This window comes from Sorghum bicolor, chromosome 5 (genome assembly GCF_000003195.3).
Source record: "Sorghum bicolor cultivar BTx623 chromosome 5, Sorghum_bicolor_NCBIv3, whole genome shotgun sequence".
NCBI classification, from domain to species: domain Eukaryota; kingdom Viridiplantae; phylum Streptophyta; class Magnoliopsida; order Poales; family Poaceae; genus Sorghum; species Sorghum bicolor.
Window position 1 is genome coordinate 65,834,922 of NC_012874.2, and position 52,793 is coordinate 65,887,714.

The 52,793-nt window shown below is 42.7% G+C and overlaps 2 protein-coding genes, 2 long non-coding RNA genes and 2 pseudogenes across 5 annotated transcripts; 3 read left to right on the plus strand and 3 right to left on the minus strand.

Moving 5' to 3' along the window:
* Positions 2,399-2,856, plus strand: LOC110435400. The gene is made up of 2 exons (XR_002453063.1): positions 2,399-2,570; positions 2,641-2,856. It is a non-coding gene; the product is annotated as an uncharacterized LOC110435400 (long non-coding RNA).
* Positions 5,252-8,487, plus strand: LOC8074348 (annotated as a pseudogene).
* On the minus strand, positions 9,227-9,997 carry LOC110436045. Its single transcript, XR_002453748.1, has 2 exons — positions 9,562-9,997; positions 9,227-9,467 (listed from the first exon to the last, which is right to left on the minus strand). It is a non-coding gene; the product is annotated as an uncharacterized LOC110436045 (long non-coding RNA).
* On the minus strand, positions 12,004-13,009 carry LOC110436004 (annotated as a pseudogene).
* Positions 25,209-28,391, plus strand: LOC8066685 (probable methyltransferase PMT2). The gene is made up of 7 exons (XM_021461674.1): positions 25,209-25,386; positions 25,514-26,225; positions 26,324-26,534; positions 26,638-26,929; positions 27,061-27,432; positions 27,673-27,750; positions 27,903-28,391. Exons 2-7 carry the CDS (start codon positions 25,551-25,553, stop codon positions 28,168-28,170), a joined length of 1,896 nt encoding a protein of 631 aa, XP_021317349.1. The 5' UTR covers positions 25,209-25,386; positions 25,514-25,550; the 3' UTR covers positions 28,171-28,391.
* Positions 29,034-29,870, minus strand: LOC8066686. Of its 2 annotated transcripts, none has more exons than XM_002451016.2 (3): positions 29,718-29,870; positions 29,427-29,525; positions 29,034-29,296 (listed from the first exon to the last, which is right to left on the minus strand). In XM_002451016.2, the coding sequence occupies exons 1-3, from the start codon at positions 29,832-29,834 to the stop codon at positions 29,159-29,161; spliced, it is 354 nt and encodes a 117-aa protein (XP_002451061.2). In that variant the 5' UTR covers positions 29,835-29,870; the 3' UTR covers positions 29,034-29,158. The 2 variants fall into 2 exon arrangements, with proteins under 2 accessions (XP_002451061.2, XP_021316625.1); XM_021460950.1 differs by having other exon boundaries at positions 29,427-29,528.

Consider the following 52,793-nt stretch of genomic DNA (forward strand, 5'->3'; position numbering starts at 1 on the left):
GAATCAAAATTTTAATTAATATCATTTAAAAAAATATGCACATATATAAGCAAATGTCTGGAAATAACTCACATTACGATCTGGACACTTGTAGAATATACGACCCTTGTTTACTCCCTCTTTCGACACTTTGTACTCCATCAAAATCTTCTGCCCACACTTGCCACAAGTAATGAGAGGGAGTTCCGGACGGTATCGCTTTTGAACCCGTTGAGAGACTGAAGACCCGGTCACGGTTGCCATCTACTATCCATACTCAATTTTAAAACAATTATAAATTCCACATTTACTAGTAAACATGTATGATACAATGGACATTATATGTAGTAATAAAAATAAATCAAGTGATATTAACAAACCAATTAATTTGAACTATCCTACTTTCTATGATCATAAAAATATACTATAATTCATTCTTGCAAAATACATTAAAACTAGGTCAACCATGAAATATGATATATATATGGATACTAATTCATGTGAATGATTCAAAATAACAAAGTGGATTTGAGCTAAAAAATGATGGGAACATCACAAGCCAAAAACAACATGAAAAAGACAAGAAAGGCTGAAGTTAGTCACCTCCAAGCACGAAGAGACGATGACGGAGTCGAAGAAGATCAACGATGGGCGTTGGAGATGAAGAACAAGCAAGAAGAAGCTCCAAGAACAACAATGGTGCTCTCGGTTTCAAATGGGCAGAGGGGAGGAGGGAGCCGGCCTATAAACCGGACCTTTAGCACCGGTTCAGGGCAAAAACCGGTGCTAAAGGGTTACCTTTTAGCACCGGTTTGTAACACAAACCGGTGCTAAAGGGTTTGCCTCGGCCCGTGGCTCTGGCCGGTGCTAAAGGGACCCCTTTAGCACCGGTTCGTGTTACAAACCGGTGCTAAAGGGTCTCTGCCCCGACAGCACATGTCAGTAGCCGTTGGGCAGGACCCTTTAGCACCGGTTCGTGTTACAAACCGGTGCTAAAGGGGTCTTTAACCCCGGGCCGCAAAAAGGCCGAGGTTTTTGGCCATTTTGAACATCGACCAATGCCTTATTCTGTAGTAGTGCATAAATGGTAGCTTGATCCTTGTGACTTTTGCAGATATAAGACACGCCAACTGTGGTATGAGAAAATACGGGACTAGGAGTCATATATTAGACGAAGCTGAAATAAGATATAATTTGATTATTTTTATGTATGTGCCAAGTCAATGACTGTAGTGTCGTCGCTCCAGGGAGAACTATCGCTCGAACACAATATGAGAAAGGAGAACTGTAAGAGAAAGGAAATTGCCACCATAAAATTTTGCCTGATTATGAGCCAGATGGCCAGGAGCTTCACTTTTCTAGTACCTTGAAATTACATCACCGATTGGATTGAAGGGCATGGCTTCTATGGTCATGGCAAGTACTTTTTCTACGGCAATGCCTAGATCATAGCTACTGTTGGGATAATATGACTGGCCGCTCATGGAATTTAGGTAAAATTGTAGTCCAAGTGCGAGCTATAGTAGATGCCATTTGCCCCCAACTTCAGGCTTGCATAATTAATCAACCTGATTGGACAGTCCTATTAAAAGTTTGTAGCCCTAAAAAATATACAGTATACGCCATCGGAGTTGTTGAAACCTATTAAATACAGGTTATTGCTTCTAATCAAGAGCATTTTCCTATCTTGGCCCCTGCCCAAAAAGGTCAAGGTGATATACCATGGATGGTCGTCGTTGCAAAGAGTAAAAAGAACAAGGTATTGGATCACATGACAACTAATGAGTGCTACGCTAGTAAATAAGATTAGAATTTTGAGATATGTTGACCTGTTATTAATTATCTTTATTTATGATATGATTGATCCTTGTTTTGAGTATTGATCTAGTGGAACTCTTATCACAAGTGTAAGTTATAGCTTTTTATTTTTTATACCTCCAAGTGTCTTTCCAGTGGTAAAATTATAAATAATGATACCTGAAACTTTCCTTGGTCAAATGCTACAACGGGTGTATTTTATTTGTGCGCTTGCGGATAACCTTTATTCATTTTCTATAGTGTCATGATCATAAGTACAACCACATCTTTTAGAGTTGTGTTGGGGATGACAACCTGACTTAAGCAATTCTAGGAGATGTATCGAATATTTCCAATGTCTTTACTAGGATAATTTAGATTTTTTATTTGTAATCATATTAGAAATATCAACAGAAACACCTTTGGAAATGGTTTACGAACCATCTGTACAAAGCTTCTCTATACTAGTAGATATAGATATAGATATATAGGTATAGATATAGATATAGATATAGATATAGATATAAATATAGATATAGATATAGATATGCAAATGAGGCTATTAAGGCATTAACAATGAAGAAACATGAGTGATACCTTGTCTTTATATAAGAAGTAACAACAGGCTTGTCTGCGAGAACCCAAAGCCTAAAATAGAAGGCAGAAACAGGAGTAATCTTCGTTTGTGTGTACGACTGAGAGCTAGCGCAGTGTCGATATGACGAGGGCTTTGCAACTGATGTCTGCTGCCATTTTCCTCACTTTGGTGATCTTGTCTTGCACCACTGATGCTGGTATGTGTGTATAGTTTAAGCTTGAGTTTGCAATATTTTAATCTTTTACTGATTAATAACTAATGTGTAGATGCAAAGATACGTTGTACGCAAGAAAGTCCACGTTGTGACCTAGCTCAATGCCACCGTAAATGCCAGGCGGACTTTCCGAAATCCGTATCCGTCTGTGTGACTAATCGCAATCCTCAGGAGTGCTGCTGCCAATATGATTAGTAAAAGCCGAGGAAGGCTTCCCTCTTGGATAGATGATTATAAATAAAATATATTCTTATGGTTTTGATAATGATATCATGCTTGTGTCTATTTGTTCTGACCAAAATAATATATGGTTGCCTAAGAAAAGTGTTACTCCAAGTAGCCTTATATTCTATTGACGGCGGTGGTCTATTAATATGACCACCGTAAAAATCCATATACACGACTAATCCATTAAATAAATAACTTTTTGATATGAAGTCAGATCAAGACCTGTTGTTTTACTGAAAGAATAGAAATCGCTAAGATCTAAAACTATGTAGATGATAACAAATTTATTTGTGGTTACTTAGAGACCGATATATTGGTTACAAATTCTCTAATCTATTATAAGAAGACATTTTTTGGGAAAAAAAATTCAAAAGCCAATACAATAGGCCAATGGTATTTTGACAGCTGGTTCTATTAAAAACTGTTGGTGATAATATATCACCGCCAATTCATAATGAAACTGGTGGCGAAAATATTTCATGTATAAAAACCACAGTCATCTAGACATCACCTCTGTTATCGCCGCCTAACACATATGAGCCTTCATGCCTTCTCCCACAGTCATAGTCACTCTGCCTCCTCCCCTCCTTTGACACACGTACCTATATGGCTGCATCCCTGTAATATTGATCCCCCTAACATTCCAGAAAAAGAATTTTTGTGTATCTGTTGTTTTCCATGGACACAGATTAAAAAGGCAGAGAGGAATTTGGGCATCCAAGTGCCAAACCGCAGTAGATAGGTACTGATATCCACACTCAATGCATAGGCCGAGCAACTATCAAAGTAAACAATAATAGGGATCAACAGATAAAAAATGCTAAAGTCAAGTATCCGAGTATAAAACACCCCACCATTAAGATAACATCTGTTGTATAGAAGAGGCAAACAGAGATGATCCACAACAAAGTAAGAGAGACAGCAACATATATAATAGGTAACTGATAATAACTTAAGATGGAAATTTACACAGGAGCTCCTAACAGTGCTTAACCACCAATTACAGCATTTCAGGTTCTTATTTTTCCAGTGCATAAACTGGAGACAGGAGCATAAAGACCAACTAACAAAAGGTAAACAGTGTACCATACATGAGATGAGACTAGTACACTGAAAAGCAGTCTTCTTGCCTTTCCTAGCCCTCTCAGCATCTTTGTAAACATCAAATTTCATGGACAGCCTCCTGCTGCACCTCAGAAAGCTTGCGTGGGGTCATGAAAACAGGAGGGACTTCATCCAGGACCTCTAAATCTGCTTCCTCACTTTCAGCATCCACGTAGTCCAGAGCAATTTTCTCTACAGAATGATCACCAAGCTGTGGATAAAGAACAAAAGTCAAGAGCAATTTTACACGTAGTCCTTTTTAAACTCACCCACTAAATTATTATTTGTAGAGAAATTTAAATAAAAGTCGCTCAATATATCTTTCTATTGGATCTAATGCTGACCCAAATTTTATTCAATTAAATCAAATAAATTGTAAGCTCATATTAGATGCTAGGTACAATAAATTATGGGCTCAATGTAGTTGTATGGCTGAACTTGTAATGATCATGAAGTTATGGCAGCTTTACTAGTAACTCGTATGATTATGACTCCAGTTAATTGTAACTCCTATGGTTATGGATATAGTTACTTGTAATTCCAATATTCACAGCAGCGGTTTCTAGTAATTGATGAGTGTTTCATGACATTGCAGGTCCATCCTCTACCGTTGTCTTCCACCTTCCATGTCTATTAGAAAGGTGTGCTCGCCTTTAGTTGCGCGTATGTGATACAGTACACTACACCCTTTTCTCAGTGTTGAGTTGCTCCCGAGCTTCCTCATTCCAATCCTCTGCACGCACAGCGGATTGGAAGAGCAGGCCTTCGGAACCACGCCTGCATCTGTGATACCTCCTCAGGTGTGGTACAGGGCGCGATCAGGTTTTTGAGGAACATCTAACAATTCAAGGCCTTCCTTGCGAACTGATGGTCTGTGTACATCGAAACTGGAAAATCAGAAAGCGCATTCCACGTTGCCTTTGTTTCGCTTCTCATGGTGAATCTCACAATCACCAGCAGACTCCTTTGGTGCTACTGAAGCAGAGGCATCAAAATGGGGAGGAGGTAGAACAGAGGGTGCAAAACTGATGAGAGATAGGGATACATGGGGAGGCCATTCAGAGGCGTGAATGTTTGGAGTGATCGTTTGTACTGGCCATCCAAATAAACAAGGATGCATTTCAATATATTGTTGGTTTTTATGCAAAATACAAGGCAGAGATAACTGTACTGGCAAGCATGTTTGGCCACTTTCCTCCGCGGACTAGTCACCGGTCACAGGGATGGCCCAGAATGGTACTTGCCGGGCGTATATGTTCCGGACGACTGGTCAAGCATTGTGACCATGGCAGTTGTTTGAGAGTGGATGTTCGTGGGGGTGGCCAACGAAAATGCAACTTGTAAAATATGAGTGGGAGAAGGTCCAGCATGCTTTTCTAGTGACGCAGTATCAAGTGCATGGTCATGCTTCTTTTGCTGTGATGCATGCCAACAGATCAGCATGCACAGACAAATTGACAGGAGAGCTCCAACTATGCCTGTATATATATATATATAGAGCTATCGGCATCCTATGAATTTTCGCGGCGATTTGGATCTTGCAACAACACGAGACAGGAGCTACAGCAGTAACTGAAGATGTTGGAGGCCACTGAAATTATATATGTACTATATTAGAGGGTGTGCATCGCATTTTGAATTGCAAGAGAAATGAACAAAATTGTGTTTATATTTGTGTGGGCTCCACTAAGGGGTGAATAATAGGGGAAACATTTTGATTAATAGCAATCTACGATAGAAAAGTTGTGCACGACCAGGATGGATAATTGTACTCACCGGCACATAAGTTATTTCTAGACAAACACATGTGAGGAGTAAGTTGTAATATTCAATATTATTATTCCAAAATCATGAACTGAAAGGGTATAGATATGGAGGGAACACGTAAAGATAGATTAATTCCATGAGAGACAGTTTGATGGCTAGATAATGTATTTACGATGGACATACAGAATGAAGTCATTTGAAGACCTTCCAACAAGCAGACAAACACCCATATTAAGGTGCTTACTTAAGTAAGGACTCCACCAAATAGCTCGCTGTTGAGTATGAAACAAGCGGTTACATAAATCCTAAGATTAACGCCATGAAATAAAGTGTGAATACATCCTGACTCATTCTCCTAATCAGTCTAGGGCTACACCCATCGTGTGTGCTCGCGGGCCATTATGGAAAGCCTGATGGGCCTTAGACGACCCTAGAAAGGCCTCGACACCTAGGAGGTGAGAAGCCGTGGAAGCCAATGGAAAAAAGAGGGGAAGTCGGAGAAGTTCAAGAGAAGCATGAGACTCCGCTTCCGATGAAAACCGTTCAAGAAATCTGGAAGGATGTAAAGAGGCTCTTGGTGCTCTATGGGCATGTATACCCTAAGTCAACTAATGATTAACAACCAATGTATGTTTTATGTAATTTGGGCTATGCAAAAGTACGCTAGTGATGACATATCAGCTGTGGGAGAATTCAAAACAAGGCAACTTCATGAACACAGTTCGTTGTCTCTGTCCAGACTCTTTCCTGTATCTTGAAACAACGACAAATGGTGGTGCCAAATTAAAGGTTTTTAGAGGCTGTAGCAGTGCCAAGTAGTAGGGGTTGGGCACTTAGAACCAATTACATTACATTAGTAATGGGCAGCTGATGGTTTTTCCGCTCCTGATGACAACATCTGCGTCTGTATGCTCAAGATAAATAACGTGATTTGTCTGATTAGATTTCTAAATAATTTGTGCTATCGCATTCTGACAAGTTTTTTCAGGGTCCAGTAGTTCCTGTTGCCATTTAATTTGTGTTATCTTGTGATTGTCAGAGTGTCTATATGCTCATTTGGTGTATATGCTGACGATCGTGATGACTCTATAACAAAATGATGACGATCCTGATGACCATATAACAAAATGATGACGATCCTGATGACCATATATATCTATGTCTGTATATGCTCAAGATCGATGCTATAACAGAATGTGTTTGGTAGATCTAAATATTCTGCACATCGCTTTCGATAAGAAGCTGATGACAATCTACAACTAATACTAATACTGTTGTCATTTATTCTGTGTGTTCATGCCATTGTCAGAAGGTGCAGAGTCTTCCAAGTGGAAGATAGCAAAATAATTTAGCCGCTAGATCTTCGACTATAAATAGTTTTGCAAGTTTGAACATGACTTCAACCTCATCCAGCAGCTCTTAATTAGAAATTTACTCAGTGCTCCCCGCTCAGATCCACGGGTGCAATGCAGCAAGTCCTAACATTACTCTTATTACTTGCCTCACTGTGCTGTTCGGCGGCGGCACCACCATCAGGCTACCGCTCTATGCTCACCCATATTGACTCTCATGGCGGCTTCACCAAGGCAGAACTCATGCGCCGAGCCGCACACAGAAGCCGCCACCGAGCGTCCACGATGCTGCTGCATTATTCCACTTTGTCTACTAGCTCGGACCCCGGCCCTGCCAGGCTTCGCTCCGGCCAAGCCGAGTACCTCATGGAGCTCGCCATTGGGACACCGCCGGTGCCGTTCATTGCCCTGGCTGACACCGGCAGCGACCTCACCTGGACCCAATGCAAGCCGTGCAAGCTCTGCTTCGGTCAAGACACGCCCATCTACGACACCACAACCTCGTCAAGCTTCTCCCCCTTGCCGTGCTCCAGCGCCACGTGCCTGCCCATCTGGAGCAGCCGGTGCAGCACCCCTAGCGCAACATGCAGGTACCGCTACGCCTACGACGACGGCGCCTACTCCGCCGGCATCCTGGGCACCGAGACGCTCACCTTTGGCTCTAGCCTGAATGCGCCGGGATCTCCGTGGGCGGCATCGCGTTCGGCTGCGGCGTCGACAATGGCGGCCTCTCGTACAACTCCACCGGCACCGTCGGCCTGGGCCGTGGGAGCCTGTCCCTCGTGGCGCAGCTTGGCGTCGGCAAGTTCTCCTACTGCCTCACTGACTTCTTCAATACCAGTCTGAGCAGCCCAGTGTTCTTCGGCTCTCTCGCCGAGCTGGCGGCATCATCAGCAAGCGCCGATGCTGCCGTCGTTCAGTCGACGCCGCTTGTGCAGAGCCCGTACAACCCGTCGAGGTACTATGTCTCGCTGGAGGGTATATCGCTCGGTGACGCTCGGCTTCCGATCCCGAATGGCACCTTCGACCTGAACGACGACGACGGCTCTGGGGGCATGATCGTGGACTCCGGCACCATCTTCACGATCCTCGTGGAAACTGGTTTCAGGGTTGTGGTCGACCACGTGGCCGGCGTGCTCGGGCAGCCGGTGGTGAACGCCTCCAGCCTTGACAGGCCATGCTTTCCGGCTCCAGCCGCAGGTGTGCAGGAGCTCCCGGACATGCCGGACATGGTGCTGCACTTCGCTGGCGGTGCAGATATGAGGCTGCATAGGGACAACTACATGTCTTTTAACGAAGAGGAGTCGTCGTTCTGCTTGAACATTGTTGGGACGGAGTCAGCTTCTGGTTCCGTTTTAGGCAATTTCCAGCAGCAGAATATACAGATGCTGTTTGACATCACCGTAGGGCAGTTGTCATTCATGCCCACCGACTGTAGTAAGCTCTGAAATCTGAAGAATATGTTGGGTATGTTAACTCAAACAAGCATCAGTGAATGAAATGAACTTGGGTATCCCTTTCATGTCCGTGAACGGTACATGTCAGGGGTAGCCCTAGTCTTGGTTATTCCTATACAAAGGATTAGAATATCCCTAACTTATTGAATATATATAGCCCCTTTTTACTCTTAGGGGCAAACCAGTCATATCCATATGTGGTCCTTGAAGTGAAAAGGTTTGTATGCATCAAGACATTATTCACACTATAACTCGTGAAGGAATTATCTATTTTTTTTGTATAAATATTATATTATTCTTGACCTTAAAAATCTAAAAGAAGCTATATGAACCAAAAATGACAGAGCAAATATACAAATTAGCTATAGTTGACGTGAGCCAAGTATATATGTTGGGCAAGAAATTCAGTCAAAATTGCTAGCAAAAAATAAAAGTATCAAACATCGTGTCTCTCAAGATCTACATGAGAACAAAAAATTAGTGAAAGAAATGTAAAGGTAAAATTTGAAAAGAGTCCAGGGACGAGGCACAAACTCATCTCTCAAACTCCTCCAAAAGTTCAACGGGCAAAACCGTCCCCTCTTTATAAGATATACAACAATGGGCAGTTTGTTTTGGTTTTTTTCTCACATGTTGTAATGCATCAAAAGCCTCCATATGCATAAGTAAAATCTTAAAATCTTTCATCTGAGATTATTAAAAAACCTAGCGTTAAGCAAACACCGAAGTCTTAGTCACACAAATTTCATATGAAATTGTTATATGTTTGTTTGCCTAATAAAATGGATCAGAGTTAGAGAGTAAACCCTAAAGATATTGTGGATACCATATAGTAAAATAGTAAAACCATTTCTAAAGAAAACATACACACCCCCTTGTCCTCAAACCTTGCCTCTGGCGTCTAGTCCAACCTTTATTATCTGCTCGACCCTCCTCGTCCACCCTGCACCACGCTTGCAACACACGGGCACCTGCTAGTGTTGAAGACAGGGACAAGGGGATTTTTTTGGCTAAGGATTCAAGCCTTCAAGGAGTCGGCAAAAGTGATAGGCTAGCCATACATACCCTTCTTCCTTTATGATACAGCTTACCAAAATCCTATACTTTAACATCTCCGGCAGGAGTTCGAGGACAAAGACAAGGACACAATCGATAGTTATCACACATTTGCTCTTAAAAAGTCAGATAATGACTATTATATTCAGAGTTGTTGTGTGACGTAGCAAACAACCACAGTTTTATTATGGTATCTACAAATTTTTTCCATCGCCTTTGTAATTATGTGAGAGAGATAGAAAACCTACTTAAACTATAGCGAATTAAAAACTGTTCTAGCATCAATGCACTTGGAAGCATGTGCATGCCTTGCTGATGATGTGGAAGGAAGTATATAGCATGCTAGTCATGATTTTTGCAGCCGCTGCAGGAACACAAAACACATGTTTGTACTTGGGTACCACACCAAACTCATGATTCCGTACCAATAAACATGCAAATAAGAGTCATGCTTCAGTCCATAAACAACTCCCCCTGAGCTTAACTGATTCATTAGAGAAGATGAATGCTTTTTCTGGGTAGGTAGCTCAATAGTTTTTTTGGATTTTCATTTTACAAGGAGTGTATAGCTAAATAGTTACATTGAAATCATCGTTACACTGAAATCATCGTAAACATACTGATGTCCTTTAGCTACTTCACAAAGATAACTAAGATGTTGGTGGAAGCTGAAATTAAACATATATCTTGTTGGTTGGGGTTCCAAAGCTTAGTGACCTCCTGCTGTTATAAAGAAAGAGTAATCAAATCATATGTTCAATTTCGAATTCTTCCTTTCTCACATGCAGATGGGCAAGGCATCAAAATGCACTATGGTTCATTAGCCATGATTAAGTTGTAAAAATAGTGTACCCTTTTCAGGAATGCTTCCTTTCATCGGTGGGACCATCTCAGAAAGACACAATTGTACAATTAACATTGTTATGTTATCGGAAATGACTTTACCTATTATCTTATTTTAGTATTTGGGCAACAAATGAAGTCTTCAAATTAAATTCTCAACACCTAGAAATTACCACAATAATTGGAAAAAAAATGACATAGAAATACCTTTGTATCAGTTTGTCTCTTAACAACAAGCACCATTGTTAAAAATGACTCCATTATGTTGCTAAGGATTGAATCTTCGCATTCCAAAGGAAAAAATGATTGAAGCTTCGTCATGTAGTAGAGGGAGATTCAAAGTTATACTTCAAATTACCTTTTGATATCAAATAAAAAATGGAAAAGAAAATAAATAAAAATAAAAAGGTTTAATACGAGAGTTCAAAAAATCAACACAGAAAAGTTCCAATACATAATACCAAATCATAATGTCAACTATATAGCTAGAGAAAGCCTAATGTAGAGAGCTGTTGGTAAAACTTTAACATTAGGCAAACAAAAAGGATGTCAATAATGCTATTAAGATATGTTTTGGTAGAGCTTGGGTCAGCTCTAGCTCCTCTGTGAACTTTAGCAATAAGATACCTTTTTCAAATACTTGGAGCCGGTAAAGACATTATTTATTGTTTCACTGGCTCTGGCTCATCAAAACATTTATAGCATGCGCACCAGGGCTTCCAAACTGTAAGACATTATAGCTTTTTTATATATACATAAGGCCTTGTTTAGTTCCGAAAAAATTTCGGATTTCGGCACTGTAGCACTTTCGTTTGTTTGTGGTAAATATCATCCAATCATAGACTAACTATGGTCAAAAGATTCGTCTCGCGATTTACAGTCAAACTGTGTGATTAGTTTTTGTTTTCGTATATATTTAATGCTTCATGCATGTGTCGTAAGATTTGATGTGACAGAGAATCTTGAAAACTTTTTGGATTTTGGGGTGAACTAAACAAGGCCTAAGTCAAAATTTACCGTTGGATATACCAAGTGATGGCTCTTTGCTAGCGGACATCTATTTTCGAGCGATTTCTAAAGACACTCTAGTTCTTGATAAATTGGTTGGTGAACACCATGCCTAACAAAATACTTTTATAAAATAGATATAAATTCATATAAATACCCAAAAAAATTATAACCACAGAGTAAAATATTGTTTTGCATTGAAAATGACTATTTTGCCTCTCATCATAAATAAACAAAGTTAAGCATGATTAATTTGTTCATGTATTTGTAGGGCACTAAAAATGTTGGAAAAATCATAGATTGCATACGGCACCAGATCATGACTATGCTAAAAAGATCAGCTGAAAACAGAATGTTGACGATCCTGATGACCATATATATCTATGTCAGTATGTGCTCAAGAAGGATGCATATAACAGAATGTGTTTGGTAGATCTAAATATAGCTTTCGATAAGAAGCTGATGACAATCTACATGTAGTCCTTACTGTTGTCATTTCTTATGTGTATTCATGCCATTGTCAAAAGCTAGGTGCAGAGTCAAGATAGCGAAGTAATTTAGCCGCTAGATCTTCAACTATAAATAGTATTGCAAGTTTGAACATGGCTATTCAACCTCATCCAGAAGCTCTTAATTAGAAATATATTACTCAGGCTGCATCGGTTATCAGTGCTGGACTGCAGCCCACGCTTTCTGGCTCCGGCCGGTGAACAGGAGCTCCCGGCCGGCCAAGCCGGACATCACCGGAGCCATCAGCGCTCAGGGCGAAGGTGCCATTCGGAATCGGCAAGCGGGCGTCGCCGAGCGATATGCCCTCGAAGGAGACGTACGTAGTACCTCGATGGGTTGTATCCCTGCACAAGTGGCGTCGGAGGTGACCAACACAGAGCTGCCTAGAGTCCTGGTGTTGAACAAGTCGGTGAGGCAGAAGTTGCCGACGCCAAACTGCACCACGACGAGGGACACGATGCCTCAGCCGACGGTGCCGGTGGAGTTGTACAAGAGGCCGCGGTTGTCGACGCCGCTTCGATCGGCAGCTGAACGTGATATGCCGCCGACGGAGACGACGCTGGCTGGGCGAACTGGGGCTAGAGCCGAACGTGATCGTCTCCATTCCTAGGACGCCGGCAGAGTATGCGCCGTTGCCGGTCGTAGGCGTAGCGGTACCTGCAGGGTGCGCTAGCAGTGCAGTTGCGGGCTTGCGGCTCTTGATGGCAGGCCATCGCCGTAGGACCTGCTGGGAAATTGAAACGGGGGAGAAGAGCTTGGCGAGGTGGCGGTGTCGTAGATGGGCGTTTCCTGCACGAAGCAGAGCTTGAACGGCTTGCACTGCGTCAGGTGAGGTCGCTGCCAGTGTCCGCGATGGTGACAAATAAATGGAGGAGTCCCGATGGCGCGCTCCATGAGGTACGTAGTTCACTTGGACATAGTGGAGTGAGCCTGTTGGGGCCGGTGTCTGAGCTAGTAGACCTTTGGAATAACACAGAAGCATCGTGGATGCTCGGTTCCGGCTTCTATTTGCGGCTCGGCGCATGTGCTCTGCCTTGGTGAAGCCGCCATGGGAGTCATCAGCGTGGATGAGCATGGAGCGGTAGCCAAATGGCATGACACCGCCAAGGTGCGCAGTGAAATGCTTGAGTAATTAAATTTACTAAATAAGAGCTTCTAGCTCGGCTCTATGAGTCAAATTGAAAGTTGCAAGTGTATTGAATCAAATTGTAGCTCCAAGCCTACAAGTGCCTAATCCCTACTACAAGGGATTGCTCCGGCCTCTTTGCTGTTGTTGTTGTGAGATATATACCGGAAACACTACTACATAAAAACTTTTCTGAGGCGGGCATATTCGATTTATCGAGGCGGGCATCACAACCGCCTCAGACGAAAGGTCACGCTAAATGAGAACTTTTCCGAGGCGGATGCCCGCCTCGGTAAATCAAATAAAAAACAAAAAAAATGCCCATAGCCCTACCGGGCCTGGATTTGGGCTTTGCCGCTAACACCCCTGCTCGATGCCTCTGCCGCCACCAGGGGATCGAGCTTGATTCGGAGGAGCCACCGTCGTCTGAGGGGGCCACGCGCGTGCCCCATCGCTAAAGACCCGCGCTAGACGGATCTGTCACCATTGGGACTCTGGCTAGGGAAGGAGGGGAATGCCGCGGATCTTGCCGGAGAAGGAGCGTCACCTTGCCTGCATTGCCGTGGAGGAAGGAAACCACGCCACCGTGCCTGCGGCCCATGCTGTATCCTTGCACGTGCATGTAGCCTACAAAGCCACGCCGCTGCACCGAGCGGCCAAGCCATGCATGCCCGTGCCCACGAGGTTGAGCCCTCCCACACCTATAGCCTGCCCTACCGCTGCCGCGCTGCCATCTCTTGGGATCTGCCACCGACATGGTTGGAGGGAGCAAGTGTGTTGTCATGGTGGGACTTGGGAGCATGGAGAGGGGCGTCGGTGTGGTTGAGGGAGAGGGAGAGGGACGGAGGCCTCGGTCGGCTCGGAGAATGGGCTGGGATTTTGGAATGGGTGAGTAACCCTGGGTTTTAGTTATATATGATCCTTAATCGAGTTGGACCATGAACTGTCTCAGTAAATCGATTTTACGAGGCGGTTGATTGTAACCGCCTCGGTTAGTAAAAAGTTACCGCCTCGGTTAATCCTAAGTATTAACCGAGGCGGTTCAAAAGTTTGTCCGCCACCAAGCAAATTTCAAAACGCCTCGTAAAATCTTTTATGTAGTAGTGAAAAAGTGTGGTGAAGATGAAACTAACTGTTCAGAAAGGGGCATTGGGCTTTACACTTCAGATGTTAAGTTTGTGGCGATTTGTGTTTCAACCGGTAGGCTAAACACTGGGCTTGTGACCACCACCACCACCGCTGCTCACTACGGCAGAACAACCTCTTTGTGGAGTGTCAAATGGTTTCCCGAGTGTTTTTTCCAAGCACTTGGCAAAGAAGCTCTTTGCCAAGTGCAAATGTGGCTTCGCCGAGTGCCCCAGGCGCTCGACAGGCTTTCACTGCTGACTTCCTAGGTACAGGATAATTTTGGTGGCATCCTTCTATCTCCAAATTACCATACAATAATTGTAATAATGTCTAAACTTGGTTAGGAAATTCTATATTATTGTAATAATATCTAAATTTGGTTAGAAAATTATAGAAACTTGCATAACAACATATTTTTGTATATAACCTTTTAAAAAATGATGATTTTAACAAAGAAGTACTATACATTGTTCACAAATATATCACAAAAAAAATAAAAGATAGATAGGGAGCCAAGAAAATTTCCAGTGGCATATAACGAATTTCCTAAATAATAAGCAAGAGGACACGAGGATGGAAGTTATGATTGCTTTGAAGCCTACTCCAAAGTATAAAGTCTCATAAATATTGCTAACAACAAATAATCAATTGCCGGGAAATGTGGTTTGTGCATAGAAACCACAACTATTAGTGCGTCATGCATGGGCATGACTCATATGGTATGATCGAAATGATGACCAATCATTCCAAGCAAATCTTGCATAACAAAATTATAAGCAAAGGTAAGAAATGCATTGGTGAAGCTAAGAATATTAAAACATGCCTCTTCAATGATGGGGAGCAAGTGCAGCATGGCACTCATGATTTTTGAGGCTTGTACAAACGTACAAGCCAATAACACATAGTGTACTTGATATGATTGGAAGAAGTATATATATCTGTCCATTCATGACCAGATCAGTCCATTCATGACCAGATCAGCAAATAAAGGAGGCTTGCAATTGTGGACATGCAAACCACGATTGAAATCATCTTAGTGCGATGTGTTTCTCAATATATAGCAACATTGAGATGTTGGTGCAAGCTGAAATGTCAGCGGCACATAAGGAGCAGTCAGTTATTAGTGGAAGTTGAAATGCTAGACGCAAGGTACGTATAGCATAGAGCAAGTTTATTTCCACTTATCTCGTAGTGGTGACGACATGATTCCTAGCCCAACCCAGCCTGCACGCAATAACCTGAGGGAGCAATGCAGCCTGCACCAAGTCCCTACAGCTGTGCTCCTCCCTTCCGACAGCTCATTGAGTAGATGAATTAGCTATATTAGTACTTTACTGTGTGAACTGCGGTCGATCTTATATATGCAATCTATGTGTGGAACTATTATAACTTGTACTTGTCTTAAATCATGATGTGAACAATTAGTTATGTACTTTACGGTGAAATCTGCTATGCGGTGCTGAAATTCCTGGAGAAACCATGCTAAAATTTTTGTTATATACATACTGAAATTTCTGTTCTGCTACTGGAATCAAGTCTGAAGAGCTGTTCAAAAAGTGTCTACTGTTTTTTTAACTGAGGCGCCTTCTGTCAGAATAAGCTCTGGAGGCTGCTCAAATGAATTTGCAATACAAGTTAACATGGACTTAACAGATGTGCTAATGGGCTACAACAGAGGAACCTTTCAATGGTATTTTTCTATAATTCAATCTTTCAGTGGTATTTTTTTTCTAAAGACTGAATCTTTTATTGGTACATGGTCAATATTGTGTGCAAGTTACCAATGGTGGAATAACTATTTCTAGTGACAATAAATACTAATGAAGCCACTTACTTTAGAAACATGTACAAGGGTGCAACCTTAGTTGCATAAAAATGGAAGTATATACTAGCTGTCCAATTACGCATGTCATCATGCTAGTATGTATCCATAAAAATTCAGGTCTTGGTCATTTTATTCTACCATAAAGTTTCTGGCTAGAATTGGGACAGTCCCAGTTGAATATTCATATATCTCCCAATTTTGAAAAGCAAAAATATTTTTTTGTTTGTTTGTTTGTTCCAAGTTACTCCTGTTTCTCAGACCCTCTTCCCTCTGGCGCCCAGCTTCCAAGATCACATTCTCACTCTCATTACTCAGTCTCTTCCCTTTATTCTCCTCTGCCTCCACATCTCCTTCATGGCTTTTGCACATCAGAACCCAGCAGCTTGCAGGTACGGTGTATTATAGTTGGCAAAGGCCATAGAGTTGTTGACCTATGCATGCTGAGATTCGGGGTCACAATGTTGCAATCCAGTACGACTTTTACCACTACTTTGGTTGGAGCTCCAGTGGTGCAGTGACCGGCAGAGTATGTGAGCATCCATATGTACAACCTGTACTTTGATGATATCCTACAGGAGTGAGAGGCCAAAAACATGGACAAAATTGTTAGTCGTCAGACATTCTCTCTCATTAAACGAGATAAATGATTATTATATTCAATGTGTGATACTGTAAAAACAATGAATTTATAATGGTATTAGACAAATTATCACGTTCATTGTGTGAAATGATCAATACCATATCTTCTTGTCTATTTTGCCTGAGAAAGATAGAAAACCAACTTTAACAATAGGTAATTAAAATTTGTTCCAAGCTGCATTATATTTGGAAGCATGTACGTCGATATGTAGGTCCAATCTAGGATGATATAGGCTCAATCTAGTGTCCAAGAGTTAAGACATCAAGATTCTTAGGATATTTTTTATCCTAAAACATTCCAGGACGACGAGTGTATCATGTTGCAGGTTATACCGAAACTATCTCAAGGTCTGAAGACTCATGCATGAGGTTAGTGTGTCATGGGCATGACACATGAGGTCCCATTGATCTAGGTATCAAACAAACAATGGGCCATCATTCCAAGCAAAACTTGCATATTGAATTTCTATGTGACGATGAGCTGCATTTGGGCAGGTAACAATATTAAACATGCCTATTAGATGTCTAGGAAGGCATTGTAGCTTGACACTCATAATTTTTGCAGCTTGTACATGCACGAAAAAATATGTAGTACTTTGGAAGAATAGAAGCCCATATATATACATGCCTAGAAGAACTAGTAGAGGAGACTCACATTTCAGCACATCCTATTTGTGAATATGTGTTCATCAGTAGCAGGAACATCACATAGGAAGAAGTGAGATGTCGGTGCAAACTGAAATGATAGAGACATATACATTTAAGTTGTCATTGTTCCATGAACAACAACCTATCACACTTCATTAGCATCTACTTCATGCTTGGAATGTTTGCTCAGTCCTCAAAATTGAAACTTTGGACTTCATAAATTGGGCAAAACAATGATATTGATGTCAGCCTATTAGATTAGGTATTTAGTTTGTATCGAAACTCATGTCTTGTTCGCTATTCCTCATTCCTTTAAATCTCCAATCATGAGCACAGGACTGTGATTGAAATTACCATAGTGATATGTGTTTCTTACCATATGACATAAGGAGGAGTGAGATGTTGGCGAAGTTGAAATAATAGAGACACTATATGTGTAACAAGAGTGCCCATTATTGTTAGAAGATGTGTTGGCTATCCGTGGCAAGAACCAGCTATTAGGATCCTGTAATTCTGTTAATTTAGCGCCTAGCATGTATACATGCTGCTCATGCCATCTTCACATAGAAGTGCCACACGAATGCTATCATATGTTGTGTTTTAAACCAAAACTATGTCAGAATGGTATCTTGAGTGGTTCTCAATCCAGAGTCCTTGCTTCTGCACGCTGCTTCACCTTGATGCCACTAGCTACCCTTGCTTGTTCCACCATCTCCTAATATCATCAGGTCTAGGCCTCTCCTGCAAATGAAGTGCCCAAAGCCACGGACGACAAATGTGCCCACCAGGCTACCACAAATGATGAATGCACATGCATGGCTGCTATGGACAAGCATGTGTGCCATGAGGACGAATGTGCTCATATAGATGACGAGGTCCACACCCTTAAGTGGCATGTGATGACCGGCATCAACATCAGCTCCCTCATCCCGTTGCACCAAGTAGTGTCCCATGTTCCTCCCCGTCATCATCAAGCAGGAGCTCTTTGCTCATGTCCTCACTATTGACATATTCCCCAATGACTGAACCTAGGCATACATGGGAGTGCACTGTCCTCGAATGAATGCGTCGTTCCTTCTCCACCATCTTGATTCATAAATTTATATGAACCTACTTTATATTATACAGACAATTATTTACCGAAATAGGCCCCCTACAGTAACAGACACGAGCATGAAATGGACCTATTTCAAACACTTGAGGTTTTGAAGGAGGCAGTCATCTCCTATCTTCTATACCCACGTCACCTAAATGGGGCCACATGAACAGAAAACCACGGTTATTTTCTACTTCCCCACAGCAACTCCCGCGGCGAGGAGAATACCACCGTCCTTTCCCTTTCCTCCTTCCCCATGATGACTCCCTTGCCTGTCTCTTCTCCTTGCTCTGTTTCCGTCTTCTCTCCTTCATCAAATCCAACTAACCAATCTGTCTTCCTGGGTCTAGAACCACCCGGCCCATGGTCAGCATGGAAAAAGACTGCAGCCACATCTCTGGTGGGAGCAATGCGAAGACACCCACTTTCCATGTCGGGGCTGAGAGCGCTGTCAGTTGTTGACACCCCTGGTAGTACCCAATGGGAAGGAGCTCTGGTGCAGCATGGCGGCCGGAGGTGCCGGTCCACAGCAGTAGAACCCCACAGTGAGGTTGATGCTAGAGAAGATGGCATCAGTCTTGAGTCGGATCGAGTTCTACAGTGACCACGGATCGAGTTCTACAGCGACCACAGCGGTGACAGAGACAGACAACATGGTTGGCACCCTCCACCGGTGGCACCACAGCCAAGGAGCCGTATCCCATGGCAGCTTCATACCAGAGGCAGGCAAGGGCGGCCGCGATGGACATGTTTCCTCCGATCTGCCACCATCCTCTACTCTGACCATTTCTATTTTAGGGCCTCCTACCATTTCATGATTTTCTGATTGCACTGTAGCTCCAAAGTTGTTCAATTATATATATAGTGTAGAATATTATTCTACACCGTACCGCAAGTCAAAACTAAGCAAAAAAAATACTGAGATGTACTGAACAACGTTCAGTATTATCGAGTCGTACAGCCAGGACCACGAAATACTGAACAATACAGAAACACGAATATTGAATAATACTGAATTTTGCTCAGTATAAGAGTTTGAGTTTGGTGTAGAATAGTATTGTACACCTAGGGTGTAGAATATATATATATATATATATATATATATATATATATATATATATATATATATATATATATATATATATATATATATATATTCCTTTCTACACGTACGTGTAGTTACTCCATTTTCAATAAACAACATTGTGTATGTGTTCATACTTGTTTATCAATTTGAATATGTTTATATACTCATATTAAGATACTCTAAATCTTACCACGTGAAATAATTTTAAAGAAGACCATATTTTTTTAATATATTACTCAAATGCCAGGATAAAATCCCGGCTGGACCTTTGGTCCTGGTTGGTGGCTCTAACCAGGATTGAAATGCAACATATAGAATGAAAAGTCTCTTCTCTACTAGTGTCTCGCCTTCTTGTTACTCAGTCTCTCCCCTTTATTCTCGTCTGCCTCCGTATCTTCTTCATGGGTTTTGCACATCGGAACCCAGGACAGCCTGTGCAGTGTATTATAGTCGCAAGGGCTACAGTGTTGGTGACCTTTGCATGCTGAAATTCGGGGCCACAAATGTTGGCCATTAGCGCTTCGAGGAGTGGGTAATTAACCCTGGGAAGTTGCTAGCGATAAGCCGTAATGAGCCATAAGGCCATCTCCACTTTGCCCTTACACACAAGAATTATTTGATTGCAGTAATGTTTTCAATTAAAATGAGTCGAGATATAGATAACAATCTATGTTAAACAAACCGTACACTGGAGTATATAATTTTTTTTGTGCACATAACTTGACGAGTATGAAAACTATCTCATAATTTTTGAGTCGAGACTGCCCTAACAGTACACATCATCTTACCGGATAGCAAAACAGCACGCAGACAATGTAGTGTGCTCTATCGATCTAATTTAAGCACCACCAGCTTTTCACTTAATTAATGAGCTTCATTCACCAGGCTTTTCTCCCTTCACACACCGTTTTGGAACTACTCTCAGCATCCAAGTTGGGAAATACGTACGTACGTATATTACTCAGTCACGAGACATAAGCTGCTAGCATCCATCTTTGTGGTGTGTCATGTGTGATTTCTCTAGTTCTTTTGTGTAGTTGCAGCCACAGAGGAGCCTCGGCAGACGTCCAGGGTCGCCAGGCCCTGGTTCCACCACTGTTTGCTCAATATCCCATATCATTTTTTTCCAACGATAAATATTCTTCATGTATGTGCGAGAAAGATAGAAAATCTACTTTAACTATAGGCAATCAAAAATTGTTCCTAGCTGCATATGAAAGATGGATGCTGCTACATGATTTTTGCATGTTACTCATGATTTTTGCAGCTGCTACATAAATACAAAACACATGTTTGTATTTAGGTAGAACGCGAAACTCATGATTTCGGACCAACGAACTTGCAAATAAGAGTCATATTTCAGTTGGTAAATAACACCCACTGGCGTGAACTGATTCATTTGAGAAGATGCGTGTATCCATGTTTTTGTGGGTATGTAGCTCAATATATATAGTTTTTTGTTTTAGATTTTCCTTTTACAAGAAGTATATAACTGAATAGTTAGATTAAGATCATTATAAATATTGAATTCTCTTAGCTACTTCATGAAGATATAGTTAGGTGTTGGTGGAAGCTGAAATTAATTATGTATACGTTTTGTGGGTTGGAGTTCCAAAGTTTAGTGACCATCTGCTGCTATAAGCAAATAGTAGGCAAATCAGGAGTTCAATTGCGTTTTTTTCATATTTTTTTTGAGCAATATATATATAACTTGAGTTCAATTCCAAAACTATCCTCTATATTTTTGGAGACCCACTTCAATAAAATTCCTCTCTATATTTTTTGCACCCTCCAATAAGTTTTCTATATCTTATGCACACTCTAGAGACATAGCTTTGGCCTCCTTATTTAGCGACGAGAAACTTAGAATAAAGGAGGACAATGTTTAAATATCTGATTGAATAATCTGTTGAAGTTTTTTCACTAAAGTCTCTCTTTATATCAGTAGAAGAGGATATGAAGAGCCTCTTTGAGTTGATTTTAATTCTCAACACCTAAAAGTTACCGCACTAATTGTAACACCCTAAAATTTGCTCCTTTCAAAATAGATGAAAATCGATTTAGTTTTGTATTTTTTTGTGCTCATGAAAATATAGGAAAAAAATAATATTTTTCATTAGATTAAATTTTATTATAAGGCTTAGCAACATGGTTGTGTATACATGCTGATGCATATGATTTTGGGTGATGTCTGCTTATTGCTCCTTTGTGTGTTGATAGTAAGAAAAATATTTAAAATACATTTAGTAGATCGATCTTCCTTATTCGACACGTATTTATCTTTTTCTACAATCAAATTCCTTGTTTCTTAGCTTAAGATTTCGGTCAGGGTCTCTCAGAATCTTTTCTTTCAAACCTAAGTCCCTCGTTTGAGTTTCTCGTCCATTAAGCAATCTCTACAAACTTCTTGGGTATTTTTCTAGCCTTTTCTATGAGCATAAATCTAATTTTAGATGCCCCAAATTATCTCATCATAAGCTCCAAATACTTTATTTGGATTCCTCATGTTCTATAATATCTCTGAGAATTTTTCTCAAATTTTCGAAGCTTTCGGAGTATTTTTCGTGACTTAACTACTAATTCTGGACTTTTCTAGAATTATTTTATCCATGAAAATAATTAATTTCGAAAATAATAATTTCTTCAGTTTACTCAAATCCAACGTCATCATGATTCAAAGACCAAATGTTTTATTTACTAATGGGCTTTAATAATTAATTAGGCCTATTAGTAAAGATGGAGATTTCAACATCAATTAGTACCATATTGCTAATTGATGTGGATGTGACGAGTTTTTCTCCCTATATATATATATATATGTACCAACTTCTTGGTTAAGCACACACCAAAACTACCATAAAGAAGCCCCAGATTTAGGAATCCCTAGGTAGTAAATCAATTTTTTCCCCTCTTTATCGTCCCAGCATTGCTGATCCATCTACTATCGCTATTCTTATCACGGAGGTGGAGAATCGTTTGAGCAGCAGGTCTGGTCATCAATGCCTAAGGAACCGTGCAACCAGCTTGCTCCGTTGCATGCCGCAAGTGACATAATGATTAATGGTCAGCCCAACCTCCTTTCCAATTCAGTGATAATCACGTCACATGTTTCTGAGTTAAATAAATTAGCTACTAATTTGATTAGTGTGCATGCTACCACTTTTCTAAATTAAAAGCAAACATAGGTTCTGCGCCATGATATTTTATAAGCAAACATTAATATGATCTCCCTTGATTAAAATAAATTAAGCTTGTGACTATTTCTTTTGTAATATAAAACTCTCGACGGTAATATTATTTAGTGTGTATTAATTTACATTTTCAAAAAAAATAAAATTAGTTTTATCTCGATTTTGTAACTCAAATATAATTTAACTTAATCTAGGTATTTCTATGAAGTATTTCCAAATGAACCCGCTCCAAAGCGTCTATCTGGTTTACGCTATTTGTTTCCGAACCGGCCAGCACTAATCGCTATGGAAATTACAAGTTTGCCACTGATTTTCTTTTGGTCATAAAATATTCATTTTAATTTCGTTTTGACCCATTCAAATTGTGTTAGACTCGTCTTTGAAATATCTACATGTTAGTAACACTGTTTTCTCAGTTTGAAACTTTATAATTTCGTGACTTTAATTAATTATTTTTCTATATAAAATCTTAGAAAATTCATAACTTTTCCGTTTTAGCTTCGATTTTCGTGATCTTTACGTTCGTGTGATCGTAGCGATGCGTAGAATCTTTTTATAAACTTTTCATACTATTTTTATATGATTGGTGTACTGTTCTAATTGTAGCCTTGTTTGCTTCGTGTATGTTTGTTGCCGTATGTTTGTGATCGATGATCGGAATTAGTCGGTGAGCAATTCGTGGTGGTCAAGAGTGCTTCAGTGATCAAGATCAGAGCCTTGGCAACTAGTAAGACCAGTGAGATCAGCAAGAGCATTTGGATTAAGGCAAGTATAGCATTTGGGTTTTATTTCTGTGACCATGATCCTGTGACATGATCCTGTGACTAGATTAATGTTAAGTAATAAATGATAAAAATGACTTTTTAGCCACATGATAATTTGTCTGTACGTGATCACCTGGGACAACAGTGCAACCATGAGGGCTATAATGGCTCTGACTTTAGCTCAGTATGAAGACCTTTTCTAGCTTGTTAGAGGTTACCCGAAAGGGCGGAGTGGCTGAACCATTTTGGGTATAGTGTGGCCTCTATCTGTATGTGTATAGGCTGCGAGTCATTGTGCCATCGGAAGGGGGGCTCTATATCTGCGCGCAAAGGAAGCCTTGCGGCCCTAACATGTTAGACGAACTTTTTGAAAGGCTTCATAGTGATCCCTGCCGACCTTCCTTGGAAGTGGGTTAAGAGGCTAATCACCTCGGGCGAAAGGGTAAATCATGACTCATGGGTAAAGATGTACAACCTCTGCAGAGTGTTAAAACTAGTATACTAGCCGAGCTCACGGTCAGGAGCGGCCTTGGGGACATCTACATTAAGGGTAATGATTCCTGTGTGTTAAATATGCTCATCGTTTGTTGTTTAATACTCTACATTATTTATGTCACAATGATCATGAGATTGTGGGAGCTATACAATCTAGTTGCTATACTTGTGGAGTTCGACATGGACTCACTCTTGCTATTTTCCCCAAACCTCAGGAGAAGTTTAGGCTTGTGATCAACCAGTCAGTTGGATCCTGTAGAGTGAAGTTAATACCCGAAGTTTGGAGTTACTTCCGCTATAAGCTGCTTAAGGTTATCTCTAATTTATTATGTACGTTATATAATTTATGCATCTTATGATATTACCCTTTATTTGTAGCTATATGTGAGATTTGACTTGTAAAACTCACATATGGTGCATATCTGATTTTGTCCTTAAAATTGGGTATTACACTAATTGGAGAGGATATTTAATAACTTTTTATTTTTATAAGAAACTAGGAGTGCACTTTTTCCCTCTTCAGAGCATCTCCAAGCGTTCCCAAAATCCCTTCCTAATTCTTGGTTTTTAGCAAGATGAGAAAAAACCCTGTCCAATAACTTCTAATCCATCCTCCTAATGTTTTAGAATATGGAAAAAGTCACATGTTCCGTGAAAAGTTATGTGCTTTCGAGTCACGCATATCTTCTCTCTCCACGCATGTTTATGGGCCAATCTAAAGGTGGAAGGGTGTAGAAAGAATAAAGAGTAGAAAATAGTTCCTGATACAAATGTACAAGACAAGAATATAACAAAATGGTCAGAATAATTTAGAAATCATATAGGATTCTTAATATAGAATTGTCTACTATATTTTAGGACTGGATTATTAGAAACTCTTGGAGATGGTCTTCAAGTTTTTGAAAAAAATATTAGGTACTTTCGAGGTGTTTTTACTAAAAAATAAAAATAGGGAATTGTTTTACAGAACTCATGAATATGATCTAATGGTGAATACTATTTCCAGTGACAATAAATGCTTATGAAGGAATAGGACATGTGACGAGTAAAACATGAAGAAGAGTCCAATCTTAGTTGCCGCATGTTGCCTTTCTGGTATCCATAAAAACTGAGGTCATAAAAATTGAGGTTTTGAGCATTTTATTCTACTATATACAAATTTCTGAAATTGGGACAGTCCCATTTGAATATTCGTATATCACCTAATTTTCAAATCAAAACAAAAAAAAAGTGTTTTGTTTGTTTCTTTGTTTGTTCCATTCTACTCATGTTTCGGCCCACTTCTCTCTCGCGGATTGCTTCCAAGATCCGGTTCTCTCTCCTTCTCGTTACTCTGTGTGACTGCATCTCCCCCCCTTCTCCTCTATCTCCACATCGTTCTATCAGATATTCAGATTTCAGATGCAAGGACAGCGTTTACATTTACCACTTCGTTGATTAATTGATCGAATCCAACCTTCGCCATCGCAATCAGGTTCGCATTACGCTCAACTCCGATTTTTCTAATAGTACATTTGCACATGCATTTTTAAAAATTTCTAGGTAGAAATCGACTTTCGAGTTTCGAATCCCTGTTCCAATTACGTTCTCGATGATTGCAGATCGGTTGATCGCATCGACAAGGGGGGGAGAGCGAGGATGGCAATGGCGAACAAGGCCAGCTCGGGGGCGCGGAGCCCGCTGAGCCTGGTGGTGGCCATGGCGCTGTGCTGCTTCTTCTACGTGCTCGGCGCGTGGCAGCGCAGCGGCTACGGCAAGGGCGACCGCATCGCCGCCGCGGTGACCAGGCAGACGGCCTGCGGCGACGGGTCCGCCGCCGTCGCCGCGGAGCACAGCTTCGAGACGCACCACGGCGGCGCGGCGGGCATCAACGCGTCGACGTCGCTGCCCTTCAGCGCCGACGCGCCGCCGCCGACGTTCCCGCCGTGCGCGGCGGCGCTGGCGGACCACACGCCGTGCCACGACCAGGACCGCGCCATGAAGTTCCCCCGCAAGAACATGGTGTACCGGGAGCGGCACTGCCCCGCCGACGGCGACCGGCTGCGGTGCCTGGTGCCGGCGCCGCCCGGGTACGTGACGCCGTTCCCGTGGCCCCGGAGCCGCGACTACGTGCCCTTCGCCAACGCGCCGTACAAGAGCCTCACCGTCGAGAAGGCCGTCCAGAACTGGGTCCAGTACGAGGGCGCCGTGTTCCGGTTCCCCGGCGGCGGCACCCAGTTCCCGCAGGGCGCCGACAAGTACATCGACCAGCTCGGCTCCATCGTCCCCTTCGCCGGCGGCCACGTCCGCACCGTCCTCGACACCGGATGCGGCGTAAGCACCTGTCCCGACGACCTCATCGACGCCCAAATCATGGTTCATTCCCTTCCTGATGGGTCACCTCGACGACGTCCTTGCGTTCTTGCGTGCAGGTGGCGAGCCTGGGCGCGTACCTGGACGCCCGCGGCGTGATCGCCATGTCGTTCGCGCCGCGCGACTCGCACGAGGCGCAGGTTCAGTTCGCGCTGGAGCGCGGCGTGCCGGCCTTCATCGGCGTCCTCGGCTCCGTCAAGCTCCCGTTCCCGCCGCGCTCCTTCGACATGGCGCACTGCTCCCGGTGCCTCATCCCTTGGGGCGGCAACGGTGAGCGACGTCGCCTCCTCCTCCTCCTCCTCCTCGAACGGCCGGGGGATCGCCATGGCCTCCGATGCACAAGAACTCTGACGCGGGCGTTTCGTTCTCGCAGACGGGATGTACATGATGGAGATCGACCGCGTGCTCCGGCCAGGCGGCTACTGGGTGCTCTCCGGCCCGCCGATCAACTGGAAGACGAACCACAAGGCCTGGGAGCGCACGGAGGCGGACCTCTCCGCCGAGCAGCAGCGGATCGAGGAGTACGCCGCCATGCTCTGCTGGGAGAAGGTCACCGAGGTCCGCGAGATCGGCATCTGGCGGAAGCAGCTCGACCCCTCGGCGGCGGGGTGCCCGGCGAGGCCGCCGGTCCGGACGTGCCACGACGCCAACCCCGACGACGTCTGGTAAAAATTTCCACATTCTTTTACCACTCCACGGCATCCGTCCGATCAGAAATCAAACGGACACCGTTCATCCCGACATGACTTCTGACCATTAATTTGATTGACTTCTCGATTGCTTCTTGGTTCTTCAGGTACAAGAACATGGAGACCTGCGTCACGCCGCCGGCTACTTCTGGCGCCGGCGAGCTGCAGCCATTCCCAGCGCGGCTAACGGCCGTGCCACCGCGGATATCTGCCGGTGCCGTGCCGGGCTTCACGACGGAGTCGTACGAGGAGGAGAACCGGCGGTGGGAGCGGCATGTGGCGGCGTACAAGAAGGTGAACTATAAGCTCAACAGCGAGCGGTACCGGAACATCATGGACATGAACGCCGGAGTTGGTGGGTTCGCGGCGGCGATCTTCTCGCCCAAGTCGTGGGTCATGAACGTCGTGCCGACAGCGGCCGAGCTGTCCACCCTCGGCGTGGTGTACGAGAGGGGGCTCATCGGCATGTACCACGACTGGTAGGTTCAGGTCACGGTGCCTTCACCTGCCGTCCACTCGCTTCCTGAACAAAATCCTTGTCAACTCTTGAATCGTGTTGGAAATGGTTGTGATCTTTTTTTTTTCTGAACGAAATTTATAAACTTCATATTTCGTATGCAGCATTAGTTCTCAACTTCTCAGTGATCTGAAGCAAGAATGTATGATGCAAAAGTTCTCTTTTTTTTGTTTATTAACATCTTGCTCTTCTTCCTCTTCAGGTGTGAGGCATTCTCAACTTACCCAAGAACATATGACCTTATACATGCCAATGGCATCTTCACGCTCTACAAGGACAGGTACGGTGGACTCAAAACGACAAAATCTTTTTCGTAAAAGAATGTTGTGGAGAATTAAATTTTGTTCTTTTCCTTAGATATACTATTTTACTGAATGGTGCAAATTGTGGTGTGTCTGATGCCTGACAATATGATCTCTGAATTCGGCACAGGTGCAAAATGGAGGACATCCTGCTGGAAATGGATCGAATTCTGCGCCCGGAGGGGACCGTGATTCTTCGAGACCACGTCGATATCCTGCTGAAGGTACAGAGGACAGTGAAGGGGATGCGGTGGAAGACGCTGTTAGCAAACCATGAGGACAGCCTGAACATACCTGAGAAGGTCCTCTTTGCTGTCAAGCTGTATTGGACAGCCGGCGAGGGCTCAGAGGAGAAGAAGAAGACAGATAGCTCTTCAGTAGCAGGCAAGGATTCATAGGAATTAATAGATGTTGAGTGAGATGAGGCTGCATGATTTGGCGGTGGAGGTGGATGGGTGACTACTTTCAATTTGTGTCGACTTTTCAGATTGCTTGGTAGAAGAATTGAAAATTTTTGTTTAGAGCATAGCAATTCTGCAGTAATGTTGTATCAATGTCATTGGATCAGATGTGGCTATTATAGTCTATTTATGTTTTTTAAAAAAAGTAAGCATAATTTGTGAAAACAATGCATAGAATTTTCAAAGGTGGTGTGTTGGCACCAGTAAACATTACAAGACCTAGGAATAACTTGAGCTTGAAACCAACATGTCTGATGCCAAATTTTTAGGCTAGGGATAGGCTTTGAGGGATTTGTTAGCCTAGGAATCTTTCATCAGGCCAAGTTTGTTTTGCCTAGGCAGACCAATTAAACAACTGAAACGCGGCTACAAGATTTGGCACTTTTGTAGTTATAAGTTGATGCAGCACAGTTAATTAACTTCTGAGTCAAATCCAGTTCCTCCCATTCAGATGTACTGTCTATATATGGAACCATAGAAATAGTAGAAAATGCAAAAAGGCAAAGTAGAAAATTCAAAGGAAGATCAAGTTCAAGTTATCTTCTTGAACACACTTGATTTGTAAACTCTTCCTGCTATAGTGATTTAACTTTCTCACACTGAGGATTTTTCCCTTTCCATGTTAGTCTAACCATCATATTTTTTTAAACATCATATGTTTTCCACGGTTTGTTGCTTACATATAGCTTGTTTCTTCAAAGAATGAAGACACCATCATCAAAAGACTACCCAATGGACAATCAATTCCATCAATAGGAGATTATGTGATAACTCATTTTGCACCAAGGAGTACAACATAATAGCAGACCGACATGATGACACAATATAATGTAAAGACAGATAGCTTGAGCTGACAATAGGTACTAGCAAATTAATAGATAACTAAGGTAGATATCTTGGCATGAGGTGCATTCATGATAAATCTCTACATCTCTTTGTTGTGCAGCTGTTGCAGTCCAGAATCTGCAGGATACACATCATCATCTTTATGAAATTTGAGTACAGCTCCTATGATTGGATACTTCGTAGTTCTCTTCTTCCTGGGCTTAGCTTTCCCCAGGATCTGCAAATATGGCAGATCAAGTGGCATAATTTATTACATGACATATCTTGATGACAATAATACTATGTGGAACTAGGATCAAAGTTTGAATGCCTAATACGATGCAGAAAATAGACCATTAAATGCTGACCTTCCTAATTTTTTCTTTCACCATGCTGGCCAGTGTGGTCTTATTTTGTGACATGTACTCCCTTGGTTCTTGAGAAGCCAATGTTTCCATCTTGTCCACCTGCTGTCAATGAACAAAATCATAGGAATCAGGTAAACTGCCTAGATTTTCTCAAACCCATGCTCGAAAGAATACATATGAGGATCGTTATCTCATCCGTTTTGACTTACCACATCAACGCTACTTTACAAAAATGGAATGCAAATTATGTAAACGTAACGCATCAAGGACCGTTTCAGCGCTGCCACTTACCGTGGAGTTGGTTTCCTCTACTTCTTTCCTTATGGCAGTTGGGTCTTCATTGGCAGCATCTTTCTTCTCAAGCAGTGATGAGACCTTCTTGGACAGACCATCTTCTGCCATATCCATGTACTAAGTGCCCAAAAACTAGTATTGTTTTGAAGGTAGGGCTTGTTGCTTTGCAAAAACAGTAGGACTGGTTAGGCCTATTTATAGGCCAAATGGCTCTTGAAAAGCATTACCTTGCTTGAAGTATATATTTTGCTTGAAAAAAAATCATGGTATTTCATTACTTGTGGCTGCCCCTAATAACGTCATCAGTTTCTTCAGTTGCTATTCAGGTTTCCCGGGAGCAGTTGATACTTTTGAATAGGAGGTTCACATGGATTTTTCACCAGATCTCATCTCTTATAAAATCATGTTTTCTTTAATATGGTCTTTTTTCTGTAGTTTAAGGAGAGAAGGTGCACATAATTTTCTTGTTGCAGTTACTTTTACTGGCTGTTTTCAGTTACTCCCTTTACTGTCTTTAATTTCTGCTTCTTTGTCTTCCGGAGCCTTGTTGCTTCTTAAGCACTGAAACTACTGGCACTGAGCTGGTTGCCAGTTTGGTTCCTTCTGTGTTGGTTAATCTTGTTTTTGTCAATAAGTGTTGCTTTATATCATGTGGGTGTCGCTAATAACATTATTCTCTAGTTCTATTCAGCCAAGAGTTTCATTACAGAATTGCAAGCACCATTATTTCTGGCCATCTATTGTTCTTTTTTGTTGGGACCACCCGGGGGGGGGGGGCTCTTGCAAGGCTACCTTTAGTTATTATCGTCTTGTGTTATCAAATAAAAGAAACATGAGTACTAGAAAAAAATGCTTTTGTTTGAGGGTTTCGAAGAGCAAAATTGAAGTCTCTTTCTTCAAACAGAAACATGATGTTTCCTGTTTTTAGAGCCCAACTTTCTGTTTTACTCAATTTGTGCTGCTTACATGACATGAGCTTCTCATTTAAATGCAGCCAGTCTAACAAATGTTCACTGCCTGTGTCTGGTGCCAGTTCGAACTACAAGTTTCAAGCATCAAATTGTCCGTTTAGGTAACTGAAACATGAGTATGCTCTTGGCTCCATCTTGATGATGAGAAACATAAATTGGTAACTAAACGTGTAGTTTATAAATGGTTGTAAATATTGAAACCTTGAATATGTGACCTTGGTCTAATCCTTCAGAAGTGCATCCTCATATCCTCTCTATGACATTTTAGCATAGCCTCACTAGCGTGCAATCCATACATTAGCGCAATGCATATCTCTGATGTGTGCGACAAATGCTTGCTTGCCAGCATGTATGAGGCTCAGGTTTGATCAGCGTGCAGGTTAACTTTTTTTAACCCTACAAGTGCTACTAAAATTCATAGTTGAGATTGCATTATTACTGCAAATTTAACAACTTAAATATTGGGTGGAATTAATTGAAAACAAGCTTTTATCACATCTCAGCTACACATTTAATTGCCTAAACCTGATGGCAAATTAATTAGCACCGAACAATGGCAATAGCTATGTGCGTGGCTGGTCTGCGAAAAATCCTTGAGTAGGCGAGGTTCATTTAAGTTGTATCAATGACATTAGATCTAGAGTTTCAGATGCTTTGGATTTTGCAATTTTGCAGTGATGTTGTATCAATGACATTGGATCAGATGTGGTTATTGTAGAATTTCTTTTTTAAAGAACAGTAAGCATAATTTTTCAAAGAATGCATTGAATTTCCAAAGGTGGTGTGTTGGCACCAGTTAACATTACAACACCTAGGAATAACATGAGCCTGGAACCAACGTGTGTGATGCCAAATTTCTAGGCAAGGGCTAGGCTTGCAGAGATTTGTTAGCCTAGGAAACTTTCATCAGGTACAGTATGTTTTTGCCTAGGAAGACCAATACAATGAAACACAGCTACTAGTGTTGACAACAAGAAGATTTTTGCACTTCTGTAGTTATAAGCTTACAACATGTGTGTCTGCTGCAAGGTGTGCTGATTTAGAGCACCTCCAATATATTACTCAAATCATCCCAAATACCAAAATCTGCCATATACATGTTGAGAATGTTCCAACATACTATTTATCCTATTACGATTATCTAAATTTTATACGTAATTGCCCAAACTGCCATCTCCCTCAATCGAAGTGGATGCATCACTCCACTATCCAGTGGTTGGTTGTGGTGGGAAGACATTTCCAGTGATGAATCCAGCTGGTGATCTCAGCAACTGCACAACTGTGACCGCTGGCCCTTTCGCAACAAGAGAGAGGGGAGAGAGAGGACGGGATATGATGGGATGGAGAGGAAGAGAAGCACATGTGACGATCATTCATTTAAGTCTCTCTTTGAAGCAGGTTGTATGATCGGGTTATGAATGAAAGTAACTGGATCGCCTATTAGTCGATACGGTGTCTATGTGAAACAGACAGCTTATCCAAATTTATTCTTTCTTTTGTTAAATAAACGATAACTTATCAAAACTGGTCTAAAAGGCCTGCGGTCTTAACAAGTTATTTTCATAAATGTATTGAATTTACAGTCACTTGGTCTAAAGGTCAGCTGGTTTCAATAAATTCAACACACATTACTAGTCTATTTAATGTCTTGATTGAATCCACATGCACACTCTGCTCATTGAAGCATAATTGGATCGGCTATTTAGCCGTGGGTCCATAAAGCACGAACATGATCTATCTATCTTATCATGATCGGATTTGGATTGATTTCTAGATTAATTATAATCAATAGATATCTCGAACGCACAACATGTAACAATCAAGATTGATAGATTAGTTAATATAAGCTTGAATCGACTATTTTGACAATTAATTTTTTATTAGAATTCGTCGCAACAGAGTTGAAGTTCAATCTAATCTGTCGGATCTGATTGGGCAAGATATTGTTATAATAAATAAATCTTTAAATACAAACAATATTGGTAACTTAATGAATCTACCAAATTGCCGATTTGGTAGAGCCGATAACTAGCTTAGATCAATTACTTTAAAGCAATGCAGCCTTACAAATAAGATCTAAACCAATAATTAGTTAAAATCGAGATTAACACGAGATCAAATGATGCAGCCGTGGTAACTAGATATGAAACGTGACAATACTTACAAGCAAACCGAAGGTTGAAATCAACCGATGCAACTCGATTTGTCGAGATCTACTCTTACTCCTACTCCTAAGGTTTGTGGCCAGAGCCAAAAAGGTTTTGTATTTGATTGTGTATATTTTTTACAATGATCGGGTCTTTGGTATTTATAACCCGGAAACCTAATTATATGTCCTAACAACATACGACTACTAAAAATAAAAGGTAACTTGGACACGTCTTCCTTCTCAACTTGTTGTGCCCTAACATGTCTTGATCGACTATATCCACTCAACCTTCTGTTTAGTCGATCCAACAATCTAGCCACCTTTCCTTCCATGGAGCGACCCCATAAGCAGACTCTGTCTTGTAAACATTTGGGGTCAACACGTTCACACAAAAATGCATGTACTTTTTACCAAAAATACATCTACGCTCATAGTTCTTGTCAAGCCCTAGCAGCCCTAGATTTTTTGTTGATCTTTGCTGTTTTGTGCTGAAAGCAGTTGGCTCCCCTCCACAAAGCCGAGGAGCCTTTGTTGCTTTGCTTGGAAAGCAATCGCTCATCATTGTGAAAGCATGATATAGTCATCATGTTGTTGCGCTAATCAATTTCGCTTGCCAACACAATTGGCGACTCCGCCAGGGAAGAAGAATACGAAGAACAAGCAATGGACAACAGCCCCAAAGGCTGTAGCGAGATCGACCGTACCCTAACAATGTCATTTCCGTCATGCTCGACGACCTATTTGAAGACGGACGGCAGGAAATTGAACGAGAGCTTGACAAAGAGTGGCTGGACTATCTAAAGCGAAAATTAGGCTTTTAGAAAACGAGGAATGCCGTCATCAACAAGGTAGCTGCACTAGACCCTTCCGCTTCACCTAGCACCGAGGTAAGTAAACCAATCTCTGCTAAAGAAATTGTTCATCTTGCATCAGTAGCTACTAAATTTGGTGCACATACAAGAACATATAATATATGACACACAAAATGAAGTGTTTGATATTCCGTTTCAAAAAAGTGAAGTGTTTGATAAATTTAATGAATGTAAGGGACAGTTTAATCAAGATAAAAAAAGTAGTTTACCACATCAAATTTGTTCAGCAGTACTACAACTGAGCATGTGGCTGATATTCGGCAACAAATGCTAGCTGCATAGAGTAGGCAGAAAACCTATCACTACTACCAATTGTTATATCATTATCGCCACTTTCATTGCCATAGTCATAGAAGTGATGGTGTAATAATTCTACTGTCGTTTGGACCAATAGCAAGGCCTCCTAAGAAAGGAAACCGGCCATTGAAACTTCTACCACTAACGGGTTAATAATAGATGCGGTAATGGTATTTTCTCCATCGTATGACAAGCCAAGCTGACTGGGATAGGCGTTATGGCCGTCAGCCCTACACAACCGTTTGGTGCACCGATGGTAGCAAATTTAGTATAAGTTCCCAACTACCCAAAATACAGTCTCACCACTTCCACGTGAGTGTTGAATATCCCAACTTCCAACACTGTCTTACCACTTCCACCGAGAACCGTCCTATGCCTCGTCTTCCTAGATGCATATGCTTAGATCACGCATCTTAACTACTCCTCTCTGCTTCTCCAACTTCAAGGCTGGCCTATTTAAGTCGGAGCTGGATGCGCTTCTTGGCAATCCACACACTTCTTCCTCCTTAGATACAGACAAAGTTCTTGAGCCAACTATCTATATTTTCTTCATCGCCATGGCGCTCCTTCTCCAACTCCTCTAGCGGCAGCAGCGACATTGGGAGAAGGTCTTCAAGATTGGGTACTACCATCATCTAGGTGCAGCAGGGGTTGCTCAATCTAGGTGCTAGTAAAGTTTTGCGATTAAGGAGGTTCGCTTGTTTGGGCAAGCCAAGGGGTACTGAATGCACTTTGGTATCCCTGGTTGGGCATTGCTGGGCTTCATTGGGGATGCTGGATTGTATTTTGTGGCTCCTATGATGCATGGCTTTGATGAGCGCGGGCTGCTAGGAAGGTGACAGTTGCCGTGCGCATTCCTTGTACTGTCGATTCATCGTTGTCGGCGCCCTAGCGATCCTCCTTCCTATGGAGCAGCAGCGATGATGATGGTGGCGTTTCTCTTCAATGCCTCCTCTTCTTGCCTCTACGTTGACCACCATGAGAGGTGCTGTAGGGAAGGTAAAGCACCTCACCGCGATGCTGGTGGATGTTTTGTGAGGGCCTCATCCTTACCGGTCTCCAGACTCGACTTCGGGGTGTACCTATACTCAACAGGTCTTTGTTATTGTACACCTAGTACTCTTCTATAGGTCTTTGTTATTGTACAACTATAGAATGTAACTGAAGTTGTCAATCAAAATTTTTCTCATCTGGCTATAATACTTGTTACTATGTCATTTTTATATAGTTTTTGCCTTAAAACAATTAATAACTGAATGGCTATGATGCTTATTACTCCAATTTTTTAAGTATCATAGTATTTGCCTTGGCTACACCGACATAAGATAAAGCACCTCACTGAGATGGTGCTGGGGTGGAATTATTTGCCTTGATTTCATTGCAAATTGGTTTGTTGTATTTCCAAATTGTTATTATTGTAGCTTACATCACCATTTCATACAGTGATTCATCATTGGTGTTAGATCGCATAGTGCAGGGAACCAAATGGTCTGTGTTGTCTTCCCTGCTTTGTCACCCGTGACTCACGTGGGTGGTTGTGGATGTCACGGACCTTGACTATTGTTGTCCCTGCTTGTGTCATATCATATGATGTACACGTCATTAGGTCTAGTTTAAGATCTGGATGAAATGTGGTAGGGACTCAAATGTGCTACGGAGTTTGAACCGCATCATGTTCACCACCCTATCGCCCGTGACTCACATGGGTTTCCGCGGATGTATGGACCTTGATTGTTGCCTTCATCGTGCGTGTCTTGATGAGGTGGGGCTATTTAAGCCAAGGTAAGGGGAGCCTCTCTTGCAAACTCCAATCCTTCTTCCTCCCTTAACATAAGAAAAACTAGAGAAAACACCTTGAGTTGCACATAGTCTCCCGTCGCCATGGCCACGCTCCTAGAAACCCTCTTATCCTCATGTGAAGTTTGCGCACGTGAGATGCATTGTGCTAATGCCAACTTCTCATGAGGATAAGAGGATGACCACGAGCGTTTCTCATAAAGTTGTTGTGAGTTCTGAAGCTTTATTTTCCATCTTGTAGTTCTCACGGTTAACAAGCAATCTGAATTTTGATTAAAAAATCATTTAAATAAAAATATGTTGTGCTAAACAGGCAAGAAATGAGGTGGTATGGATCCTAAGGTGTAGGGGGACCTTACCTTGCACTAAATAAGCTAGCAGTTCCCCAAACCACGTGGTTAGCACTAGAGGGGCCGAGCTGCTTGGTCGAGTCAATTTTCTCCATCCAACTTCCAACACTGTTCCATCACCATTACTTCTGCTAGGAGAAGCATGCTCCACTTAGATCATGCATGACATGGGCCTCACCTTAACTCCTACTCTCACTCAGTGCAATCAAAGGGAACTCCAATGGGCGCCTATCATGCCCATCCTTCTATAAAAGCGGAGGCTAAGGTGGGGAAGCAAGTACATAATTCCTTTCAAAACTCGTTACACTTACCTCTCTTCTTGTTCTACCTTCTTCGTCTGGCACTTCGCCTCGACATGCCATCTTAAATATCTCATCCAATGGAAGATCAGGTAACAAAGCGCCCAATGGAAGAGTCACTAGAGGTTGTCCCAGCTCATCCCCACATTTTTGTGAGGCTACGATAGGATGGGGAGGATAGCTCAGCGATACCACCAGAGAGATGATCCCCGCTTCTGGCTATCTCCTCCGATGATGATAGAGGGCGGCAGATGTTATCCTCACATTGGTGGAGCAGCTAGATGTGGTCACCTCCACCCTCCGCGAGGAGAGCTGAGAGGCAAATCAGCTACGCCTCTTCGTTGCCACCGCGAAGCGGGAAATAGCCACGGTGGAGCTTACCGCCACCAACGCCTAGGTGCACCTCACTGGTAATGCATTTGGCATGATATGATCTTGCTCTTTCACTTTATATAATGTCATGTCTTCAGCTGTAATGTTTTGTTGTCTCCTTTTCGACCATGCGGGAGCAGCTGATCGCCGCGTAGGGCGAGGCAATGGAGGCAATCCGCCTTCACTAGGTAGCCGAGAAGAACAACTATGTCTTCTCCTAGATGGTAACAGAGAGAAACAAGCACTATTAGGATCTCCATGCAGCAGTAGGCAACACCATCCGTGTGCTTTCGCCTTTTGCGCCTGCGAGGATGACCCTAGAGGACAGCCTCCACACCGTGTCACCACAGGTCGTGGAGGTACCCACGTACTACATTCACCAAGGGGTCACTTTGGCCATGGCCACCGCCCAACTTTGGCTCGGTAATTACCTGACTGTGGTGGAGTCAGGGTTCCTAGGAGAGACGAGCTAATGGGATCACGAGAACATAATCGAAGACTTCCTCGCCATGGGCAATGGCGTCTTGGCCGCGGTGATGTAGACGACATCATTTACAACACTCCCTATGAGTAGTTCGATTGTAACATGCCTCTGAAATCTGAATAAAAAATGTTCATAATATTTAATAGTTATTGCTTTGAGTTTGAACATCTCTATTTGTTATTGACTCGAACATTACATTTGTGCGTCATAGAGTTCAAGACCATATGACATGTTCATTGTTAGTAGGTGCTAACATCTCCAAATCACCACCGGCGGTAGCCTTCACCACTGCTTTCATCAATTTCCTGTTGGAACCGCGGCTCAGGGTGAGCCCGGCGACGCCCCGGCCCCGGCTGGTGGTGACCGTGGCGGTGAGAGCTCTGGAACGTGCTCCGCAGAGGAAGATGATGGCGAACACGAAAACAAGACGCGAGTTTCTGGACTGGCAACCGCACAGCCTAGATCGATGCATTTGCTTGATTAATACCGGGGCTTGTTGCGCAACTCCCGCCATGACGTGCAGCTGCACGATGCGCCGTCATTTGCGTGCGCTCGTGCGACAAGCACGGCATGAACGCCATGGCGGAGTCTACCCCTACTGACGCGGTCATGGTGCAGTGCGTGCAAGTCTCCGCACTGCCCACGATTCTACGCGATAAATACAAACATGTTCTTTACATCAAGTGAACTAAACAATGCACCTAACATGAGGATAACTATCTGTCACGATTACACCGAGGCTCGATCTGAATCAACATTTCACCCCCTTAATTGTGACAGACTTCAGTGACTCCCAGCTTCTGCCTCATTTCAACAAACTTGATCCGACCAAGTGGTTTGGTCAGGATGTCGGCCAGCTGTTTGTCTGTCCCGATGTGCTCCACCTCTGCAACACCTGCACTGATACACTCTCTGATATAGTGATATCGAGTGTCAATGTGCTTGCTCCTTTCATGGTACACCGGGTTCTTGCTCAATTCTAGAGCTGACTTACTGTCCATCAACAGCTTGAACTTTTGTAACTCATCTCCTGTCAGATCTGCAATAAGCCTGCTTAACCAGACTCCTTGGCATGCTGCTGAGGCTGCAGCAATGTATTCAGCCTCACAGCTTGACAGGGATACTACTCTCTGCTTCTGAGATGTCCAAGTCACAGCATTGTCATTCAAGAAGAATAACACCCCTGAGGTGCTCTTTCTTTTTTCCAAATCACCAGCATGATCGCTATCTGAAAACCCCAAGAGTTTCAGACCTGAACTGGTTTTCTTCTCATATGTGCATCCATAGCCAGCGGTTCCTGATATATACCTGACAATCCTCTTCTACGCTGCCCAGTGTTCAGTAGATGGAGCCTCCATAAACCTGCTCACAATCCCTACCGAATAGGCCAAATCCGGTCGAGTGTTTACTAGATACCTCAGGCTCCCAACAAGGCTTCTGAATTGTGTCACATCTTTTGCTAGATCAGGCCTCCCAGGCAACATTCTACAGTTTTGCTCCATTGGAGTATCCACGGCATTGCAGTTTGTCATGCCACAGTTTTCAACTATCTTAGCAGCATATGCCTTTTGACAGAGCATAATACTTCCAGGTCCTTGTTTAACTTCCATTCCCAGGTAGTAACTTAACAGTCCAAGGTCACTTATGCTGAAAGTCTGATGCATCTGTTGCTTGAACTCGGCTATTCTGCCAGTGTTAGGTCCAGAGATGATGAGATCATCTACATACACACCAATCAGAAGCAGTGAAGCACCACTACCCTTTTTGTATACTGCATGCTCTTCTTCACTTCTCTCAAAACCCAACTTGTACAGAACTTGGTCCAGCTTAGCATTCTAGGCTCTTGGAGCCTGTTTCAGTCCATAGAGTGCCTTGTTCAGTTTGAGCACTTTTCCAGGATACTTAGGATTCTGAAACCCTGGTGGCTGGTGGACATACACTTCCTCAGACAGTTCACCATTGAGAAATGCTGATTTCACATCCATGTGGTGTACTTCCCAGCCTCCTTGAGCAGCCAAAGCTAACATTAGCCTCACTGTCTCTAGCCTTGCCACAGGTGCAAAAACCTCTTCAAAGTCCACCCCCTGTCTCTGAGCATACCCCTTCGCCACTAATCTAGCTTTGTGCTTGACAATGTTGCCCTCAGGATCCCTCTTCACCTTGAAAACCCACTTCAGTCCTATTGCCTTGTGTCCTTTTGGAAGGTTTGCATAATACCAGGTGTTGTTCTCTTGTATGGACAGTAGCTCATCTCTCATTGCATCTATTCAACACTGTTCCTCAAGTGCTTCATGGACATCTGCTGGTTCATCTGCAGCCAACAAACACATGCCACTGTATTCATAATCATGCAGTTCATCAGTAGAGTCATAGATATCCATCAGTGGTCTGAATCTGACTGGCTCCCCCCCTGAACTGCTTGATGCTTGACTGAGTGGTGTAACTGGCCCATGAGATGGTGTTTGGACACTGCTAGGAGAATGCTGTGGACTAGGTGTTGCTTCATGAGGATCCACAACACCATCTTGCCCCACTGAATCTTCTCCATCTTCTCCTGCTGCAGGAAAAACTGGAGCAAGCTCTGTTGTCGGATTTTGGTCAGAATTCAGAAAGTGGACAGTGAATGTCTCACTTCCCTGTTGAGCTGTAGCCGGTGACTTGGTCCAATCCCAGGGTTGATGTTCTTCAAATATTACATCTCTGCTGATGACAAGTCGTCCAGCAGAAGGATCATAAAACCTATACCCTTTAGTGCCAGACTCATACCCTATGAATACCACTTTAGAGATCTGTCTGACAGCTTGTTGATTCCAGGACCTATCTTCTTGACATTTGCTACACACCCAAATGTTCTAAGATGACCAACATGTGGTTTTCTGTGATGCCAAGCCTCAAAAGGTGTTTTGCCCTGCAAACTTTTGGTAGGTGATCTATTCAACACATATACTGCAGTTAAAACTGCTTCACCCCAGAATTTTGCAGGCACATTCATAGACTTCAGCATACATCTAGCCATTTCCACAACAGTCTGGTTTCTCCTTTCAACAACTCCATTCTGCTGTGTATAGGGAGTGGTTGTGTAGTGCTTTATACCTTCTTCAGTGCAGAAAACTGAGAACAAATGTGAGTTGAACTCACCTCCTCTGTCTGTCCTCAATTCTTTCAGCTTGTTGTCAGATTCCACCTCAGCCCTGAGTTTGATTTTCTTGAAACACTCAAGTGCTTGGTCTTTAGTTTTCAACATCTCCACCCACATATATCTACTATAGTCATCAACAACTAGCAAAAAATATGAGCACCTACCAGGTGTTTTTGGAGTAATATGACCACATAAATCTGCATGTACAAGCTGCAGGCTCTTTTCTGCTCTGAACTTTGAAGCATGTGGGAATGGGGTTCTATGCTGTTTGCCAAGTACACAGCCATCACATACTTGCTCTACTCTATTTACTGTTGGCATACCAATCACCATACCCTTACAGCTAAGATCTCTCAAAGCCCTGAAGTTTAGATGACCAAATCTAGCATGCCAAACCCAAGCTGCATCTTCTGTCTTTGTCAGCAGACACACTGGTGAGACTGAACCAAGTTTGACAGTATACAACCTATTTCCAGTTCTAGGAGCAGACATCAACAATGTATGTTCTTGGTCAAACACAGACAACTTCCCATTCTCTAAAACACATTTGAATCCCTTTTCTTCTAACTGACCCAGACTAATAATATTACTCTTCAGAGCTGGTATGTAATAGACGTCAGTTAGTACCTTGTGCTGTTGATGGCGGCCTTCCACCACCACTGATCCAAGTCCATGGATCTGAACTTGCGAGCCGTCGCCAAAACGGACAGTCCCACGAACCCCTTCATCTAGCTGTGTCAGAGCTGAGCGTGTCCCTGTCATGTGGTTACTAGCACCCGTGTCGAGCACCCACACGCCTTCTGGAGCGTCCACCGGGTTGATGTTCTCCGCTAGGTGGACAATCTGGGACAATCCACGCATGACATCAATGTCACACGTTGCCAGCATGAGTGCTGGCTGATGATCAGCGCCGGCCACTGCCACATTTGCTTCTCCTCCTCGGCGAGGAGAAGCCAGCCGGCCTTGTCGGTTACTTGTTCGACCTTCTCGTTGAGACGATCTTCTGCCGCCCGGAGTCGACCGATCAACTCATCCACCGTGATCTCTTTGAGGTTCAGGAACATCTCGATGGAGACCACAATCGGCGCAAGGCGAGGCGGCACGACCCGCAAGAATTTCTTGATGACGCGTGAGTCATCCACCGTCTCACCGAGGATTCGGAGCTCCCCGACGAGATTGGTGATCCTCATGCCGAAATCTTCTATGGACTCCCCTTCTTTGAATTTGATGTTCTCGAAATCCTCCATGAGCTTCTGGGCATTCACCTCCTTAACTCGATCTGCGCCGAGCCGCATCAGCTTCACCGCCTCCCACGCCTCCTTCACGGTCTTGCGCGCGGCCAGGGATTGCCACATCTCCCTGGGGACTGAGCGCAGCAGCCCGCTCATAGCTTGGCGATCTTGCGAATGCTTGGGATTGGTGCCTGGATCGATGACTTCCCAGATCTCCAATGCTTCAAAGTTGCATTGCATCAAGAGAACCCACTCGGAGTAGTTGTCCCGCGTCAACATGGGCCACATCTACGAGCTTTCCTTCACCACGCCGCCCTGAGAACTTGACCCCGCATCTCCCATCTTTTTCGCCGGAACTCGACGCGGGACGACACGGACCTTCTTCGGCGGCGATGCTGGTGGACTCACCGAGCCGCTATAGAACATAGACTGGCTGGAACCGCGGCTCAGGGTGAGCCCGGCGACGCCCCGGCCCCGGCTGGTGGTGACCGTGGCGGTGAGAGCTCTGGAACGTGCTCCGCAGAGGAAGATGATGGCGAACACGAAAACAAGCCGCGAGTTTCTGGACTGGCAACCGCACAGCCTAGATCGATGCATTTGCTTGATTAATACCGGGGCTTGTTGCGCAACTCCCGCCATGACGTGCAGCTGCACGATGCGCCGTCATTTGCGTGCGCTCGTGCGACAAGCACGGCATGAAAGCCATGGCGGAGTCTACCCCTACTGACGCGGTCATGGCGCAGTGCGTGCAAGTCTCCGCACTGCCCACGATTCTACGCGATAAATACAAACATGTTCTTTACATCAAGTGAACTAAACAATGCACCTAACATGAGGATAACTATCTGTCACGATTACACCGAGGCTCGATCTGAATCAACATTTCCAAGTCGGCGCATGAGTCCTTTGTGTCATTCTTATGCGTATTTACAAAGTTTTGCCCAAATTTGCATTCTCATGGTTGATACAGTTGCTTACAAAGGACACTCCCCATCTTGTTTTCTGCTCCTCACTACTGATATTCTTTACTCAACAACGTGCAAGCCGCTAGTCACTGCCAACAAGCTAGTGCTCCGCACCGGTATGCCACAATGGCAGGGAGACAACACAGGTAAATGCTAGTGACCAAGCTCTGGTACTCATCACCACTGTCACCACTCAAGCTCTATGCCACAAGATCCAAAGGCAATGGTAATGCTTTCGCACTTCCCTTATGCATTGTTCTTGGATTTTTATTCCCTTCTTGACTCATCTGAGTATTAACAAGCTTCCATCTGATTATTAACGAGCTCACAAACACATCCTCGCAGTGGCTCCTTATTTGATTCAGGCGACAGCGCCACTGCTTCCATTGTCGGCCCTGCTCCACCAGATCCTCATCAAGATAGAGGAGGAGGTCCCCAAAAAGAGGTATGAAGTGGCCATCCTCACATACCATGTCTTGGTCCTCATCCTCAATAGCCTCACTACCCGCTCCTTGTGCAGCTACAACTGCAAGTGTGTATGTCGCTCCTAACACAGCCTCATCTCGAGATCCAAGTATCATAAGGAGCTGCCTTAGATTCTCGTTGGATTCTTATACTGCAGTTGGAAAGGCAAAGGCAACTTCACTAGTGTCAATGATGAATATCCATCCTTTTCCTTTTTTTCCCATTTAGGATGTCGTGATCTCAGATTGCCTCTGGAGCCTCATCCTCTACTGGTACGCTGGGTTTTGCTATGTTTTCTGCAATCTGGTGACTCAAAAATGGTTGGTACTGCCGGGTAGCAACCATTCTTATGTTTCAACTCACTTGAGGTTCAATCTAACAGTCTTCTCGCACTTATATGTGTTAGAATATGGGATCAATGATGATGACTCCTTAGGTGTCAACATCTACTCATCTAAAGCTGGAGCCTAGATCTTTGAAGAATCTATAGTGTGCACATATGAAAAAAGTGTATTTGTTAATGGTTTTATGTGCATGCTGGAGTTCACCCAAATAGTTACTGTTGATATGGAGGGAAAGACATGGAGAAAAATTCATAGACCTACTAGTTATGCAATCTTCATCCATGAAGTTCAAGGTCAGGTATGTTTATGTACTGCTGATACTTTGAATAGGTATGAGCTTTCGATTTAGATCCTTGAAGACTATGGTTCTAGTAAATGGACTTAAGCATAAGGTGGCTGGAGCTATTTGGACAGAAGAATATTGAAATTGGTACCGAAGTTTAAGATGTGGCCTATAGAATGATTGTAGTTCATCTAGGTTTGAGGACACAAAACACTGATTGCATATGAGATGAACACAGTAGAGTTCATGTCCTCCCTGCCTAGGCCATCGGCTATCCTACAAGTACCTGGAAACTATTATGTATGGGTGGTGGACCTCACTACCTTCCTTATGTTCCCTTGTTCATGGAGTCATTAGCAGAGCAGTAAAGGTGCATATGTTGTACTTTGATGTTATGCCATGCCTTTGTTAGGTAGGTAGTTGTTTTGATTCTATGTATAGGTCAATTTGGGCATGGTAATTAAAGGAATGGTATGTTGAATATCATTAATTCTGCTACTTTGTGGTGCAGAAGGAGTCTGAGTGGTTTTGAACATTTTCTTGCATTGGCTAAGGGAGGAAGAAGAGGTATCACACAGTGCATTGCCTACCAATGTGAAGGAAGCTTTGCCTTGCAAGTAGGAGTGCCAATCTGAAGGAGCGGAGCACATCTACCTTGTTTTCTTTAGGTAAGTCTGTAAGGAGCATAACCTTTATTCTGCTATGTATGTACCGCTTGTGTTAATTCATCAGTTGACACAACTGTTATGTTAGTGTTGTTTGTTATTATAAAAAGTACTCTTCATTGTGGACATGATGAATAGTGTGTAATGATTATATCTATATGGTGTGTGTTAAATAAGTTATTAAGGCCTAGCAGAATTAATAGATAAATTGTGAAAATCGGATGCCATCACCGTAGCTATTCGTCTGATGCGGCAGGGGTCAATAGTGTATCACTGTCGAATCATTTAGTAACCCAACACCAACTTAAGTATCATCATGGGCAGATCATATTGCAACATGACAGTGACCATGTTGTATGACTAGACAATTCATATGCTGAAGCGACGGTGATGATGTTTGCCTCGACACAGGCGGGTCATGCTCCAGTGCGACGGAAACAAGAATCTAATCGCAGATGGATCATAAGCCGGTATGGTGGTGTTAGTGTATACCCACACAGGTGGGTCAGGTCCCAACGCGATGGAAATAAGGATCTGAACATGGATGGATCATAAGCTAACGCAGCGGTGTTAGTGGATGGAAATTTACTAGGCACGTACAAACTTTATAGCATCTCAGGACTGACAAGAAATTAGAAACATATTTGACACAATGAGGATTTTTAACTTTCCATGTTTCATCTAAGTATCCATGCATCATATGTTTTATTTCTTACAATATACCTTTTTTCTTCAAATAATGAAGACACCATCATCTAAACAAGTAAAGAGTAACCAATGGACAATCAATTCTTTCAATAGCAGATTATATGATAAACTCATTTTGCACCAAGGAGTACAACATAATAGCAAACTGACACGATGACACAATATATAGTGAAAAGACAAATAGGTTGATATGACAATAGGTACAAGTAAATTAATAGATAACTAAGGCAGCTCTTGCCATGAGGCGCATTCATGATAATTCTCTCCATCTCTTTGTTGTTCAGCTCCAGCATGCAGATCCAGCATCTGCAGGATCCATGTCATCATCTTTATGAAATTTGAGTGTAGAGGCTACAATCGGATACATCGTAGTTCTCTTCTTCCTGGGCTTAGTAGCTTTCCGCAGAATCTGCAATATGGCAGATCAAGTGGCATAACTTATTACAAGACATAGCATATATGATAATAATACTGTTTGGAACTAGGATCAAAATTTTCCATCTTGTCACCTTGCCAGCCTTCTTAAGTGCTGCTTTCACCTTGCTGGCCAGTCTGGTCCTCTTCTGTGACATGTACTCCCTCGGTTCTCCAGAAACCAATGTTTCCCTCTTGTCCGTCTGTGTCAATGAACAAAGTCATAGCAAAGTAAGCTACCTAGATTTTCTCGAACTCCCATGCTGGAAAGAACACAGATGAGGTTCGTTATCTCATCCGTTTCGACTAAGCACATCAGCGCTACTTTACAAAAATGGAATGCAAATTATGTAAATGTAACGCATCAAGAACCGTTTCAACGCTGCCGCTTACCATAGTGTTGAGTTCCTCTGCTTCTTTCCTTATGGCAGTTGGGTCTTCATTGGCAGCATCTTTCTTCTCAAGCAGTGATGAGACCTTCTTGGACATACCATCCTGTGCCATATCCATGTACTAAATGCCCAAAAACTATTATTTTGAATGTAGTGCTTGTTGCTTTGCAAAAGCTGTAGGATTGTTTAGGCCTATTTATAGACCATATGGCTCTAGGTAAGCATTGCTTGGACTTTATATTTTTCTTGAAAGAAAACCATGCTACCTTTCTCATTGCTTGTGGCCGCCCCTATGAGGTTATCGGTTTCATCAGTTTCATCAGTTTCATCAGTTGCTTGGATTTCTGAAAGCAGTTGATACTTTTGAATTAAAGGTGGTTCACATGGATTTCTTCGGCCAGCTCATCTTATGGAATCCTGTTTTATTTAGTATGATGGTATTTTCCTTCATCTATGGACAAAAGGAGCACATAGTTTTCTAGTAGCAGTTAATTTTACTGGCTGTTTTCAGTTACTCCCTTTACATTCCTGAATTTCTGTGTCTTTGTCTTGTGAAACGTTGTTGCTTCTTAAGCCCTGAAATTACTTACGTTTAGAAGGTTGCCCTTTGGATTCCTTCTCTTTCTTTTGAATTAAAGGTGGTTCACATGGATTTCTTCGGCCAGCTCATCTTATGGAATCCTATTTTATTTATTATGATGATATTTTTCCTTCATCTATGGAGAAAAGGAGCACATAGTTTTGTTAGTAGCAGTTACTTTTACTGGCTGTTTTCAGTTACTCCCTTTACTTTCCTGAATTTCTGTGTCTTTGTCTTGTGAAACGTTGTTGCTTCTTAAGCCCTGAAATTACTTACGTTTAGAAGGTTGCTATTTGGATTCCTTCTCTTTTGGTTAATCTTTTAGAGTCATCTTATGCTGGAGACTTGTGGCACACAAACTTCACGTCATCACACAATTAGGAAGCAAATGGCTCCTGTCACTCTGAACTGACATCAACCGCCAACACTATCAAGCATCATTGGGAATGCCCATTACAGCAATCAGACACTAATGAGCATTAACCGCACGAGTTAATAGGCAAACTTATAGAGATTCAATACGATGGGGTAATAACATGGAAAAAGGTATTTTAAGCAGAACATACCATTTATATGTAACAAATGGAGTAGTGATCATGACATGATCAAGACATATATACTATAGACCAATATTTGCATAGAAAGGTTTAATTAGAGAAAATTTTATGTTCAGGATACTTCTATAACTACTAAAGCTTTAAATTCCTGCTAGTTGCTATCTAGAGGATTTAAATCTCCAAAATAGCATTGCTACAGCTAGCATTATATTTGCTTAATGCACTGATATTTGATAGGCTCTAAAGTGGAAAGGGTTTCCTTTAATGAACTAAGTATATGAAAAGTAAAGACTTCCTAACAATCATATTTGTTTGACATCGTGCACACATTCCCATCTATTGGCACATTCCAAATTCTCCTCGCTCGTCTGTGATGACACACCAAATCTTCACATGCTATATGTCAACCTAGCAATGTGTTCACCTGTTATTATTTGTAAATTGAAGTGAATTAAATAGAGGGTGGCAAAGAGGTTGTGCATCAATCAAAGCAATACTCACAACGAGTAATTTCATCTTCCTTTTATTTCTATGTGTTCTTCAATCTCTTTGTTTCTTTTAATATCTCCTTTTGTTAGGCACCTCCCACGTCTATGAATCTAATGAGTTTATATTTTGTATTTTAGGAGGTGGCAAAATGAAAATCATGACGGAGAGGAGAAAAACCAGGGAGGTTGTTGTATTCTATTTTTCTTCTACAAAGCGAATTGATCCGTTTTTTCTATGCGGCATGGCTGTACGCCTGCCCACCGCCGCCCGCTGCAGTAGCGAGCCCCTCCGACCTGTCGCCCATCCCAACAGCACGCCCCTCCTTCCGCTGACCTCCTACGTGCCGCGCATCCGCCTGCTGCTCGCCTGCGCGCACAGCGCGCAAGTCCACCTGCCACCCGCCTGTGGTTGCGCGTGCAACTCTAGCCGCCGCCCGCTGCCCTCCAACTTTGCCAGCGCGCCTCAAAGTCATAGTAGGCTTGCACCGCGCGCGATGACGGCTGACGCCGCCCGCATGAGAGAGCCGCAACAGCCCACGGCCACTGCCCACTGTGTTCTGTATGTACCAAGTACCTCCCTCTGCCTGTTAGCATGTGCGAAGGCTAAGTACACAGGCCAAGTATATAGGCGTGCATGGAAAACTCACGTCTGCCATAATGTATAGACGAGTATAGAACAAGCCACATCTGCTGCCTGTAGGAATAATTGAGACACGTGTGGGAAACACATGTCTGCAATAAGAGATCTTACTACAGACATGTGTCCCATACACGTGTTCGTAGAGTTTGATCCCGTTATCTAAGACTCAGAAATCACAACACGCGTTTGTAATAATTAGAAAGTTGCACGCATTAGAAAGTTGGCATACAAGTTGGAGCTACCCGATTCTATAAAAGGTGTGCATAATATGTTCCATGTTTCTATGCTAGGAAATACCTACAGGATCCAGAACAGCATATGACTTTAAAACCAGAAATGATTGGCGAAGACTTGACCTTTGAGGCACGTCCTGTAAGGCTGTAAGATTTCTTGAGGAGTCTAATAGAGTCTTGCAATAAAAGATGGTCAATTATCTAAAGTTTCTTTAGACTAATCAGATAGAGTGAGAAGCGACTTGGGAGCTCGAGTCACGAACGTGGGAGAAGTACCCGAAGTTCTTCTCATCGGGTGAGTAACTCGGTTTCTTGTTTGATTTATGCCTATTCTTTTCAAGGAGTAGTTAAAATAAAGAATTCCAGGATGAAATCAAAAGGAGGGAAGAATGTAATACATTAATTTTTTTCAAAAAAAAATGTTGACTGGGTGGACTAAAGATCGGAGGAAAAAATGACTTTTTGAATCATAAGTCGTATGGAAGATCAGAGATGGTGGTTCTGTCAAGATCAACGAGATGAATCTATTTCCTATTAACATGTTTCATTTGGATGCCAAATGAATAGATGAGCTATTAAATTTGGACCGTTGGATATGGCTTAGGGCTTCTCAATCTTATCCAATTCGGAAAAATATGTACCACCATTTTGGCTTTGTGTTATTGGGTACAACCATGGCTTTGTGTTGCCTCCCTGTTTGAGGCCTCCCTTCATAACCCTCTAATCAGTTGTTCAGTGAAAAGTCTTTTGTCATCATAAATATTTGTTCAATATATAGTACCTGAGTGAAAATATAATCCACATGGTGCAGGGTTAGCCGAGACAACATGGCGCATATATTTGCAGTGTCTGGCAGCACTGTGTAAGTAGCCTTGCTGAACATACAACAACCCTAAATGCACCAACCATGACAAGATCCCTCCCAGGTCCGTGGTTGTAAGTTTTCTGGCAAATCTGATGATACGGATGGTCCAGCTTTGCATTATAGATGGTCCAATTTTCATGACCTAATTGCAGCCTTATTGATATGCAATCCGTGTGTTCTAGCAATTTGTTTGTGTGGCCATGTTTTGCACCAACAATATTATTGTCCGCATTGTAATTGTATCCTCGGCAACAAGTCCACACGTACAAGAGCAACTTTATGCTACGAACTAATTTGTGTTGTGCACCTTATAGCACAGAAGTTTTGATTGACTAGAATTTATGGATGTGGAAAAGATAATTAACTTCAGAGTGAAGACCATTAAAATAGATGAAAATGCAAGAAAGGTAAAGTAGAAATTCAAAACAAGTTCAAGTTATCTGCTCCAACACACATGACATGGAAACTCATCCTGATTTAGGGACTTATCTTTTCCATGTTTTATTGCTTACAATATACCTTTTTTTCTTCAAATAATAAAGACACCATCGTCTAAAGAGTAACCAATTAATTCTTTCAATAGCAGATTATGTAATACCCGATTTTAAGGACAAAATCAGATATGCACCATATGTGAGTCTTAGAACACAAATCTCACATATAGCTACAAATAAGGGGTAATATCAAAAGACAATGCATAAATATATAACGCACTTAGTATAAAAAAAATAACATTTGATAACAAACAGCGGATAGACAACTCCAAACTTCGGGTATTAACTCCACTCTAGATGATCCAACTGACTGGTTGATCACAAGCCTAAACTTCTCCTAAGGTTTGGGGGAAATAGCAAGGGTGAGTCCATGTCGAACTCCAAAAGTATAGCAACTAGATTGTATAGCTCCCACAATCTCATGATCAATGTGACATAAATAATGTAGAGCATTAAACAATAAATAATGAGCATATTAACACACAAGAATCATCACCCTTAATGCAAGAATCCCCAAGGCCGCTCCTAACCGTGAGCTCGGCTAGTATACTAGTTTTTAACACTCTACAGAGGTTGTACATCTTTACCCATGAGTCATGATTTACCCTTTCGCCCGAGGTGATCAGCCTCTTAACCCACTACCAAGGAAGGTCGGCAGGGATCACTATAAAGTCTTTCAAAGGTTCGTCTAACAAGTTAGGGCCGCTTGGTTTCATTAGTCAGTCCGTGTGATCCACCCGCAGGAATCCACGGTCTGCTACTCTCCAATTGCGCCACACGGGTAACCGCTAATGAGCTAGAAAAATTACTCATGCTTAACTAAAGCCAGAGCCATTATATATAGCCCTCATAGTTGCACCGTTGTCCTGGTTATCACTTACACACAAATATCAAGTTGCTAAAAAGTCATTTTTATCGTTTGTTGCTTAAACATTCATCAAGTCACAAGATCATGGTCACAGAAATAAAACCCAGATGCTATACTTGCCTTGATCCAAATGCTCTTGCTGATCCTTTTGATTCTGCTGGTCTCACTAGTTGTCCAAGTACTGATCTTGATCACCAAAAACTGCTCTCCGACTAAACTCGATCATCGATCATCAACACACAAACAACCGGAGACAAACATACATGAAGCAAACAAGGCTACAATTAGAACAGTACACCAATAACACGAAAATAGTATGAAAAGTTTATAAAATGATTCTACGCATCGTTACGATTTCATAGACATAAAGATCACGAAAATCAGAGCTAAAGCGGAGAAGTTATGAATTTTCTAAGATTTTATATAGAAAAGTAATTAATTAATTGATGTCACGAAATTAAAAAGTTTCAAACTGATGAATTATGTTTACTAACATGTAGATCTCACGAATACGAGTCTAATGCAATTTGAATGGACGAAAACGGAGTTAAAATGAATATTTTATAGCCAAAAGAAACTCAGTCGCAAACTTGTAATTATCTGAAAACGTATTTTGAACCAAGCCGAGGGGTAAATACGCTTTCAAAGTCAGATTGCGTACTTTATAAAAGTGCTAAGGACGGCAGGCTCTAATCTCGGAAAAGTCAGGGTCTCTTTAACAAAATACCCTCCCCAAAGGGGTATCTTCTAATCTGGTGCGTTGGTTCTAGATCGGACGTCACATAATCGATGGAAGATGGGTGGCCGACGGCGGCGCGCAGTGACTCTGGCGCGGCGGTTTCCATGGCCAGTGCCAAGCACCTCGCCGGAGCTCACCGACAGGATGCTACGCTGCACTAAAACAAAAACCAAAAGTACGAGGGTGGCAATGTCCCAATTACTGTGGAAGAGCTCATGCAAACTCAAAATGAGATGATGCATGCCTTCATGCAGCACCTACAGCAGCTACCTCCACCACCACCACCACCACCTGTTCATGTGAGGACAAGCGTGGAGAGTTCATGAAGGGAAGACCTCCGGTATTTACACACTCAGCTGATCCTATGGAGGCAGATGATTGGTTACGTGCTGTGGAGAGGCAACTGAACATAGCATAGTGCAATGACTTGGAGAAGGTGTTGTATGCTTCTGGACAACTTCAGGGAGCAGCTCAGACATGGTGGGAGTCATATCAAGCTGCTCATCCCAACAATGCTCCTCCTGTCACGTGGCTGGAATTTTGGAGAGATTTCAGAGCACGACATATGAATGAGGGAATGATGGAGCTCAAGTAGGAAGAATTCATATCTCTCAGAATGGGCTCTATGACTGTGGCTGAATATCATGACACCTTCGAGCAGTTGGCTCGCTATGCCCCAAATGATGTCAGGGAAGATGCGGATAAGCAGCATCTGTTCATGAAGGGTCTCTACTACGAACTCAGGCTGCAACTGGCTAGAAGTACATATCCTACCTTCCAGGCTCTAGTGAACCGTGCTATTGTGTCGGATAACATGTGCAAAGGGCAGGATAAGAAGAGGAGGATGCTAGCACAAGGTTCTGGGAGCAACAACCGTCAGCGTTTCAGTTCTCAGCAAGGCTATCAGCAGAGGTTTCAGGGACCAGTCAGTTAGTGGAACCGCAACTAGCAACCTCAGTGTTTCCAGAATCAATCAACATCAGTGTAATCCTAACCAACATCAGAATGGTCAGCAGACACCACGCTTAGGGAATTTAAATACCACCTCCATGAAGAGAAGTGCTCCTAACACTTCTACGAGGTGTTTCCACTGTGGGAAGAAGGGACATATGTCATATGATTGACCGGAGAAGTTCAACAAGCAGAACAGCAACCAGAAGTCTACTGCCTCTGCGGCAACGGTGAACAATGTGGCTACAGAGACAGTTCAGGAGGGACCAGAGATTATGATGGGTACGTTCAGCATCAACTCTATCCCTGCTACAGTTTTATTTGATTCTGGAGCTTCGCATACATTCATTTCACAAGCAGTTAGAATTCATAGCATTCCACTAGTTGCCAAGAAAAACCCTATGCTAGTAAATTCACTGGGTGGGACTATATATACCAGTTTCTTATTGTTGCCCCTCAG

What these genes read in the sequence shown, in the direction of transcription:
- LOC8066686 (XM_021460950.1), bottom strand. Translation starts at nt 29,834, where the DNA reads ATGGATATGGCAGAAGATGGTCTGTCCAAGAAGGTCTCATCACTGCTT. An exon ending in TAGAGGAAACCAACTCCACG is followed by an intron (nt 29,529 to 29,717) that starts GTAAGTGGCAGC and finishes GTTCATTGACAG; the next exon opens with CAGGTGGACAAGATGGAAAC. An exon ending in TGAAAGAAAAAATTAGGAAG is followed by an intron (nt 29,297 to 29,426) that starts GTCAGCATTTAA and finishes CCATATTTGCAG; the next exon opens with ATCCTGGGGAAAGCTAAGCC.
- LOC8066685 (XM_021461674.1), top strand. Translation starts at nt 25,551, where the DNA reads ATGGCAATGGCGAACAAGGCCAGCTCGGGGGCGCGGAGCCCGCTGAGC. An exon ending in ATCGGCATGTACCACGACTG is followed by an intron (nt 27,433 to 27,672) that starts GTAGGTTCAGGT and finishes CTTCCTCTTCAG; the next exon opens with GTGTGAGGCATTCTCAACTT. An exon ending in TTCACGCTCTACAAGGACAG is followed by an intron (nt 27,751 to 27,902) that starts GTACGGTGGACT and finishes AATTCGGCACAG; the next exon opens with GTGCAAAATGGAGGACATCC.